The sequence below is a fragment of the Castanea sativa genome, chromosome 11, assembly GCF_040712315.1.
Source record: "Castanea sativa cultivar Marrone di Chiusa Pesio chromosome 11, ASM4071231v1".
Taxonomy (NCBI): Eukaryota; Viridiplantae; Streptophyta; class Magnoliopsida; order Fagales; family Fagaceae; genus Castanea; species Castanea sativa.
Window position 1 is genome coordinate 66,769,877 of NC_134023.1, and position 72,089 is coordinate 66,841,965.

The 72,089-nt window shown below is 33.5% G+C and overlaps 3 protein-coding genes, 1 non-coding gene and 1 pseudogene across 4 annotated transcripts; 2 read left to right on the plus strand and 3 right to left on the minus strand.

Annotated features, from left to right (window-relative positions):
* Positions 1 to 4,428: 4,428 nt before the first annotated feature.
* On the minus strand, positions 4,429 to 10,891 carry LOC142617819 (uncharacterized). Its single transcript, XM_075790779.1, has 3 exons — positions 10,253 to 10,891; positions 7,470 to 7,655; positions 4,429 to 4,860 (listed from the first exon to the last, which is right to left on the minus strand). The coding sequence occupies exons 1-3, from the start codon at positions 10,850 to 10,852 to the stop codon at positions 4,573 to 4,575; spliced, it is 1,074 nt and encodes a 357-aa protein (XP_075646894.1). The 5' UTR covers positions 10,853 to 10,891; the 3' UTR covers positions 4,429 to 4,572.
* A 6,082-nt stretch (positions 10,892 to 16,973) lies between these two features.
* Positions 16,974 to 17,055, plus strand: TRNAS-GCU (transfer RNA serine (anticodon GCU)). The gene has a single exon. It is a non-coding gene; the product is annotated as a tRNA-Ser (tRNA).
* A 7,888-nt stretch (positions 17,056 to 24,943) lies between these two features.
* On the minus strand, positions 24,944 to 28,137 carry LOC142615402 (transcription factor MYB83). The gene is made up of 2 exons (XM_075788152.1): positions 27,766 to 28,137; positions 24,944 to 26,128 (listed from the first exon to the last, which is right to left on the minus strand). Exons 1-2 carry the CDS (start codon positions 28,053 to 28,055, stop codon positions 25,471 to 25,473), a joined length of 948 nt encoding a protein of 315 aa, XP_075644267.1. The 5' UTR covers positions 28,056 to 28,137; the 3' UTR covers positions 24,944 to 25,470.
* Positions 28,138 to 33,337: 5,200 nt separating this feature from the next.
* On the minus strand, positions 33,338 to 39,933 carry LOC142615354 (ATP synthase subunit O, mitochondrial). The gene is made up of 6 exons (XM_075788104.1): positions 39,677 to 39,933; positions 37,462 to 37,512; positions 36,274 to 36,517; positions 35,212 to 35,324; positions 33,835 to 33,921; positions 33,338 to 33,742 (listed from the first exon to the last, which is right to left on the minus strand). Exons 1-6 carry the CDS (start codon positions 39,782 to 39,784, stop codon positions 33,614 to 33,616), a joined length of 732 nt encoding a protein of 243 aa, XP_075644219.1. The 5' UTR covers positions 39,785 to 39,933; the 3' UTR covers positions 33,338 to 33,613.
* A 7,486-nt stretch (positions 39,934 to 47,419) lies between these two features.
* On the plus strand, positions 47,420 to 54,150 carry LOC142616989 (beta-D-glucosyl crocetin beta-1,6-glucosyltransferase-like; annotated as a pseudogene).
* Positions 54,151 to 72,089: the final 17,939 nt, after the last annotated feature.

The following is a 72,089-nucleotide window of genomic DNA, read 5'->3' on the forward strand; positions in this document are numbered from 1 at the left end:
CCTCTAGATATAGTTGTTTTTTGAGATACATAAACAAAGGCATGATAGTTAGATTTAGGCAATAATGAATATCTAGAGAAGAAAAGCTAGAAAATGAAGGCAATGAATAGTGAGGTTGATTTTGTTGGTGATCTAGATTTGATGTGGATGTTGTTGCATCAATATCCCCTATATCCACTTCCACCATCCTTTCATATTTTGGAAAAATCAAATTATGAGTGATTTTAACGAATGGAATAATGGTGCTGACATTGTGGATGATACAGGGACGTCTTCACTTATATCGCTATCTAACATGTACTCTAGATCATCCATGTGATCAAGACATAAACATTCCAAATGTGATCAAGAGATAAACATTCCAATAATAATTAGTACTTGCAATTTGAGTTTAGAGAATATGTTACTATCATAAACACAATTTATTATGAAAACTTGATACGGTGATATTCATTATCAAGTAAATAATTCCGTCCCATTAATAGCAATGGTACCATCCTCCATTAAAGTAAACAGAACCATATCTTTTAGTCCTTGTAAATTTGGGGAGATTAGTTCAATTTTTTATTAGACAAATCAAGCAGTCCACTCATTTTCATCATTTGTATCATTGAACCTAGATCTAGGTGTTGCAAGTACATTTATATTTTTAATCAACAACAAGCAAGTCTTGATGATGAAATTTAGGCCTGATAAGGTTCAAGACAACTCTGAAATTTGAGTTCAGCCTTAGGCGAAACATTAGTGGCATTCCAGACTCTAGCTTGTCTTGCATGCTTCTTCCAGTACCATAAATTAGGTTATTCTTCGTTTCTACATATAAGTGGCACAATGTGGAACCACTCTCAGCATATAGCTTTGGACCCTATACATAACAAACCTATTATTTTTCTTTTACAGAACACACACACACAAGTAACTTGGTGCTATGTGCCTAAGAGGGAAGTAACTTTTTATATGAACAGTTTGCCCCAAGAAATCCATCTTAAGTGATAGTCACTTCAGCTGATTCCTGGATTAGAATTTTGGATGGTCTTGATGTCACTCAAAAATTCAAAGGTATCTTCATAATCATAGGAGCAGAAGTCTCTACCTTTTAGCTGGTGTGTTTTAACCTTTTTCTGGTTATGGTAATGGGTTTGTTAATTGGATATAGAGCAGGTTTTCGAAATAAAAGTAGCCAAATTTCAGCTTCTTTTAGTCAAGATGGGAAATATATCGTTACTGCAAGTGAAGATTCTCAAGTTTATGTTTGGAAGCGTGAAGAGCCCAGAAATGCTGGGACAGGAAAATCCAAAAATGTAGTCACCCAATCACATGAGCACTTTCATCATCAAACACTGAACCCCATCTTCACTAAAAACCAAAAGCTTAAAACTCTCATCATCAGAAACCAAATTACACAAACACCCAATTGCATTTTCTTGAGCCAAAGCAGTCCCTGAATTCACAACCCCCAAAAGAACACCAACCCCATTTTCCTCAATAAAATTCTCTTTAATTTCACTAAACAAAGCAAGATTTCTCAAAACCCTAGTTGCAAAAGCTTGAGAACCAGGAGTACCCACTTGAAAAATCTCCAACAACGATGAAATCTCACCTCGAGAACCAATAGCCCGTGCTTTTTCTTTGCTAAAGGTCAGAACTTAAAGTGCCACACATGCTTTTTCTTTAGCAAAAGCACTCCTAGAGTCCAAAACTCTCAACAAATGGTTCAAAAGCAAAAGACCCTCAGCAATCACCACGTGCCTACTCGAATCCACCAATGAAATCCTCGAAATCAAACTCACAGCTTTCTCTTTCATCTCGAACGAGCTTGAATTAAGCAATTTCACCAACACAGGCACCATGCCTTGAGCCACAGCGATCATTACATTCTTGTCATCCAAATATTAATTTTCACAAAACCCTCCCTTCTGATCTTGTTTCTCTTGCATTTTTGTGCTATTTTTTATTTTGGGAGGAAAGAGACATAAAATTTGAGCAAAACTACATGTTTACCCCTGATTTTAACAGAGGTAGGTTATGGAAAACAAACGGAACATACCACAGGCGGATTAAGTGATACTTTTCAAACTACGGGTAGGCAAAATGATTTTCGCGCAAACCACAAGTGAGTTATGTGTAATTACCTCATTTTTTAAAGCTTGTTTATATTTATTATTTTCTATTCACTTTATAAAAATAACGTAAATACATTTGAAAGTTGTTTTAATTGCTTAATATTTTTTTAAGGGTAACTTTTCATATTTTTACACATTTAATACATTTATTTGTATTTTAATTAATATTAAATTAATTTTGACGTTATCACGGTTCAACCTCGACTAAACCTTGGTCCAAGCTTAAAATTATGTTTAAGAGGTCTAAAAACGAACAATACATCAATGTTTCAATTTCAACTGTATAGGCCACCTTTTCTCCAAAAAAAAAATATATATATATATATATATATGAAAAAAAAATGAAAAAAGAAAAAGAGGCTACCATTGGGCCAATCTGCAGTCTAAAGTTTGGGTTCCTAAAATTCCTTTATAACCCTATGTACTTTATTGTCTAAAATACTATGAGACAAGTTGTGTAGTATGGACCTAAGTGCCTAACAATGTAGAGAATTTTGTACCTATAATTTCGTACCTTGACAGGAGACACTTTGGGTCTTCCTAAGTTTTCTATCCATTAGATTAGCTCTTTACATTAACTAATGCTTTATTATTATTATTATTATTATTATTATTATTATTATTATTATTACTATGATTATATGTACACTGTTGCCAAATGCTTTCTTGCATTAACAGACGAAATCAACCCTTTACAAATCTTTTGTGTCATTTTTTATATTCCTTTTTATACTCAATTAATTATAGTTTGTCACGTATTTTTTTACATTTTTTAAAATATAACTAAAATTTAAAATAAGAAAAATAAATTTAAAAAAAAAAAAAAAAAACCAGACACAAATTATACCACAATTGATATAGCATAAAATGGAAGGAAAACATAAAGCAACTCAGTATCAACCAACCTAGTAAGATCAAGATAATTCATAATAAGGAAAGAGCTAGTCCTAGTTGAATCATGAAGCACATTTATATTGTTCAGCTCCAAACATATTTAAAATTGTTTTTCAATTTATTATGTAGTGATTTATAAGTCTATTTTTATATTATTTAAATAAGTTATATGATTACACATTGATGATCTTTTTAATTGCTACAATATAGGTTGAAACAAAATGACTCCAACATGTTTGAAGATAAACTTTTTTGATTGGATGGTTTTTTTTTTTTTTTTTTAACGATCTCTATTTGCTTACATAAGCAATATCCAGTTTTGTATTCATCCAGTTTTGCCTAAGATAGATATACCTTTTTTTTAATTAACAACTTAGGCAAGCATATCTATCTAGCCAATAAATAAACTTAGGCATGCATGATGCATTTACGGAAATAGAGGCATGGAAGTGAGATTTAGGCAATAATAAATATCTAAAGAAGAAAAATCAATAAAATGAAGGCAGTGAATAGTGATGTTGATGTTGTTGATGATCTAGTGTCCGTTTGAAAACATCTTATTTAGTTGAAACTGAAATTTTTTTACTGAAAGTATTGTAGCTAAAGATAAAAGTTAGATGAATAGTGCAGTAGGACCTAAGAATAGTGCCAAAAACTACAGTTGAACCCATTAATAGTAGCAAAAATAAGCTGAAAGTAGAAATAAGTTGAAAAATTCAACTCATCCCAAACGTACACCTAGGGTCTGTTTGGATATAGCTGAAAACTGAAAATACTGTAGCAAAATAATTTTTAAAGGTGTGAATAGTACTGCAGGACCCATTGTTAATAAAAAAATTGCTGAAAAGTGCATGAACAGTGCGCGCAGTGCATTTTGTCTGAAACGCGGTAGAAAAAAAAAAGGCTGGAAAACGCTGAACGCTGGATGCGTTCAGCTGTATCCAAACCAAGCCCTAGTGTTGATGTGGGTATTGTTGCATCAATATCCCCCTATCCTCTTCCACCATCCTTTCAGATTTTGGCAAAATCAATTTATGAATGATTTTAGCGATTGAAAGAATGGCTTTGACATTGTGGATGATACAAGGACATAGTCACTTATATCACTATCTAAATAGGTACTCTAGATCCTCCATGTGATCAAGAGATAAACATTCCAACACTAATTAGTAACTGTAATTTGAGTTTAGAGAATATGTAATGGGTTGATTTCGTTAATGGTGATATTCATTATCAAGTAAATAATTCCATCCCATTAATTTCAATGGTAACATCCTCCACATTCTCAAAAAAGTAAATAGAACCATATTTTTTAGTCCTTGTAAATTTGGGGAGATTAGTTCAGTTTTTCATTAGACAAATCAAACAATCTAATCATTTTTATCATTCTTATCATTGAACCAAGATCTAGGTGTTGCAAGTACATTTATATTTTTAATCAACAACAAGCAAGTCTTGGTTTCAAAATTTATATTTATAATCACATGCCAAACTTCTTCGCTTGCTTGATCATTATCTATACTCGTGTATTCAAAACATGTATTAGGAACAAGGATTAAGAAGAAATTGTGCAAGTGCTATTATATGCTTGGGTTTGACGTTTCTTATCATATGCACGATTAAGGACTAATAGACATTCAACTGGATGTTGAAATTTAGGCCTAATAAGGTTTAAGAAAACCCTAAAATTTGAGTTCAAGCTCATGAGAAACATTAGGTGCAATCTCATTGCAGACTCTAGGTTGTCTCGCATGCTTCTTCCAGCACCATACATTGGCTTATTTTTTGTTTCTACAAATAATTGGTACAATGTGGAGCCACTCTCAGCATATAGCTTTGGACCCTATACATAACAAACCCATTATCTAAGATTTTGTCCAAAATAAATAATAACAGCAATAAAAAGTAAGAGGTAATCACAGCAATATAACATGTATATAAGTACCAATGTTATGAATACCGTTTTGGACCCCATTTTGGTTTGCCCATTGAAACGGAATATTTTGGTACCGATTTATTTTGGTGTACCGTTTCAGGGCATTTCGGAGTTACCGCTATTTTATAATAAAAATATATATATTATTAATAAAAAATCCATATAAATTATTAAGGGTTTTAAAGAAGTTATAAATACATATTTCAACTAATATGTAATCTTTAAGCCCAAATAATAATAATAATAATAATAATAATAATAATAATAATAATAATAATAATAATAATAATAATCAGTTCAATCATTTATTAAATATAATAAGAGTAATAATATAAAAAAGAAAAGAAAAAAACTAGATGTTAATACTGGTTGGTGGAACAGTGGAAGAGGGTTAAAACTAGAACATTCTATTTTTATTGCTAGTCTTGTGGGGCTCACAAAAACATAAAAAAGGAAAAAATCAAATTTTAAAACATAAGTGACAAGAGAGAAGAGTATCACGTGGCTGGCAAAACAAACAAAAGTTAAAACAAAGGACAAGCATGTAAGGAAGAGCAAGGAGGCTGACAAACAGTCAAATACATTACCATTTACCTGTACAGCACAGTGAGCATACAAATAAAAAATGAAGGGGAGATTAGCAGAACCGAAACGCACCAGAAGAAAAAAACGAAGAAGATGGGTTTGAAACCCACCAGAAGAAGAAGAAAAAAACAAGAAGAAGAAGAAGAAGAAAAAAAAAAAAAAACAAGAAGAAGAAGGGTCCGAAACCCAGAAAAAGGAGGTAAGGTTTTTTTTTTTTTTTTTTTTAAGCTAAAATTTGGTATCGGCTGAAATACATATTTCAGCCGAAATTGGCCGGAACACTCCGAAATAGGCCGAAATTTGACCCAAAGTGGAATGAGGGGTATTATGGTACCGAATTTCATACCGATATGAAATATTCCGGCTGGAACAAAACGGAATTAATAACAATGATAAGTACTAGTATTACATACACATACCATGCATATAGATGAGAGCTTTGCACTCTAACCCTAGTTTTTTCATGTAAATTAAAATTTTGATCCTTCCAAATATAGAGTATGTACAATTTTGGTTCTTTGATTTTAAATGTTTTAATTCAATTTTTTAAATTTTAAAAAAATGGTTCTTGTTTAATTTTTTTGGCAATTTCTTATTTTGCAATTTTAATACCTTAAAATATACAATAATTATCTTACACATTTGACATATACATCATCTCTCTCACAACATATAAACCTGACATATTATTAAAATATACATATTGTGAAATAAAAGATACATGTGTGACATGTTGAATGCATAAGTTACCTTTTCTAAAGTATTTGGTTTAGTCTTGGTCCCTTAAATATAGAGTGACTTAGAACTACAAAAAATACTAAGGAAATAAATCGTTACATTTGTAAAATGTGAGGGACTAAAATCGAACTCTTAGCCAATGCTTTCTAATTCCATAAAGAGTTTTTTTCCTTGTGATGCACCTAAAGCCCATTTTGGCCCATGGATTTCCAAAATTTCTGATCCAAGTTCACAATAAGCACCAAACTTTTAGGTCCAAGAGAGGTTAGCTTTCCACAACAATATATTTTTACCGCGTACTAATAATTAATATCAGCTTTCCACAAAAATTAATATTCCAATAAATATTAGTTTCAAGTTGTTTGTGTTAGAGTTTCAGTCCTTATAACTCTAAGTTACTACTACAAAGGTTAAACCATTTTGTAGTGGTACTGTGGTTCGGGACGGACTTAGGATTTCAAGCTGGGGGCAGAGATAAGCGAAAAAGAAAATCAAAAAAATTCAAATACACATCCATATAGAATTAAGAAATTTTCAACCAAGACAAATATACAAAAATCATTGTTTCTTAATATATTAAGATGCAATCATTTACCAAAAAAAACAAAAGACACAAAACACAAAACACTATTATTTATTAATATGCAGACACTATTGTTTTTTTACATTTTTTTTTAAAGATTTACATGGACTGGGTTGATGATTTATGACTTTGGAGGGGGCCTAAGCTACAAAGTAAGGGGGGCCCAAGCCTAAATTTTTTATTTTTTATTGAAAATTAAACTACTAAAAAAAAATTTTGGGCGCAGGGGGGTTGAGCCCCCACCTGGGTCCGTCCCTGATTATGGTTATGTAATATATTATAAACCTGTTTTAAAAATTCTATAAACTACTTTTGTATTCGTGTGTTCTAATAAATATTACTGTTTCCTCAAGAAAAAAAAGTTTTATGTTCAATATGATGTGTGTGTGCGCGTGTGTGTGTGTATATATATGTATATATATATATATATATATAATTTTTGTTAATGTTACACTCTTCGATATCATTTTTTAATTTACAAAATATCTGATAAAATTGTTCCAAATTCCAAAATAAATATTGTTCATTCAAAACTTAGTTGCCATCTTCAAGAAACAAAGAGTTCAACTCATGTAGATGAGAAAATGCATGATGTCTTGGATTTACTTACATATGACATTGCGAAAGTGAGGCGACCAAATGACATTTCCATTATTGGAGGATTAATGTGAAGGCCAAAGAGCTTGGACTTGTTATCAATCACTAAATTGATGGTACAATTGTAGGTGAGTATCTTAGTTGTAACACCTGAGGCATCCACTCCTTCCCCAAGTACAAATTGGTTAATTCCTGCAATCTGCAACATATATTTACTACACATAAGAAAGAAGTGAATCTAAATAGTGCCTTAACATATGCATGTCTCATTAAGTTAAGATTAGCTCTTTTTTATTATTTTGTTTCTTTTGAGTTAAAAGAAAAATAAAAGGCACGTCAATAAAGAAAAAAAAAAAGAGTATGATCTCAAATAAAATAAAATGAAAAAAAAAGAATGCATATGACCAATTCTAACTAATTTGTTAAGGATCTCTGATTAACTCCAAATTTTAGAATAAAAACTTTCGTGTTCTTGTTACTGTGTTTGACTTTTTACCTATGTAAAACTTCTTAAATCGTCAACTTTCTCTCTCTTTTTTATTTTTTATTATTATTTCATTTTACATAATGCTCAACTAGGCAAATAAAGTAAATAGAAATGAACACCTAGCCCGTCATTGCTTAGGCAAAGTAATGATCTTAGGCACATGGACTACTGTGTGCTGAGGAACTTGGGCATTTTTTATGTTTCTTTTTGGGCTGTTGCAACTTTAGTCAATTTAATCATGGGACTAGGCCAAGGCCAAACCTTTTTTATTTTTTAGTCATGATTCTGGTCATACATCAATGTTTCAATTTTAACTGCACAGTCCACCTTTTCTCCACAAAAAGACACACACACACACACACACACACAAAAAAAAAGAAAAAGGCTAACTTGGGACCAATTCTACAACCTTAACCCTCAGTACAAGCTACCCATCCAGTCTAAAGTTAGGTTCCAAAAATTCCTTTAACTCCCTATACTTTATTGTCTAAAATACTACTGAATGAGACAAGTTGTGTAGTATGGGCCTAACAATGTAGAGAAATCTGTACCTATAATTTCGGCCCTTGATAGGAAACATTTTGGGTCTTCCTAAGTTTTCTGTCCATTAGGTTAGCTCATTACATTGACTAATGCTTTTTTTTTGTCTGTATGTGTATGATTATATGTATACGGTTGACTAATGCTTTCTTGCATGTAACAAACGATATCAATCCATTACAAATCTTGTATCCCATTTTTTTCACTTTATATACAATTCATCAGTTACAATTTGTCTACGTATTTTTTTACATTATTTTAAAAATAACCAAAATTTAAAATGGAAAAAAAATCAAGCACATAATATACCACAATTTTTTTTTGTTTTTTTTTTTTTGAGAAACAATATAACACACTTGATATAGCATAAAATGGAGGGAAAATGTAAAGCAACTCAGTATCAACCAACCTAGTAAAATCAAGAAAATTCATAATACGGAAAGAGCTAGAGCTAGATCTAGTGTGTGACACACTCTTTGAATCATGTAGCACATTCTTTTGTACAGAGACAAAGTTTGGCTTCAAATATATTTAGAGTTATTTTTTTCAACCCATTATGTGATGATTTATGTTTATTTATTATATTGTTTAAACAAGTCATATGACTACACAAAAACAGCTTCTTTAATCGCTACAATCACCACTTCGAACAAGATAGCTACGACATGTTAGGAGCTAAACTTTTTTAATTGCATAGTTTTTTTTTATTTTTTTTTATTTCATCAATCTCTATCAGCTTACATAAGGAGTGTACATTAATGTATTCATCCAAGGAAAAAAAAAAAAGTAGCATGTGGCAGTTATGCATATGCTCAAGGTCCCTTAAGTCGAAACTGTAAGAGGAGACCCGACAACCCATCCTTAGTCAAATCCTTTTGATAGTCTCGATAAAGTTTCATTCCCTTTGTCTATATAATATATATTTACTAAAAGTTTATTCCGACAATATTACCTTTTTTTTAAATTAATAACTTAGGCATGCGTCTATCCAGCCAATAAATAAATAAATAAACTTAGGCATGCAAGAATGCATCTACTAGATTTTAAATTTAAAGTCTCATCATCTTTTTTTTTTTTTTTCTTTTCTTAAAAGAGAGGTTTTATTTTGAACTAGGTTGACTAAATTGTCTATTAAAATCTATTTACCAAATCATAAAAATACAATAAATAATATAATCTCCTAATATAGGGTTTGTGTTCATTCAGAAGAGCTCATTTTCATTTATAATTAATTTGGTTTAAAAATTAAACTACACAAAACTAAGATAGAATAAGTTTAAAAAAATGAATAAACTGTTTTTTTTTTTTAAATAAAAAGCTTGACATTAATGATCCTTAATGGCATGTTTGGATGTTTAAAAAATGAGGGGGAGTAGAGTAGAGGGAAGGAGAGTAATTCAATTACCTTGTTTGAGAGTTTTTTAAGGAAGGAGGGGGAGGAATTTGGAGGGGTTTGGAGGGGTTTCAACTACCTCCAACCCCCTCATTTTTAATTTCCCCAAATTGGAGAGATTTGGAGGGAGAGTAGAGCACATAAAATTATTTATAAAGTAAATTACCTAATTTACCATTATTATATTTATAAAATTACAATGTTAAAAACAAGGGGAATGGCTAATTACTCTCTTCCCCCTTACTAATTATAAAAACATCCAAACAAGGTGGAGGGTAATCATTCTCCTCTACTCTCCTCCCCACTACTCCCCTCCCCTCTACTCTCCTCCCTCTCTAAACTCCCAAACAGGCCATAAGAGAGAAAGATGTAGTACCTTGATGGATAACTTGGGTGGTGGTGGCTCTGTTGCAATGTAAAACACAAGCAATGCAATTCCCAAGCTCAGTATTGCCCTCCAACTTATTTGCAAGCAAATCCACGGACATGAATCAGAATTACGATAAGTACAATACCTTCTCCAAAACCCTCTTCTTCTCCCATAATATAATTCTTTCTCATCAGTCTCTTCCTCCTCCTCATCATCATTAACCCCTCCATGATGATCAACAATGATCAAACGGTTCTCACAATTCTCATGAGTCCCGGCTGTCCCATTGCTTTGAACATCATAAGCAATAATACTATTGTTCTTCTTTTCATGCAAGATTAGTGAGTTGTTTGATCCACGAGAGGAAGAGTAGCGTGAGAGAGTGAAACGTGAGGCTTCGATGCTGTGGTTTGGGTTTGTGGGGTTCGTGAGGAAGGTTTCTGAGCGAACTGGGGAGTGGAATGTGGATTCATCTATGTTGTTGGTTCTAATGTCAGTGCTGTTGGCATGGGAAATAGTGGAAGGGCTTTGGACATAGTAGGCACAAGGGTAGGAGTGAAACAGAGCTTCTTGGTCTTCAACACCATCCATTCTATTGTTAGACATTGAGCGAGAGAGAGAGAGAGAGAAAGAGAGAGAGATGATTTCTCTGACATGGAGAGGGTCTTAGTAGGGTTTATAAAGCTGATAAAGAGAGGTTGCTTTTTTGAGAGGATGAGATGTTTGGCTTGGCTTTGAGAATTTGAGCCATTTTAGAGCCAAAACTTTTTAACACAAATCTTTTTTGATAATTGTTGACATGTTGTTATTGGATTATATTAAGATTTATGTTAATGGGTGGCAGTTGTTAACAAGTCATTTAAAGAAAATTTTAACATTATTTTTATAAAAAATATAAAAAATTATCAAAAAAATTAATTGTTTTTTTTTCCATAAAAAGTTTCTAAAAAATATTTAAACTAATGCTCTTAATACATTTATTAATTTTTTCTCTTATATTAAAAATGGTATCGGTCATGTGAAAATAATGTTGCACCAATTATAATTTATCATATCAATAAGCTGTGAATGAAATTGTGAAATTTGTTTTCTTTAGCATTTCACTTTCTACTAGGAACTCTAAGAATTTCTCTTTGTGAAGTTTTAGTACTAGCTAGTACCAATTAATAAAGAGTTTTTATTACAAAGAACAAATAATTCTCATTTCTCATTAAAAGTGTTAGGCTCTAAAAGTTTAAAACAATTGACAAATTGTGAACACAAATTTGTCTAGATATAGATCCTAGAGTCTATAGGTATTATTAGACAATGTTTAAGGTGATACAAGTCAAGATTCAAGAATATACAAGCTGCAGAAAGAAGAGTTCAAAATTTGCTTGCTTCGATCGATCAAAAGACAGGCTCGACTGATCAAAATACGTATCTACAGAATTTTAAGTTGGCCCAAACAGCAGTTCAAGCCCATTAAGGATTAAAGTTTCAGATCTACTTCTTCTAGTATAGAAAGGAAACCCTAAGCACGTTTTTAATAGGCTTTTTAGAGAGAGAGAGAGAGGAGGGTGCCTTTGATGTGTTGTGTGTTGAATCTTTTGTGAGATCTAGAGGTGTTTTCCTTCATACACACACTTTGAACTATCAAGATCAAGATTCACATCAAGAACTTGATTGTTGTTTCAGTTGCTGCATAAAGAACATTCAAGAAGATCAAGATTTATAAGTAGGAGAATTTGTGGTTGCTGCAGATCAAAGAAAGAAATAGTCTGTGAATTCGAAACTATCATGGGGTCGTAATAGCAAGTTCTCTACTTGATGTAGTAATATTATATTAGTGGTCTAAGTCTTATTGTACAGACTTCTATTCTTTCTAGTAGATTTGCTTTTTACCTTGAGGATAGCTAAGTTAAATCCTCCCTAAGTTTCTTACCGGTTTTGTTTTCCTGGGTTATCAGATCTTTATGTTTTTTATATTTTTCATTGCTTTGCATGATATGATTGTTTTGTTTTAACCTAGATCTAAATAATAAACTTAAGTATTCACTTGGTTAATTAATTAGGTTAAACAATCTAGTTTACATGGATCTAAAACTGTACAAAAAGAATATCATTCGTATGTGCCATTATTGTTGGAGCAAAACAAACTATCAACTATAAACTGTAAAGTATATATGTTCCAAAAGTGATGATATGAGAGCACGGTTATTGCCTTATTTGGGGGGGAAAAACATGGGGATGATGATAACTAGATAGGGTAGGTTTATCCTTTACTAGTAAATGATAAAAATAGTTTTCTCCTTTCATTTTAGAAAAAAAAAAAATTCAATTAATCACTGAAATTCATTAGAATTACCAATATCTGGGTTTAGGACATATATATATATATATATATATATATATATATATGTTTAGTTTAAGTCATTTGGGTTGGTTCAATAAGGTTTAAACAGCTAAGTGAAATTGATGGACCAATTAAATATTATAAACATGTTCAAATCGTTTTTTGATTGTTTATAAAAAATAAATATTTAATAATAATAATAAGAATTGAGGATAAGAACCTAAGTCTAGGTTCTTACAAATCCAAGCCAAATTTATAATTCAGCTTAATGATGTAATCTTTATTATATGGTAAACCTTGTTTGACATTGTTGTGATTATTAATAATAATGACCAAAAATATTTAAATATTTTCCCTATTCTTCTGGAAAACAAAAATCCCACCTCCAAAGTCACTTTAGTTTAGAGTGTGGCCAAGCCATACAAAAATTATATCCGATAATTAAGGGAGAGCCACTTCTCTAGAAACTAGCATTTGCTTTTACACCGAATTGTCTCTCTTTTTGGACATCTTAGGAATCATAGCAAAGTCCTCATTAAAAAATAAAAAATAAAAAATAAATCCTTGTCCAAAAAAAAAAAAAAGGAATCATAGCAAAGTAAGCACGCTTTAGCAATTCTTTTCCCTAGTCTCTTCTCAAGTTTAAAGTCATCTTGCCCAAAAAGGTTCATTGATATGTAATGAGTGTACTAATTAAAATATTACCAAAATAAAAGTACTAATTAATTCTTGAAATGCCCTCAAATATGGACCATATCAACTTATCTTACAAGAATGGTTTGTTATAGCTAGTTTGTATAATTAGGTTTCCATGGTATTTGATGCCCTTGAGATCAAATTGCACAAGCCTGGTTGAGTTTCTTTATTATTATAACTTTTAAATCCTCATTTATATAAGAAAACAAATAAACGAAAAAAATTTAAATGTGAACAAATCAATGACATGCTTGCATCGTTTGTTAATTAGATTGAGCAAGACTTGGATATCCAGTATTCTTGTATATTAAATCTGTTCAAATGTGAACATGTGACAAGTATGAGTGTCTGTATCCTAACGAGCTTAGTGCATAGAAACAATAGATTCAAGCTGTTTCTAATGAGATTTCTATGTTTGTAAGTTTTAATGTACACTCACATGGATCTTTACATGTGGGCCTTAGTTTAGCTGTATCAAATAAAATTGTGCCATTTAATACTTGATGATAATCAAGAGAGAGAGACAGAGAGAATTAATGAGCAGTATAAATGCAATTTGGGTTTGAATATTGCTTGCTTTTGAAGAGTGGTGATGGATTGAAATACAAGGTTGAGTGACCATACGTGGTCATGATTAAAGGCAATAATGTGAACATGAGGAAATAATCTAATGAAAATGTATTGCTTTCGCTTTTATGCCAAGAGACATCATGAATTGCACTTCCCATTTCCATCATCACCGAATACATTTTCTTTCTTACGCGGAACCGGATCTTGCATTAGCATAGCTAGGGATCTGTGGTAAATTTGTAATCTATTTTCTACTCCTTAGCATGGGGTCCTTAGACTGATCACTAAAAAGTTAACTTGCTACACATGTATAACAGTGCAAAGACTTTTCACTAGTACTAGAACTCTAAATTTTAGCCTAAGAAATTTGAGGTTATGTTTAGTAACAATTTTTGTTTTTTATTTTCAAAAACTTGTTTACAGGAATATAAAAAAAATAATTTTCTTGTATTTTTGAAATAAAAAACATGTTTGGTTAATTGAAATTAAAAAGATGGTTTTTTGAAGAAAAATATAGAGAATACTAAATTATGTTGTTACAAGGATTTGAACTCTAATGTTCTCTCATTAAATGAAATAGATTTATTAAATTAAATGCGTATTTTCATTGATTTTTGAAAATTAGAAATTGAAAACTGTCTTTTGCATGTTTTTAGTTTCCTTCACAAATTAAGTTTTGAGAATAGTTTTTGTTTTTCGTCTATTTTGGATTCTCAAACAAATTTTTTAGTCTCACAAATTAAAAAATTGATTTTAAAAACAGAAAATAAGTGAAAAAAATAGTTATCAAACATACATTAAGGTTGCATACTTTTTTCTTTAATAAATATAACTTTACTACAAAAAAGAAACTATGGAGGGTCCGAGCGCATCCTACCTTCAGGATTAAGAAATCGAGAAGGAAGAGAAGAGATAAAAATGAAAATGGATCCATCTCAAATAGAAAAGGTAGCCCAATGGGCTAGATTGTGTGTTAAAGAATGTGCCCTCCTTTTGACATAAACTGAAAAGTGAAAAGTGGGAGATGGGAGATGGGCTCCAAGTGTTGTGTACTGAGATAAGAAGAGAGCAAATATTCTATATCGTGTTTTAAATAACTGTGCAAATCTCACTACTTATATAAGGCTAATTATAAACCAACTTTAGGTAAGCATATTAAATTTGATGTAGAACGGATAGTACAAACTTTCCTGGAACACAGAGATAACTAAAATCAACACATAAAAAGTTTAATACGTAAAAATAATACTAGTAGAAATCATTAGAGTCATCAACAGAATTATATTGCATGATATTTGGTGACATGAAGGAATCATTGTGAACTTCAAAACTCACTATCTTATGGCCATTACCTACATAGTTTTCCAGGAAAATATCTTCAGTTAGGCCTTTGATCTGTAATTTTCTGATCAAGTTTGCCAATTTTTCCTCTTTCTAACTTAGTTTCATGCTTGACACAAATTATGACATTTTAGAGTCTTTTAGCTGTCCTAAGAATAGTTTAGGATTCCTAAGGGTCACCTAGAATCCTTGGGGTTTCTTTTCCTAATTCAAATGTATTGTAACTATCAAGTCAATTTAATTTCATCAATAAAAATTTCAGAGAGTTCTTTTTCCTTTATTTTCTAGTAGATTTCGAAATTCTCCTAATAGATTCAAGTAGCCCTTGTGGATTTAAGGGTTATCATCTTGAAGCACACTATTTCTTTTTCATGTGGCTTTCTGCTCATGCATAAAATAAATTAATAATCTTAGTGCTCGTTTGGAAGAGTTTATGTTTATTGATTTATTAAGCTTAAAATTAGTTGGACAAAAATACAATTTCACTTTAAAATAAGGTGTCTAAAAGATGTGCATAAACCAAATAATCAAAAAAAAAAAAAAATTTTGAGAAGGATCCAAATAACCTGAATAATTTGAAAATATGTTATGAGAAGCAGATAATACAATGAGGACTATCCCTCCAATTATATTCTCCAACTACCTGCCATTTTTAACCGAATGTGTGACATGGCACTTATTTGATTTTTAAATATTATATGTCTTATATCTAAATAAAAATAAAAGAGAATTGGAAAGTTCAACGTGGATGGATCCAATCCAAATACAAAGGACTTGAAACCCACATTCCTAATATAAATCACAAAAGACTACCATTAATTTTATATTTTAATTGATTTAACCAAAAAAATAAACATAGTTTAATGGTTTTCTCCTTCTTAAATGGTAACATGAGGTTATTTTATTCTTCAACCCTAAAAATAAGAAAAGGCCACATACTAGAGAACAAAAACATCAATCTTTTGCATATTTTACAATATTGGATTCTATATTTTACATGACAAAAGAGAAAGGACAAAAAAAATTTGTTGATTAACGGAATAACAAAGGTAGCATACTTTAACAACTAAAGCACAACCAAAAAGTGAAGCGATAAATTAAAGTAATAGATTCACGTGAAAATTGATATAATAGATTCAAGTGAAAATTGATGTGATTTCTTTCACAGTTTTTTGTTTTTTAAATTTTATGAACTTCTATCATAACTTTTTTTTTTTTTTGGTAAACAAAAAATAGGAGTTAGCTAAACTATGCCAACCTCCGGAGAGGACACTTGGTTTAAAACCTTTTTTTTAAAATTTTTTTTTATGGAGCCAATCTTTATGAATGCCCACCAACAAAAGACTACTGGCAACGGGACTCAAACCTAAGTGAGCTAGACGAAGTTGCCAAGCCTTACCAACTGAACCATCTCCGTTGGCAACTTCTGTCATAACTTACTACTTCAATAATAGCCAAAAAAAAAATGTTATAGCATAAATAAAGGCATTTTATGAAAAAAAATTTGTCTCTAAACTATACAGAAAAATATATACAAAACTTAGTACTAATTAAACTTGCCAATTTTGTTAAACTATAGTTTGGTAAAAGAAAAGCCTATATATTATTTTTTAATATGTGTGTGTGTGTCAAAATTTTGAACTATTATTGCATAAGATATTAAATTTTTATCCTTTCCTTTTTATTTCCAATTATTATTTATGTAACTTTGAGGAAGAACTCTGAAAATGTAGACTTTAAAAAAATATAGTTAAATAATTTTATGATGAACATTCATCAAAAATCGTCGCTTTGGCCGAGTGGTTAAGGCGTGTGCCTGCTAAGTACATGGGGTTTCCCCGCGAGAGTTCGAATCTCTCAGGCGACGATTTCCATTTTTTTTCCTTTTTTCTTTTTTATGGTCTATTTATTAAAACTGTTGCTTTGTAAGTCAATTTACTCTACCTTTTACAACAACGAAAATTAAAATTTTCCATGCACATTATTCAAACCCATATAATTTCTACCAAACTATCATAAAAATATATATATAACTCTAACAGAAATGTTACAATTTTCTTTTTCTTTTTCTTTTTAATAATCTATTTATTAAAACTGTTGCTTTACAAGTCAATTTACTCTACCTTTTACAACAAAGAAAATTAAAAACTCCCATGCACATCATTCAAACCCAAATAATTTCTACCAAACTATCATTTAAAATATATACATAACAGAAATGGCTTGGAAACATTTGTAACTTCAAGTTTAAGGTACATCTAAAGTCAAAAGACCTTAGCTTGATGTTCTACCAGTCACCAAGGACATTTATGGACTCCCCAATTCTCACATGGTTAGAGTGTTTATCAAAACTGTAGGTGGAATCAGCCAATTTACTCTATTTTTACATGACAAAGAAAATTAATATTTCCATGCACATTGAAACCCTTGTATATGATTTCCAAAAAACTTTACAACTAAGCCTGAAGATAATTGGGTTGGCTAAATTTCTAACTTCAAATTTAAGGTAAATCCAATAAAGTCACAGACCTTAGCTTGATGTTCAATCACTAAGGACATTCATGGGGTCCTCAATCCTCATACTGATATTGATATGGACAAACATGAATATGGCACTAACTATGATGCTTGAAAGATCATTTGTCAAAAGATGGTGTTACCTTTTTCCTCTATTTGGTACCTAATGACTTAGTGGAACCATATATATTTTGTCCAGAAGTTGCTCGCGTGATTCACATTAAAAAAAAAAGTCATGAACATAAGAAGTAAAAGACAGATAAAATACAAGAAAATCCTAATTTTTGTTGGAATCTTAGTTATTAGATGAATATGATAGGTAAACAGCGGTCTACTAACTAAGTCAATGTTGAATCATGAATGATGCAGTTTTTAGGTGATTATTAGTCTCAGTACTTAAGAGTGACTGGATGTCTGGTTTAAGTCTTGTTTGTCTCAGCTTCTACTCTGAAGTTTGTCGGCATATATATATGTCTATATCTCCGGATGCAAGTCTTCGAACTTGATTAGTTTGTTGAGAATCCATAACTAATAGAATATATTTTTTAACTGTGTTTGATTGTATTCGGTGTTCGGTGATGACCGTGGTGACCATTTTGAAGAGGTTGGTGCTGAAGAAAAATGTCTCAGATTGATCCTCTTTTGTTCATGTATCTATTCCCCGACGCGAGATGGTCAATTAACATGTCCCTTCAGCAGTTGAAATGGATGTATGCATGAAGACCTAATATATTAATCAGTTGCTTACTGGACAGCTGAGGGCTGCGAAATCATTGTTAATTATAGACTTTTGCTGCAGAGTGTAAACGTTTCTTGTTTTGCGACTAAGCATTTTACTAGGAAGTGATAAGCATGCATTAGCGTGGACGGTGAAAAGGCCTCACATAAGACAATTATTGTCCTCATGTCACATTCAATGTTAAATAATAAATTATGCATAGCCGTCGGTGATGGCTCTGAACTTTATTTTCTACGTAGTCAGTAAAAAGTCGAATATTAGGTAAGGGAAATCTTACCTTTACGCGATTTTCTTATTACAAATTTGTCTATAGTAATAATAAAAAAATAAATGATAAATTATAATTTCATTTAACATATTCTATCTTAATACAATGAACATATTAATTATTGTTACTAAAATTAAATCTTAGAAATCATCTCTTGTTTCTAAATACAACATGTTAACGTATATCGGGTTATGAGTTTTAAGCCCACCTTATTTACCTGTATAGCACACATACTTGTACTATATTCTTACTTGTAATACACACATCTGCCTCTTTTATAAATGCACTCATATATATTCTATTATTAGATAAATACAATACATTCATTCAGTATTTCTAACATGGTATCAGAGTCATTGCTTTGACATTTTTCTTAGCAGTCTTATTTCTCTTTGGTGTTACTCCAAATTCATAATCGCTTCCGCCGTCATAGCTGCCACTGCAGCCATTCGCCATTAAATCTCTGACGTCTCTTAGTCAATGTCTCTAATTCCAGACCTGCAGTTGCCGTTGTTCAAGAGTCTAACACTACAAAGAACACTGCCATATCATCGCTGTCGTGAACCTTTCCCCGATTGTGTTTTTGCAAGTACCACTGAGATCGTCCTCCGCCGATCTACTATTCTGTGGAAACCTAACCATCATCGGAGGCTTCACGCGCCCTCACGCACCACACACGCATCCACTAGTCCAAGTAGACATCATCCATGACGTCATCATCGCCACATAAGCCTTAGATGATGTCAGCATCCAATCAGCGCCACGTTATCTTGCTTGCATCAACACCCAAGTCAGTGATTACGTCATCCCACACGTCATCTGTGTTGACTTTTGACTGCACCCGTTGACTGTTAACCGTAGCCTTTTGACTGTTGACTTTTTGCAGTTCAGGTGCTCCTTACCTAATTTTTCGCATAAATTTCATTTTTGCTGTCTATTTTTGTATATTTTGCTTCTAAATGAAGAATAAGGACAAGTTTTCTTTTAATTGCAACAATCGTCGCTGACAATCCAACACACATTTTTGCAATATTTGCAAACGTCCTGGCTATAATATTGAGACTTGCTATCAACGTAACAAATCAGCTGTTTCCATTTCTACTACTACTATTGCTAACACTAAGAGTATCCAACCAATGGCTTCCGTCTCCACAAAGTCCAAGTCTTCTAGATCCACTATCATCATTTCCATAGATGACTTATAAAACATCATCACTAATACCATTCGTATGATTGGTAATGCATCTTATTCCTCTTCTCTCTCAGTTTCATATGATATGTCTCCTTCCTCTTGACTTATGAATTCCGCTTGTTGCAACCACATGACACCTTATTTATCCTTATTTTCTCAACTTGAACCTACACCACACCCTCTTAATATTCACATAGCTAAGGGTTCCATAATGTTTGGTCATAATATAGGTTCTATCTCGACCTCCAACCTCTCGATTCCTGGGGTCTTTAATGTTCCTAATCTTTCTTACAATTTATTTTCTGTGAGGCAATTAGCTGAGTTGGATTACCGCATTACATTTGATTATTTTGGGTGTATTATGTAGGATTCGAGGACAAGACAGCAGCTTAGGACCGGTCCCAGAGTTGAGCGTATGTTTCCCATGGACAATCTTCGTCTTCCACCTGTTGCTCCTATTTTTGTTGTTGTTGCTGCAACTGCTGCAATTTTTTTTATTCATTCCCTTGCACTTTGGCATGCCCGACTTGGTCATGAATCCTCCTCTTAGATACAACACTTGGCTTCTAAAAGTTTGTTAGATTCAGTGTACACAGAAAATTTTGATTGTGTTTTACGTCAGCTAGGAAAACAACTGGCTTTGCCTTTCAATACTAGTGAATCAATATCCATTGATATCTTTGACATAATTCATTCTGATCTTTGGGGGCCATCCTCTGTCTCTAGTATTGATAGATCTTGATATTTTGTTGTTTTTATTGATGATTATTCCCGCTATAACTGGATTTTTCATATGAAGCATTGTTTTGAATTATTGCAAATATATTCTAATTTTGCAAAAATGGTTGAAACTCAATTTTCCAAACGTATCAAAATTTTCCGGTCTGATAATGCTCTTGAATACACTCAATATGCTTTCCAAGCTGTTTTGCATTCCTATGGCACTATTCATCAACTAACTTGTCCAAGTACTTCTCAGCAAAATGGTAGAGCCGAACAAAAACTTTGTCATATTCTTGACATTGTTCGTACTCTCCTTCTCTCTGCCAAAGTTCCCGCTCCTTTTTGGGGCGAAGTTGCTCTTCATGTTGATCATGCTATTAATCACATTTCCAATCCTATCATACAAAATCAAACTCCATATGAACACCTTTTGGGGTCATCCCCAGACTATCACCACCATCGCTCCTTTGGTTTTGCTTATTTCATTCTTCTTCAGCCACATGAGCATAACAAACTTGAACCTCAGTCTACTTTGTTGTTTTCTTGGACATGGCAAAACTCAAAAGGGGTATCGGTGTTATAATCCTGTCACTCATCGTCTTGCATCTCCCGCAATGTTATCTTTTGGGAACATCGCTCCTTTGTCGAACTCTCTCACTTTCGTGCTTCCCTATTTACCTCCTCTGTCTTGGATTTTTTTCCAAATGAGCCACATATTCCTTCTATAATTACTCATGATCCTTCTATAGACTTCTCTACCTAACCACTAGATATTTTTAATGCCTCTCCTGGATCACCCTCTAATAAACAAGTGGAAGATGAACATGTTAAAGGTGAGCCACCCAACCCTGAACTTGGGCCCCCAACTTGTGCTCTGCCTGAAGATCTTCCACAAGACATTCCACCTCGTTACTTAACTCGGGTAAGATCCATTCATGCACATTACTTGACTATCATTGTTATACTGCCCTTCCTACACTGTATGAGCCTCACACCTATCGTGAGGCATCCACTAACCTTTTATGATAGATTGCAATGAATGAGAAACTTGATGCATTATCTAAAAACCATACTTGAGATTTGGTAACTCTCCCCCCTTAGGAAACCTGTGGTTAGTTGTAAGTGGATCTACAAAATTAAGACTCGCTCTAATGGGTCATTAAGCGCTATAAGGCTCGTCTTGTTGCAAAAAATTTTACATAAGAGTATGTGATTGATTATAAAGAGACCTTTGCTCTGGTTGCTCGTATTTCATCTGTTCGTGCCCTCTTAACTGTTGCCGCTGCTAGTAAATGGGACCTTTTTTCAAATGGATGTCAAAAATGTCTTTCTTAATGGGGATTTAAGTGAAAAAATTTATATACAACCTCCTCTTGGTCTCTTTGTTGAATCAAATAAGGTTTGTCACCTTTGACGTACACTTTATGGCCTTAAATAAGCTCCAAGAGCTTGGTTTGCCATGTTCAGCTACACCATCTTTCGCTTGGGTTACACTGTCAATCCTTATGATTTTACCTTATTTCTTCGTCGCACTAACAAATACACCATTTTGCTTCTCCTATATCTGTATGATACGATCATAACTAGTAATGACTTCAGTGGCATTCAAGAACTCAATGATTTTTTCAATCAGCAGTTTGAGATGAAAGATCTTGGACATCCCTACTATTTCTTGGATCTTGAAATCACTCATTCCACAAATGGTCTTTATAATACTCAAGCCAAGTTTGCTTTTAAACTTTTATTACAAGCTGGACTTACTGATAATAAGACTGTTAACACTCCAGTTGAATTTAATGCGCATCTGACTCCCTCGGGGGGGAAACCATTGTCTAATCCCTCTTTTTGTAGACGATTGGTTAGCAGCCTAGTTTATCTCACTGTTACTCATCCAAAAATTTCCTATGTTGTTCACCAGGTGAGCTAGTAATTGTCTGCTCCACGATCAATTCATTATGTTGTTGTTCTGCGCATTCTTCAGTACCTGAAGGGCACTTTCTTCCATGGCATTTTCTACTCAGCTCAGTCTCCTCTTGTTCTCCATGCATTCTCTGATGCTAATTAGGTAGGAGATCCTACTAATCGCAGGTTCACTACTGGTTATTGCTTTCTTCTTGGTTCTTCTCTGATTTCTTGGCAAAATAAGAAACAAACCCTTGTAGCCCGCTCCAATGCTAAAGCAGAATATCGTGCCCTTACTAATACCACATCTAAGCTCCTTTAGCTATGATGGCTTCTTAAGGACTTAGGTGTGTCCACATCCTCCACTACTCCTCTTTATTGTGACAACTAGAGTGTCATTCATATTACTCACAATGATATTTTTCATGAACAGACTAAACACATCAAGATCGATTGTCATTTTATCCATTATCATCTTGTCCATGGTGCTCTCAAGCTATTCTCGGTCTCCTCTAAAGATCAACTTGTAGATATCTTCACCAAGTCACATCATAAGGGATGCCATCGTGCTTTAGTTGACAACCTCAAGTTGGTCTCACATCCATCTTGAGTTTGAGGAGGATTATTAACGTGTATTGGGTTATGGGCTTTAGGCCCACCTATTTACTTATATAACACACATACTTGTACTACACACATTTTCCTCCTATATAAAGGCACTCATGTATATTCTATTATGAGAAAAATACAATACATTCATTCAGCATTTTTAACAAAATAAACATATTAATTATTGTTGTTAAGTGAACTTTAATTATTACTGCTTAGAATACTTTTATCTATTAATTTATGTCTATACTCTTTTACAATTTTTTATTTTACAATTCAACTCAACTTTGACAACTATTGGTCTTTATAATTGTATTAAAAAAATGTTTGTTGTGTTAACATTTGTTTTTGTTTTTACTCAATCACTCCTTTGTCCCATGCCCCTTGTCTAATATTTTTATTTTTAGAATCATATATTGTTTAATTATATTTTAGTGTTAACATTTGCTACCTACTGATTAACTGGCCCACGCACCCATTTCCCACTCAACAAATAACAAATTAAAAGCACATTCAGATTCAACCAATCCACTCACATATTCAGTCAAAAGTATAAATTAATTGAGATGTGCCATATAGGGATGACAATTTTGTCCCACTCCGCTTGACCAGCCCCTCCCCGCTTTGCCTCACGCAAGTTTTTCCCACTCTGCAAATGTGGGAGGGACGGGGATGAAGCGTGATTTTAGTCTTGCACCATGAGGCGGGACAAGGATGGGTTTAAATTTTTTAGACCATCCACGCCTTGCTCCATCTCTGCGCCGCCCCACCCCACCCCGTGTTGATAAGGGTTAAATCGTAAATTTTTCATACCCTAAAACCCTATTATTTAAACAAGCATATCATTAGCTTATTTTATTCTACCTAATGTGGTTCTCTGCCTCTTTTTTCTGTCTAGCAATGTTGGAAAAAATGTACCAATTTTAACGTTTTCTTTTGTCTTTATTACAAAACAAATTTATATACTATTGAATCATTGATTTTGTACCATGAGATTTTTGTTTTTATTGTGATATTGTCTTGTTAAATACTTGGGTAACATTTTCACTTTTTACTAAAAATTAGTTTGATTTGATGGGATAAATTTATTTGTATTTCAAGTATATTTTTATTAATGAAACAAGTTTTATTTAAAAAAATTGTAATAGCCGTGGGCAAATCAACAAGAAGTAACGTTTTACAGGGTGAGGCGGGACTTTGCAGGGCTCCAAGGGGTGAGGATAAGGCAAGAAAATTTCCTCCATCATGCGGGGCGGGGCAGGGATGAGACAACAAAAAAAAAACCATACGGGGTGGGGGCGAAGATCCCATCCTTTGGCCCCACCCCGCCCCATTGTCATTCATAGTTCCACATCTACAATACTTTCACAACATATCTTAGGTGGTAAGTTAATAATGATTCTAATTTGAAACCATCACTAAAATTACTTTTTTGCCCAATAATAACAGTTAATAATAATCTATCACTTAGGATTTGTTTTGAAAATATTGTAAATATAGCATTTCTAAAATTGACTATAACTTTATTTGCAAAAATAGGTTGTTAAGAGAAGCATATTCATGTTTTTATTTTAGGGGTAAAATATATATATATATATATATATAAGAAATTGCCAGCTCAGGGGGTTCATTAAACCCCTTGGACTAGAGATGCCGCCACCCCTGATAGCTGTCTCTGATAATTCGAACATAAAACGATCTGCTTAGATATCGTGGAATACTTAAACAAATAAGAAACAACATATTTAATCATTTGAATATTACTAAAATAGCATGTATATATATTAAACAATAGAAGTTTCCATTATGCTTCTTATTGACATGATCGTTTACATTATTGAAGTTACATTTTTTCTTTCACTTTCTGCCACTAATAACGACTTCTAGCCCCAAATTATGTCCTTTTGTACACCAAAGGCAATTTAACAACTAAACTTTATTCTCTGTCTACTTCTATATGTCTATTCACATTTCTCTTCATTGGAACTATGATTATAGCACCAACTGTTCCTGCAGATCAACCAAAGTGCCTCACAAGGAAATTGAGATACATACAAGAAACTCCTCAGATCACCATCCTATAATCTTAATACATTGCAAATTTATTGCAGACACCTATCTAAGACCACGGGAGCATTGGTGTATACATTGTTTTTTCTAAGGGCTAAGAGAAACAACAGGTACTTATGAAACAGCAAAAAGGACAAAGCAAGCCAAAGGGGTTTATGTATGATTTGATGACTTTGGAAGAAATAATATTTGGCCAAAATTTTCCTATGGTATGGCTTAGGATAGTTTATGAGAGTGAGAGGAAGGATCCAAAGGTGGGATTTTATTCAACAGGGAAATCAAGGTATGGAAAGGAGGATAAGTCTTGCATTAATCCTTCAAAGTCCCACTCCCCCATCTTTAAGTTTTCTCCTTGTCCATGATTTCCAAACCCAAACATATTTTCCACTTTAAAGCTCTCACTAGTATTGTTGAAGCAACCATTATTATTTAAGTGGTTGTTATTGCTTTTCATATCTACCATTGCATTATTCTCTTCAATGCTTCTACTCTCTAGTGGAGGAAGTGAGAGGTCCCTTTCTAACCCCATATTATTAGGCCCTAAGATCCCAAAATCACCATAAAATGCATCACCCTTACCAACTTGTGGTGGTAAGCTTGTTGGCACGTTGAATAACCCTGCTGCACCCGTCATGTCATAGCAGTTATCGAGCATGGAAAATGGATCTAAATGGCTGCCTGCCGTGACCAAAGTTTGCATGGAGTTTGATGATGAGGAAAATGTGTCCATACACATATTCATAATGTCATGTTCATGCAAGGGTGTGACACCTATGACATCTCTAGGCTCTGAAGAATCACTGTCATTTGTTGAGGTTGAGAAAGTGTTATTTTTGAACCTTTTCTTCAATGTGGAATTCCAAAAATTCTTAATTTCATTGTCGGTCCTTCCGGGAAGACGTGCTGCAATCTGAGACCACCTGAAAATATTTGTAAAAAGAAAGAGAAATTAATTAATGGTTGACAGAATTAATCAACACTATTTCAGCTAGATGCACCTAGAATTTAAAACTGCTTGACTCAAATATGGATGGTCAATTACTTAAACTGAAAGGGACAAGCCAAGCCAAAAAAAAAGAAAAACAAAAAACAAAAAACTATATACGAAGTATGATATGATTATAATATTAATGTCAAGGTCTAAACTCACATCGACTTTATTGTAAGTTAAATAAGATTATTTTGTCTACCAAATCAAATTAATAAGGTGGAGAACTTCTGGGCAAGTATTGGTCATGCCTCAATAGCATGCATGGTGCTAGCTGGAGACTTAATTAGGCTCAAAACTCAGTCCTATAATAGTAATAATAATTTTTTTAAAGAGAGAGAGAGAGAGAGAGAGAGAGAGAAGGAAAATCCCAGATTTAATAGTACATGCAGACAAGTATTTTGTTAAATCTGACTCAGAATTTAGGAAGGAGAAAGAGGATCGATTTTGGCTATAAATTTGTGGTTCTATTTAATAATATATATATATGTGTGTGTGTGTGTGTGTGTGTGTGTGTACCACTCGGAATTGATAACTAGACTTCTCCAGTTTCAAAGTATGTTGGATGAATTCAATATTATTAGTGGATCGTTTTTGTGTGTGTGTGTGTGTGAATATATGAACCTAAAATCTACCCTATAACGCCACCACACTCTTTTTATCACAAACCAGAATTCAAGAGTAAGATGTAATTAACATTCTGATGCTACCTCTTATATCTAGAATCAGAAGAAGAGTAGCTTCCCAAGGGCAAAGTGCAGGTGCTTTGAACAGCATCCTTTTTAAGAGGATAATATAAGTGCATTTAGATACTGTGTGTGTGTGTGGAACAGTCAGAGATGAACGTTTCTGCATGTGATTTATGAACAATATTGCATTCAACTATTTGCCATATTCAACGCTTTTTCTATAGTTATTTTTTGGCTAAAAACTATAGTAAGGTTGATCAGAACCAGGAAGATTTGCAGTGTCCAAAAATGTTTTTTTTTCTTTAGCTCTTGATTGGCTAATCACTACTGCACTTGGAGTCAATTTTCCTGGTTAGATTGGTCATACAAAAATGGATAAATATTATTTACGTAGGTTGAAAACTTGAAATATACATTTTGACCCTAAAATTTAATCCAGGTTTGTTTTTCATCTCCAAATTTAGAAGGTTAAAATTTTGTTCTTAACAAATTTTTTGAAGTGTTAACTTTGTCTTTCCATCCATTTGTCTATAAAAAATAAAACACATGATAAACAGATACTAATGTAACACTTAAGAACAGTTTAGATGGCTTAGGTAATTTCACAACAAACAAATAGAATGAAGAAATTAATATATTTTAAATTTTTAAGGAAAAAACAAACTAATATTTTTAAAATTTGGAAGACCAAATCAAACTTAGACAACTTTCTTAGGGGGAAAAATTCAAAGTATATTTCAGCCTCCTTACATATAGTACTAATTCCTTAAGTGAAAGAAGAGCTAGAGAATAAGTTCAAAAAGTGTTTCATTCTAAGAAAGCACCTGCAATATTTGTACACTATATTTGTTTGAGAGAGAGAGAGAGAGAGAGAGAGAACCTGTTGCCAAGAATTGCATGCAAATGGATGATAAGCTCTTCCTCTTGGGGAGAGAATGCACCACGCTTGAGGTCAGGTCTGAGATAATTGATCCATCGAAGCCTACAACTTTTGCCACACCTTTGAAGGCCAGCATTTCTAGCAATATCACTCCAACAGCCTTGTCCATTGGTTAACATGTACCTCATCAGCTTCTCATCTTCCTCTGGTGACCACAAACCCTTCCTAAGCTTACTCTTATTATTGGTATTATTCATTCTCTCTTTTCCCATCTGATCAGGCTTCCTCATTGCTCAATTTCCAATGGGAAAAATAATGGTGAGGAAGGCCTTGTAAGACTTTTCTCCTTATAAGATGGGGATCCACAAGGAAAAGTTGTGTCTATGTATAATTTGTATGTATGAGGAATAGAGAAGGCTTTATAGGGCGGTAATGGTGATGATGATTGTGATGGTTTGTGGGGTTTGCTTAGAATATGAACATGAAGTATGAGAGAGAGAGAGAGAGAGAGAGAGAGAGAGAGAAAAGATAGAAGGATTATGTTTGTTGGTTGATAGGTAGAGTGGAAAACGGATTGGAGGGGGACCTCCTTTGTGTGTGTGTATGAGAGGGAGAGAGAGAGAGATGGTTGGTCTTCTTGTCTTTGACTCTATTCTTGTCTTTTTCGATGCATTTTCCTTCACTCACAAGGTAATCATCATCTTTGTATGTGAGAATGCCGCACTTTTGCTTCCACTTCACATAATAATCTGTCTCTCAAACTACACGTGAATTTGAAGTATAAACCTAGAGCATAAAAAAAAAAGTACAAAAGTACTTTAGTATTAGGTACAACTCTTGCTATGGCAAAGGTTTTGCACTTTTGTTTTTCGGTAATATAAATGTGGCACATTTGGCATGTGTGTCGTTTTTCATTTGTTTTTTGTATGTCTAATTCTTGCATGATCCTTGTGCTAACAACCAAACATGCTATCAAAAACAAAAAGAAAGAAAGAAAGAAAGAAAGAAAGAAAGAAAACAATCAAACATGGTTCACAAGCCAATTACATGAATTTATCAATATAAGAATTCCTCCACCCAAGTGATAAATTTAGATGATTAATTCAAAAGCTTAATAAGTTTCTAAGAACTAATTGAATTTAATCATATAATAATTATTCTAACACCAAGAACCAATTATGTGTGTAAATGAGATTATGTGCACTTTTGTTTTTCAATGATAAAATGTTTCTCATTTGACCTAATGTGTCGGTTTTTGCTTGTTTTTTATTTGTCTAATTCTTGCATGACCCTTGTGCTAACAACCAAATATGCTATCAAAATAGAGAAAAACAACCAAAAATGCCTCACAAGTCAATTACGTGCAGTTGTCAGTATGTATGTAAGAATTTCTCCACACCCAAGTACATGATAAATTATAAATCAATCCAAAAGTTTAAGTCGTTAGATAATAGTTAAATTTAATCATTTAAAATTTACTTTTAGCACTAAGATTCTAGAACTAGTTTTTATTTATGTTTTCCCAAAAATTCCTTGCCTACTAAAATTGACCAAGAAAATAAATAGAAGTCGTTAAAGTTTCAGTTACCACAATCATTTTTTTCCGTGTAAATTAGATTGTTTTCAAGGATCACCTCAATCATATGGGAGTAATTTTTTTCTGCTCCTTTGTTGCTAAATGTGCAAGGGATATTAATATTTAAAATTTTAAACCAATCAAAAGAGTACAACATAATAATATCTATAGATAATTGTACGACATGAAATGAATAGGTAGTAGTTTTTTCTATCATCCCATGACAAGGATTTCTACTTAATTTATACTTGTTACTAAAGAATTTTACGTGTGATCTTATCCATATACTTGTAGGACCATCTGTTAATGTTATTAATTGCTTCAACATGGAGTAGATTTGAAATTTGTTCTAAACATTTTCATCAAAACGTACAAAACTTTAGTATATCTTAACATTTCCATTAATTTCTTCTGATTATTTTCTAAGAAAATAGCTTGATTTGATTCCAATAAATTCTCCCACAACGAAATTATATCTTCCATTCTTCTTGGATATTTATTATTCTCAACCACTTCAATAATGTCAAATTTGTTCATGTACCTAGCGCAAATGATTTTCATATTTTTTTAAATTCCAAAGTAACATTCCTACAAATTACTCAATATTATTCATTATGCCATGAATGAATATCGGTTATTTATATAGTATTATTTATCTTTTCAACTACTAAGTACTAAGTTATACTTGAAAATAAGGCTAATTTACAAGACTTTTTCCACAAGATTATAGTGCCATTACGGTTACACTATACCCCACAAGTTTCCCTATCCTATGGGCTGTCATGCTAATCTTCTTGTGGAATTTCCTAAATTTCTTTACCTAATCCTCTCCTTGAAATCCTACATGTTAAATAATATTCAGTATGAATCCTCCTATGTATCATGCAAAAACACCCATCACCAATCCTTAAAGTCATTATCCAAGAATGTGAATGTCATGAGGATAGTCTTAGTCAATACCTTAAAATTTTAAGGGCAGGTAAGTTGTTTAAATCTGTTTGCTTCTGTGCACCCAATAGGGACTGCCACAGTTTTCTGGAAAAAAAGTGAGAGTGGAAAACTCTCAAGCTACTCAAGTGTGTCAAAAGCATTGTTCTATCTATCCACAGCTGTCCATAGTAAATATCTATAACATGCTAAAGAGGCTGTTTGAAGCAACAAGCTACTTGGTTACAAAGACAAGAAAAACCAACTCACCCTGCTTCAGTTAATACCTTGTAGTACAATGTGAATGTACAATTGAAATATGCTAAAGTTATTATCAATTTTATTATAAAAGACTTATAAACTAATGTAGTAATTGTAGATTCTAGTTAACTCAATTGATAAAGTATATTATTGTCAAATATATAAAAAATCGGGGATTTGATTCATGCCTATACCAAAAACTAATGAATATCTTAATCTGATAACTAAGCTTGATTAGGAAAAATATTGCCACTCTGTAATGTGAAATATTTCACACAATGTCACTTCCAAACTAGATATCCACATTTATACTTTTTTTTTTTTTTTTGAGGAGGATCCACATTTATACATGATATGAAAGAATGTGTACATAATTTAAAAGAAAGTAAATACTATTGGATGTGAAAAAATTAATGTTCATATGATTAACGATATATCACTAATATAATAAATTATTTTTTGTGTTTTGTATTTACAAACTAACACATTGAATTATAAAATTTATATAGTAAAATTTGTAATAGACATACCATCAAATGCACAACATCAAGAGAGCAATGTTTTAGGAGTGCTTAAACAAATTATTAAATTTAAAAGTTCAGCTCAAAAAAAAAATCTTATGGAATGAAAAGTGAATGTTTATCAGTTTCCCAACAAAAAGCAAACATTAGAGTAAAAAGTACAACTCTTTTCAGCTTTTATCTGCAGGTATTTGATCGTCAGACAGACTCAAAATGAAAAGAAGTGGCATGATCAATCAAAATAAGGAAACAAGGTTTCTCTTGCTATGCCATGAGTTATTCATCATGGCATCTGCATCTATATATATATTCACCTGCATGGTTGCGAAATCATTTTTACTGATGAATGGGTTCCACATTTTAACCTTTTTACTAATTGTATCTGTTTCTTTGGCACGTCCTATAAATTTATAAACAATTTCTGCATTTGTTTCATGATGAATGGATTCCACATTTTAACCTTTTTATTAGTTTTTCCTGTTTCTTTGGCACTTCAAATTGATTTACAATTGATTTCTACTTTTGTTACAGTTTTAGAAAAAAATTGCCCGTAAAATGATTAATAATTAAATTTGAGCCATACAAAATTGTAATTTGAATCCAAATCTTTAAATGTTCAATTCTATCAATCTGATAAAACTTCGTTGGATTTGGACGTATAACATCCACCACATAATAATTGTTATTTACTATCTGCTAAGGTTTTAAGGAGTTTCTTTTTGGTGTTGACAAAATTTAATTTTAGGTCTCTTATTCGATAGCAAAAAGTTTAACCAATTAAACTAACTAGAATATACGAGTTTAATAGAATTTTGGAATGGTAATAAAGTGGATAATTATAGAATGAAGGTTGAACAAAACCATAAGAATAATATTAAAATGCGTTCTTTTCATTTATAGTCTTGTTAGGAAATTGACTTTGAAACAGCAGCAAGGTGGATAATTATAAAATGAGTGTTGAACAAATCCATAAGACTAAAAATAAATATTAAAATGCACTCTTTTTATTTATAGTCTTGTTAGGAAATTGACTAAAAAGTAATACTTTTAGTATGGCTATCCACGGCACCCGAAAACCTGCCGGAACCGACCGACCTTGTGCCACCCAAATTGAGGCCAAACCAATTAGAGCAACCTACAATCAGCTGCAGGTCTTTGACGTTAGAACCCGAAAGATGCGAGTCAAGTGGTGGTTTTGGGTTTCGAAACCCAACAAAAATTGAACCAACCAACAGTATATTTCTCTCATTCTCAAATCTGACGAGATCTCGTTGAGATTTGGACTAGATCAAATCTCAACAAAATTGGCCAGATATCGATTGATCTGGCCAGATCTTGACGAATCTGGCCAAATATCAACTCTGACGATAAAACCTGAAACCAACCAATACAACCCAAAAACCTAATAAGACTCGAACTGACATATCTGACGAGAATTCTAGGTCGGTTTCGAGTTTTATTTTATTCACCCAAAAGTGATTTAGGCACGAGGTTTAGAGACTAAATCAGATGGGTTTTCTTATACATATTATTATTGAAAAAACAAAAACAGAAAATACTTGGTTATTTGTATATCATATATAAGAGAAGTTTAAAATTTTAATATTCCATTTAATTATATTTCAAATATTTGTTAAAAAATAAAATCAAACAGTGCGCACTGTTCAACTATAAAATTGTACACACAAACCAATAAATTAACAAATATGTTTTCTTTTTGAAAAGTGTACCTTACACTTCATAATTGAATATTTATATTTCTTAGCATCCACTCTTACTCTTAGAGTACTCATTATCATCAAGATCCAATTTATTTTAGGTTTTTATGTATCATCTACACAAACTCCCAACAAGATTAGACCACTCCAAATTTTGTAAAACTTACAATTCCATTAACTTTTTTAGGAGCCTTGTAATTTTCATCAACTTATAATAATTGCAAGCCTCACAACATATGTAGCGATGAGAGCTGCATCGCATCACCAAGTTTATTTTTTCATCTTGATTGCTATGAAGGTTATATCTAACTATGACAAGATCCCCCTGTGAAATTTCAGAGTATTGCAGTGGTCAATTAGTTTTACTTTTACTTAAGAATACTGGCTCAAGTCCTACAAAATAAAATGCAGTGGGAATTTAGTAAAATAGATCTTGATTTGGGTTCTCTGATTGGTACCAACCAATATGCTGAGAAACAGGCTTTGAAGCTACTCAAAAATCATGCAATGTATCTCATGATTATGAGGCAGTACAGAGAACCTGGGGGTTCTTCAGAAGAATCTACAACTTCCAATAAAAACGTGCCTTATCGTTAAATATTTGAAAAATATCCGAACAGAGATATTGAGTAGGTATGACCTCAAAGTTTCAGAGTGAAAATGCTCACAAACCCATTCAAAGAGAGTTCTACAATCAATTGCTGTGAACAGATGTGAAGAAGTAGCTTCTTATTTGCGAAGGATGGTATTCAACCATACATGAGTGAGTTTACAAGCACCAAAATCAAATAAGAAAAAAATTTCTTGTCCTTTAAACATCTGAGAAAATTCTTGTTAAACACCTTTTACAGGTTGCCAAGGTTTGCTGGCTCCCTCAAGAACCTTTCCATCTGGCGTGCTCTGGTCTTGATGGACATGTCAAAGACCTTTTGCCCAAATTCAACCACAAGCCCACCAAGTATACTGGGATCAATCTGACATACATAAAAAAGAATAATTATTGCTTCAATTCTAAAAGAATTAGTGCATGAAAATAACATAACATCGTGGAGGATATGCTACATACCTTTTGTTCGACCTTAACCTTCTTCCCCCGTCCAATAATATCTTGTAGTGTTTCTTTAAGTTCTTTCTCCTCTTCTGGTGGAAGGGCCTGGACGGAAGAAAAATAGCAACAATTAGAACAGAATGCACAATTCTTAAAACTGAACGATGTATATGACTCTCAAATAGACCCATATAAGTAATGGGTAACCCACATATTTGATATGGGTAAACTAGATGTGCATGAAAACTAGCTGAACCATCTGAGCTTGCTTTAAAACCTCCAAGGTGGTACTTTAATGTTGATTTACATTTAACTTTTTTATGGGCTTCAAATGAACACACTTTTTTGTTGGCTTTTTGGGTTGAAATTAACTCCAACTATGTTTGTGCTTAGTGGCATATATTTTGTTCACAGCTGGTCCAAAACCTAAAAAATGGAATAAGGGTGTGCAGGCTGACAGCCAATGTAAAATTTAGTCACTTTAATATAAATGGATCGCTTAAAGATGACGACGATCCTTATTGATGAAAAGATGAGGGATGGTCACCTGAGATTGTTTGGTTATGTGCAAAGGAGGAATTAAAGTACTAGTGAGGAAGAGTGAGTAGATTTAACTCGAAGGAACGAGAAAAGGAGTAAGACTTACAATAACATTAGTAGAAGTAGTAGAAAATGACATGTCAATTTCAATAACATTAGTAGAAGTATCACAAACTGAAAGTATGACTTCGAATGTAATAGAATGGCGGAAAAAGAAAACATGTAGCCAACTCTAATTAGTCTATTGAGAATCCATAACCGGCCCAAAATTTTGGAACCAAGGCTTGGTTGTTGTTGTTATAGTTGTTTTTGGGTTGAAATTCTTTTTAAGGAATATGGATTTTTACCTTCTCACCCCTTTCCCCAAAGACACCATTATTTTTTGTTCATTTCATATATTTTTACATACTTCTTTGCTTTAATTGGCCCTCTACCTAATGCACTAAAATCTTGTGCATTTATCTATAGAACCTGGCTTTCAGAGCAACAATACTCATTGGGGATAAAGCAAAGACCAGCAGCCTTATGAATATGATACACCACCACCACCCCAGCACCAAACAGCACAAGGTTATAACACCATCACCACCCCAGATACCATACATTACAGGAGCATTACAAGATTCTGAGATTCATATGGACTTCCCTTTTCTTTTCTTTTCTTTTCTTTTTCTTTTTTTTCCATTAAGTTCACATGGACTTCCCTTTTCTTTTTTGTGCAGAAACAGAGAAGCTAAAAAGGCTAAGTACCCGATGGTAATTATGTTAGTTTTCTTGTGGTAATTATGCAACGTATAAAACAGTGTTTTAATACTCCTAGTAATAGAAATGTTGCCATCCAAGGGAGGAGCTTACAATGACGGTAGTCACAATAGCTTTGACTTCTCCCTTATATGCCATGGTCAACTCCCCAAATCTCTTGGCAATGCTGTCTATGTTCCTTAGCCTCCCATTCTCAGCCAGCACAACTATAAGAAATTAAAAAGAATTAGACTAAATACAAGCATTAAAAGACTTTTATCCAAAAAGAATACAATTAAGCAACAGGAAAAGGAAATTAAATAAAAATAAACCTGAGTAGCAATGAATCAAGAAAATTGATAATATATTGAACATGATAAACCTCTCCATGGTCAGTGACACAGCATACATCATAGTATTTCAGTGTCAGAATCTTGCAAGAATATGCACTAAAATTATGCATGAACATAATCCACAAAATCAATAAAAGTTAATAAGCTCAACCACATAAAGAGAACACCAACAACACCCTTTCCCCCATAACAACAAGGTAACTAAAGACAAGATATATGCAGCAGAGAAGTCACAAACCCATTGCATAACATTTCACTTGAAGTATCAAGTAAAAGACTTCTTTTTTTGGCTGTACAAGAAAATGACTTCTTTAGATGTACCAATCAATGACACTGGAATAATGATGATGCATAAGGTGGCATTCCCAGACAAAATCGAGTAAATACGGGGTTCGAACCCTATATATAGGATGATTAAGATAACAATAGATATGCATCAGTAAATGACTCCAGAATATAGGAAGTATACAAGAAGGAACTCCAGGTGAGGGGTTGAGGCTGGGGCGGGGGACAGCAAAATAAGAGAAATCTATATTGCAAAAGCTACTTTATGCAAAACGAGACAAATATTAGAAGGGAAAAAAAGAAAAGAAAAAAAAGATAAATGAGCTTGATGAGTTTGACCAAAAATATCCTCAAATGTGTGACTATTTCTCTCACACCAAATACTCCACACAAGAAAATGAAGAAATGTTCACATGTTTAAATTGCCTACACCAGAAAAATAAATCAAATTCAAAAATCTAAATTACATATTGTTCATACAAACAGAAGAGATAAATCAAGTTCACTTTGCCAAAGAACAAAGTGTTGTTCATCATACCTAAGAAATTCTTTGTAATTTCTGAAAATTTAGCTCCACCTGCAATTTCCTGGATAGCATTCACTCTAGTCTTTGCTGGGACAGAGTGGTCCCTTGTGAACTGGGCAAAAGTAGGACTTCTCTTAATAGCCTCAACGAGGTCAAGAAGCTCAGTCTCAACCTTGTCCACAGAATTTGTTCTTACTGCTGCAATGTACAATGCAGATGCATAGTTTCCAGATCCCCCAAACAAAGCTAAAGGCACCTGCAATTTCATGAAGAAGCAGTATAAAACAATATCAAGTTATCAACAGGATGAGACTCTTGACTCTTGACGTGTGAAATACATGAACAGTTAAAAGATTTCAATTGTGTAAACTAAATTAAAATGTGTGCGACAATGTTTTTTTATTTACGTCTGTGGCAAAAATTTGGAGCATGGAAACCTAAAACTTTTGCTTCTCTTTTCATTTCTTTTTTTGACAAAACAATAATTGTAGGTTACCTTATGCTACCTTTCACCTGACCATAAAGGGGGGGGGCGCTTTTCTTGGTTACCAAGACAAGCTGCTTACCAAAAGGGGAGATGTGCTCATTTGCAATAAGGGACAGTAGAAAGACCATACACTTGCTTTTGAATATGCATTAAGTTTATACTTAAAAAATTCAATTTAACACAGGCCAAGAGTGACATCTTCACCAATCTAATGTGCCAGCTAGCATTCCCAAATTAGAATAAATGGTTGGGCTCCAACATCAATAAACATGTGAAAACCCAGATATCAAGTACAAATGCAATTATTTTATAGTCCAGAACCATAATGCAGCTTATACTGTTTTCAATTTGAATTAACTTGAATATGTTTGATGCAGGACAATTTCAATGGGAGAGGGGGAATTTGAACCCTAGACATCTCCGTTGGATACACCAAAAGGTGCCAATTGAGCTATACAAGGCTCTTGGCATTTGATGCAAGACAAATGTATAAGACTGACATTTATCTCCCCCAACAAATAAATAGTAAAGCATACAATCAGAAAATAGAAATTGAAAATTTACCACATAGTTTTGAGCCAGGATGAGGTCCTTCAAAATATTTATTTTCTTAAAATTCTACCTAACTAGCGTGCATGTTTGTGTAAAGACAAGATATGCTTGGGATATCAGAAAGTACTCCTGAAATTGTTAAAGGCTACTAAATCAATTACCTTAATCCGTTCCTCCTTTTGCCCAGTGGCAGCGGCATAGTTCCTTGAGAACTGCTAGCAAAGAATGACAAGCAATTAGACAGAACACAAACAATGGAAAGAAAAATGAAGCAAGCAAAGGCATAATCTTTATTGAGCAGACCTGTCAAATTCATCAAGCAAGAACAATCTGCAAAACTATTTACCATAGATGCTTCCTAACAACATTTTTTTTTTGATAGGTAAGAAAGTAATATTATTAATTAAAAAGAATAAAAGATACACAGAGTTCACGGTAGTGAACAAAGAACAGAACTTTCCTAAAATTAACAATTTTCCTAATGGCACCCATTAATATAACTCTTTTTCTTTTCCTAACAACATTAATTAATAAAATTTTAAAAAATGAGGCCTTTAGAATGTAACCATACATAATAAAGGTCAACAAAATGGGCCATCAATAAATGATGTAATGTCTCATATGGAGATTTCAGAGTAGAAATAGCAGCAATAAAAGAAAAGAAGTTGTTACACTGCCCAATAATGAAAAATTAAAAAAGATTAAATACATTCCTGATTATCAGATATTTCATGCAGTGAGTAAAGCAAGTGAATATGCTTTCATATTGATATTTGACATATTCAGAAACCAAGAAGTCAACATTGCAATTCAGAGGGTTATGGTGTTGAGTCAGAGGTAGATCCCCTAGATTTTCTGGGCATAATATTAATGGCTTAATTTTTGTGCTGCTTGTTTTTCTATTTTTAGTTTGAGTGTGATTAGTACACTCCCCTGTCTCAGCCTAACTTTACTTACTGATCCAAAGAAACATAACAATTCATATAATGTCAGAAAATAGAAGAATTCAACTTCTTCAATCATAAATTCCTTTGCTAAGGACCTTAGAATTGCAATTTTAATTAAAAAAAAAAACCCACTTAGCACCTATTCTAATACTATTATCTTACCAGTCAAACTAAATTTCCCCCATCTTTCATAACCTTAAACTTCAAAAGCAATACATACAAATTTCATTTCTCTTATCTTTTCCTTCACCTTCTCTATAACGAAACACAGTAAATTGCAGTTTCTCCATTACAAATACTTCAAAGAAATCAACCACTAATCTAATTCTGAAACCACAAACACACAATATAACAATTTCCTAATTTATCAATTCTCATCAATAACAAATTCATTAAAACTTAGCTCCATTTCACCCATTTCAACCAACCCCCCAAAAAATAAAAATTTACCATTTCTCTAATTACATCAAAAGGCAGAACAACTAAATTTTATTCATTAAACTAAAAGTAGCCAATTAAAAAAAAAAAAACTAAAAATAGTCGATCAATATAACAATTGCCTAGTTTTTTTATTCTCATCAATAACAAATTCAATAAATCTTAGCTTCATTTCATTATTCAAATACCCCAAACAATAAAAAAACGCCATTTCGCTAATTACATCAAAAGGCAAAACACCCAACTTTCATTTCTCTTATCTTCACCTTCACTTTCTCCATAGCCAAACACAGTAAACCGCAGTTTCTCCATTACAAATCCTTCAAAGAATTCAACCAATAATCTAACTCTAAAACCACAACACACAATACAACAATCCCCAAATTTATCAATCCTCATCAATACAAATTCATTGAAACTTAACTCCACTTCACCCATTTCAAACCAAACCCCACCCCGCCCCCAAATTTTTTTTTTTTACCATTTCAGTGATTACATCAAAACACAGAACATCCAAATTTTTTATGCATTAAACTGAAAAGAGCCAATCAAATCAAAAACTAAAAATAGTCAATCAATATAACAATCGCCTAATTTTTCTATTCTCATCAATAATAAAATCATTAAATCTTAGCTTCATTTCACTATTCAAATACCCCAAAAAATCATTAAAAAAAAAACCCATTTCTCTAATTACATCAAAAAGCAAAACACCCAACTTTCATTTCTCCCATCTTCCCCTAAAACTTCTCAACATCCAAACAGGGACCAAACCAAAACCACATTAAAAATTCTCGAAATAATAACAATATAATCAGCTCAGCTCAAAGTCAAATCCTATCTTCGAAAAATCAAAACTTTATTCATTTCCCCAATTAAATTTCACAACTTTCCTCCGATTTTCTCGGAAACCAAACAAGCGCGCAACCAAATGAAAACCAGAGCAAATTAGCAAAACGAGACCGTTTTGGTTTAGAAATGAAGAAAGCACCTGAGAATCGGTGAGAGCGAGCGCGGATCGGTGAGCTGAGAGGGAATCGGAGCGGAGAGCCTTTGCGAAGAGAGGGAGACTCGATCTGATTCGACCAGCCATTGCCATTTCTGCGATTAAACCCTAATTTCTCTGATTCCTTTTGGTTTTGTGAGTGAGAGAGAGAGAGAGTCCTAAAATCACTGAAGGATGAGTAGTGTGTCTGTGCTATGTCACTGTTTAAATCTTCACACGTGTGTGTAAAACCGTGTGTAAGTAAATTACTTTACTAAATTAGTAGATAGGAATAAATACAATGTAATTCGTTCAAGTGGCCTAATTGGTAAGATATCAGGCTAGCTAGCAAGTGTTAGGACTTGAGTTCGAGCCTCAACACTAGTTGTGTATTGGTACTCTTTAAATCTCATCTCCATCCTAAACAGTTCAAAAAATAATTAGTGAGTTTCTCACAATCTGAGAGTATAGGGTCTCGCTCAGGAGCAGTTAGGGTGCTATTATGATCATGTCCAAGTAAGTAAGCCACAGTAATCACCCCCTCTACTCTTAAAAATGAATCATTACTATTATTATTATTATTATTATTATTATTATTTCTAATTGACTCCTGTATTGGGTCAATTCCACAACAAATTAATGATTATAAGCCAAGTGGATCTATTGAATGGCCAGTTTCATTGTTATTTACAAGTTACAACAATGCAATAGGCTTGACAAAATTAGGGTAAATTGCAATTATTTTGGGATAGTTGCACTTACAGTCTTACACCCATTTACTTTTTATTTTAACCAACTAGATATCTATATCATCACATAACTGGCACCTCTTAGAGCATCCATAATGGTTTTTTCAATCCTATCATATTTTACTATCTCAAAAAACTACTTTATCAATTATATAATACAATTTTACAATACTTCTAGCATCACAACTTTTATTTTCCTATTCTACTCATTATAACAATATTTCTACACAATAAAATAATATATCCCACAATCACTATCATTTACAATACAACACATTATTTATTCTTTCTCTCTCTTTCTTTCTGTTCAAGAACCACAATCACCACCACCATTGCACTACACACACCTGACACCACCACCACCACCACTAGCAACCCATAATCTACCGCCAACACCAAAAAACAAAAACCAAGACCATCAACACCACCCTTTTCGATCATCAACACCACCAAAAAAAAAAACATACACACACACACAGCAACCCACGGTCATACCCATTCAAAAAAAATCACTATTGAAGCCATCACTAGAAAGACCCACGCCGCTGCATCCACTGACCACGCTGTAGCCCACCAAAATCACACCTATTGAAATCAACCCACCGCCACCCACCGACCTAAAACCCACTCCCACATAGATCACAACCCATGCGACCCAACACTAACCCACAGCGATCTCCATCGCTAACTACTGCAAAGCCACACAACCTTCACCCACAAACACAACAAAAATTTATGAAAACCAAATTGCTCAATTCGCCACTAGGTAGCTCAATTTTGTTGAAGCTCGAAGGAAGCAAATTCGCCACTGGGAAGCTTGAAGGAAGTTGATTTTGTTAACCCACGCGGAGATGCTGATCCAAACCTAGCCCACCGATCCACGTCGATCCAACCTCCAAAATCCAAAACCCAGCATCAATGCAAGCTTTGAACGTACAAGAGATATGTGAGAGAGGGAGTGAGGAGGGAGGAGCTGTTGTGAGAGACAGTGAGAGGAACTGAGAGTCAAAATGAGAGAGAGAGAGAGAGAGAGATGAGAGACCGTGAAGAGAGAAAGGTTTACGCACAAAATATTAGACCTGCACTATAGCACAATTGTTTTTTTTTTTTTTTTTTTTTTTTTTTTTTACAATAGTTACATTTTACAACATCCAATGGAGGGGGCATTTTGGGCTGAATGGTTTCTATAAGCTTAAATTTGGCATTTAGCTATTCCGTTGCTGATACTCTTATGCTTCTACTGGTATTAATATTTTTATGGGTTGTGGCACTTTTTTAGACTTCTACTATTGCTAATACTTTTACAAGTGTTAATTGTGACGAATTTGCAGGCTTAGAGTGTGAGTTAGGTGACGCCTCAAAGTTAATTAAGTACATTTGAATTTGTGCTGTACAAATCATCCTTTGGTGGACATGGAATGCAACAATAAAGAGAAAAGGAGGAGTAGTTTGATCCATTTCTTTTTTGTAAAAACATAATAATAATAATAATAATAATAATAATAATAATAATAATAATCGGGTATGATACAATGTTAAAGGTTATATATATATATATATATATATATATATATATATATATATATATATAATTATTAATTTCAAATTTCACTACACATTTTAGAAATTTCCACTAATTAAAGAGACCATGAAATATGAATAGAAGCATTTAGGTGAGTGATTCTTTAAGATAATAGCATGAAATTCTAACCTAACGAACAAAAAAACAATAAAATAATACCATATATACCTACGGAGATGTCAATCTGCAAAAAAAAAAAAAAAAAAAAAAAAAAAACACATTAATAAAAATCCTAAAATAATATACCAGTGGGCAGCTCCGGGAACAATTGAACCTCAAATTATGCAGATGTTGTTGTGGTTGAAAGTTCCACATGAGGTGCAAAGTCAGTCAATCTTGAAGGTCTTGGTGTGTCAGGCCTCCATGTGTTCAAGACACTCTGGCTAGCTCTTGTAAGCAGTTCCACACACCTGACAGTCGAAAATGAACGCATTGTTGTGGTCACTACTCAACCAGCTTAAGCACGTTTCCAAAATTAAGCGTGCAATAATACAATTTTTATTTTATTTTTTTATTTTTTTTAGTGTTGTAAGGTTTAAAAGTGATATGTTTAAGAGTGTTGTAATGTTTAAAATTTGCAAATAGGTTGTGAATGCTCTAAACTAGCTAAGTTCCAAATGTAGGTTGTATCTCTAGTTATCTCTTCTTTCTTTTTTTCTTTTTTTTAATCGAAGGAAGGTAATTTTGAGGACAAAATTTGGCTACAACTTACAATAAGGAGAAAAAATGTGCTCACTTGCTATTATAATTTATAAAATTTCATATACAAACATAATTAAAATAAATAACTATTTATGAGTACTATAATTAACAAATTTTCATATTTATATGCTAGATGACTTAACTAAAAAAGTTTTTTATCGTTGAATAAAAAATATATGGTCAATTACATCAAGGACGGACTCAGGATTTTAAGTTAGCACTCAGCAGGAGCCAGAGTATAAAGAAAAAAAACTCCAAATAGGCATTTATATAGTATTAAAAAATTATAAATACACAAAATCGTTGTTTCTAAATACATTAAAATGCAATCGTTTACCAGCAAAAACAAAATAATGTTTTTTTTTTTTTTTTTCAATACTAGGCTGGCTATGGTTTTGTAGGGGGTAAAAGGACCCAAGTGGGCATATAGGCCTTTGGACTGAAGCATGGAAGGCCGACCTACTCCAGAATTAAACTCTACGAATTGGCCCATACGCCGAGGATCCGAGGGTACAGCCGAGAACGAGCTTCTCTGCGGACAAATCCAAGAGAACTCAAAACTTCATTATGGAGGTCAAGGTATAACTCTGGAAAGACTAATGGTTAAAAGGGAATACCCTGAACCTTCTAGATGCACCAGTGTTAAAGAAAATATCAAGTGCAAAGGCTGCTACCTCCGCCTTAAAGGCTCTGCATTTACCTCCCTGACAGCATTAATGGGGAAGTGACCCCTGAACAGTAGGGCTGAAACTTCTAGTTACTGTCCAAAAACTATCAGGGAAGGCAGTATTTAAGGGGGGTGGAGGCCAGAGAGAGAAGAAAGGATCGGCAACAAAGAAAGAGACTAAGAATTGTAACTTTTAAGGAAGAAATAGCAATAATACAGAAGTAGTCATCGGCTAACGTCCGAGGAGGCCTATTTTCAGTTATCTTTTGTTATCTACCTGTGTTTGTAACTCTTAGCCCGTTATTAAGTTCTCAGCACTTCTAATCTAGGTTTCAAACCCACGCTCTACAAATTTTATTGTCTAAGGCTCATTGGGCCTGAGCCCGTAGTTGTTTTTGGGTCCAGGTGCAATTGTGCACTTACAGGTTTTTTTTTTTTTTTTTTAAAATTAGATCATTCACAGTGGTGGTGCTAAAAATTTTAGTTTTTAACAACTCAAAAAACTACTTTATCTATTTTACCACCCTGCTTTACAATACACATAATATCAATGTTCTATTTCTTTTATCACTTCATTTAAAATAATATAAACAACTCATTAAAGTAATAAAATGAAGAAAGAAAATTTAAGTTTTTTAATTGAAGGAAGAAATATAATCTTAATAAAATATTTTATTTTATTTTATTTTATTTTTAACAACTTGCTACAGTCAATTGGTATTTGTACCAGTTTACTGTAGTTGTAATAAATTTAGTTTCAACTTCTCCAATAACACATGATTTTTTGGTCTTTGGTGATAAAATAGTTTTTTATGTTGCTAAAATACAATCACCATTGTAAATGTGTTTATTGTTTTGTTAAATTTTTGGGTTTAATAGTTGCTATTTGGGTTAGGCTAATTAGGTTGATTAGGGAAAATGGGCCTAAAGTTTTGGAAGGAGGTCCAACTACAAAAATAAAAATATATAATAACTATAAAAAATAAAAATTGGACCCAAGGGCCCTTGGGTCCCCACTTGGGTCCATCCCTGAATTACATCATGGAATACAAGTTATATGTTAAAATTTTATTAAAAATTTTTGGTACCCTTAAATTTGGATATTTTGTCCAACAAAATAATAATAATTCGGATCTTGTAAGATTTAAGCTTGGTTTGGATAGCGCTGAACGCGTCCAGCGTTCAGCGTTTTCCTTTTTTTTTTTTTCTTTTTTTTTTTTTTACCCTGCTACCCGTTTCTGCTTTTAGGGGACAAGTCACTATGCGTGAATAGTGTGCGCATTGTTCACGCACTGTTCACGTACTGTGCGCGCACTGTTCACGTACTGTGCGCGCACTGTTCACGTACTTTTCAGCAATTTTTTAATTAAAAGTGGGTCCTACGGTACTATTTACACATTTAAAAATTATTTTTTTACAGTGTTTTCAGCTTTTAGTTTTCAATTTTTAGTTTTTAGCTGTATCGAAACGGACCCTTAATTGTATTTACGTAGCTTTTTTTTATATTCTAATGAGATATAGTTACTTTGTATAAATCATATATAATAAAGGCCAAACGACGACAATATTATAAAGGTCAAATGACGACAATATTTACAATATTTTAAATTGTAAAATAAAGGTCAAAAGTTCAATTTAAACTTTTCTTTCTTTAATTTTGTTGTCACTTATATCACTTATGCAAGCATTTACAAGTTGTGTGTTTCTTATCACTTGTTAGAGCATCTACAGTAGAGAAGTTAAAAATTTAGCTATTTAGTACCACAAAAAGTTATTTTATCTATTTTACCTACTCATATGCTGCAGCAATGGATCTATTTTAGCTTTTAATACAATAAAATAATATAAACATCACAATAAAATAATATATTCACTACAATAAAATAATATATCCACTATAATAAACAATAATCACAACCACCCGCAACCGCTACCGCTGTCACTACCGCCGCCACTACCGACTCTTCAACCGCCACTGCAATCACTACTACTGCCACTACCGCCACCACCGACTCTTCCACCGCCAATGCCAACGCCACCGACTTTTCGCCACCAATGACACCGCCACATGATAGAATAATATATTTTCTACAATAAACAACAATCACAGCCACTACCACTGTCACTACCACCACTGCCATCGCAACTGCCACCACCACCGCAACCGCCACCATCAAAAAAATTATTTTTTTTTTCTCACCAATATTAGATAGTAATAACCTACCACTTAAAATTTATTGCAAAAATATTATGGTAACATTTCTTAATTTTAATTTCTTATTATTCTTTATTTTATTTTTCCTATTTATCTTATTTGGTTTCATCCAAATACACATTGTTTTTTTTTTTTTTCTCTTTGTTTTTCTCCTCCACACACATACTCCTCTTATCTCCTCCACCCTCCACCACACCTTTTAACTTTGAACCATTTTTTATTTTTTATTGTTTTATCTTTTTGTTACTTTTTCTCCTCATCTCCTTCTCCATTTATTCAACTGTTCTCTGTCCAACCAAGCTTCAGTTCCGCTCAGTCCAACTAAAGCAACACCACTAGGTCCACCACCACACCTCTATCAACCTCTGGTTCATGGTTTCTTTGTTTTTTTTTTTTTTTTTTTTTGGTTCAAATGAAAAAATTGCAAAAGAAACTATTTCGGACTGAAATACATTTTTCGTCTGAAATGGCCGAAATGGGCAAGACGAAATAAGGGGTTATGGTTCATGGGTTGTGACTCTCTCAGTGATGGATTTTGGTTATGGGTTTTTTCGTTTTGGTGATGTTTTGGCCGTGGGTTTTGCCGATGTTTGCTTCTTCTTCTTTTTTTTTTTTCCTGGTAGTGGTGGGTTTGATGAGTGTGGGTGTGGTTGGGTTTATGACTAATGTGGTGGTGGTGGTGGTGGTGGGGGTTGCTGTGGTGGTGGAGGTGGTGATTTATATTGGTGGTGGTGGGTTTGAAGAGTGTGGGTATGGTTGGATTTGTGATTAATGTGGTGGTGGTGGTGGTGGTGGGGGTTACCGTGGTCAAAGCTGGGTCTGTGGCGGTGTGGGTCAGGGGGCGGCGGCGTAAGAAGTCTAAAAGTTGAGAGAGAAAGAGTTGAGAGATTGTGAGAGTTCTCAGAAGAAAAGAAAAAAAAAAAGAAAAAATAATATTTTAATCCAGCTGAGGAATAAATTTTTTTTTTTTTTTAGCTCTCCGCTATAGTGTACATGTATGTATAGATGTGCACCATAGAAAAAAGGTAAAAAATTTTAGGTATAGCACCACTGCTGCAACCCTCTTATTTGTGTTTTGGTGTAGCTAAAATAGCTATATAGCTATTTAGCTACACTGTTGCAAATGCTCTTAGGTATCACGAGTGACTTTTAAACTTGATTCCCTTTCTACACCCTTATTTTAGTTCAGTTTAGACTAGAGTTAGGGCCCGTTTAGTACATATATTTAAATATATATTTTCAGTTTTTAAACAAAGTTATACGTATTTTCATACACTTTTTTCACTTACACGTATTTCTAAAAATACTGAAAATTGTTGATTAAACACACGTACCAAACGGCCCTTAATGTTTCTAACTTTTGTATTACTGGTCTTGCCTTTCTTCTTCTTCCTCTTTGTTTTTGTTTTTGTTTATTTATTTTGTTAAAAATACATTAGAATTTTATCTTATAACATCTACTCAGGTTCTTACTATCAAGTTAAGTGTGCATTTGACTCTAAATTAAAAAGCTAATTTATTTTACTATTCAGCTTATTTTTGCTACTATTCATGGGTCTCACTGCACTATTTGATACTATTCATGGGTTCCACTGTACTATTTCAGCTAACTTTTACTTTTATCTACAATACTTTCAGTAAAAAATTTTCAGTTTCAGCAAAATAAGCAGATTCTAAATAGATTCATATATTTTATTCGATTACCAAAAATTTTATCAAGGAACTCAATTGGTAATCAAATAGAATTTGATTACCAGCTCGTATTATATATAGTATTTGTCTGTCCCCAAACAAAACCAAATGCAATAGCCCCCCTAAGCGCAGGAAATTGAGAATGGAAGCTACACACAACACTATTAGTGTCTTAATGCTCCCATGGCTAGCTCATGGCCATATATCACCCTTCCTAGAGCTAGCCAAGAAGCTCACAACTAGAAACATTCATATTTATTTTTGTACTACACCTATAAACCTTGGCCCCATCAAACAAAAACTATCTGAAAAGGATTCACTTTCAATAGAACTTGTAGAACTCCATCTTCCATCCTTACTCGAGCTTCCACCACAATACCACACAACCAATGGCTTGCCACCCCATCTCATGCCCATACTCAAAAAGGCCATGGACATGGCTAGCCTAAACATCACCACCATTTTAAAGCAATTAAAGCCTGATTTGTTTATTTATGACTTTCTTCAGATATTGGCACCATCACTAGCTCAATCACAAAATATTCCAACCGTTGAGTTCTTGGCCTTGAGTGCTTCAATGGCATCTTTTTTTATGCACCTTGCCAACAACCCTGGTGTAGAATATCCTTCTCCAGAACTTTATCTTCGGGATTATGAGGTTCGTAAGTTCGCAGATGATACTGACGATGGGGATCGAATACTAGAATGCTTCCAACAATCTTCTGAAATCATTTTGATAAAAAAAATTTCGAGAAATCGAGGCAAAGTATATTGATTATCTCTTTGTTTTAGCGAAGAAGAAGATTGTGCCGGTTGGTCCACTTGTTCAAGACCTCGTGGAAGAAGATGAGAAAAAGGAAATCATAGAGTGGCTTAATGGCAAGGAACCATCATCACTTGTTCAAGACCTTGTTGACTAGTTTTTACCCTTTTAGCCCTTAACTGCTTTTGTCTGGATTTGGGTGTCCTTCCCGACCACTCACTAGTTTGTTAGCTGTCCAGCTATCACCACTTATTTGTGCTGGCTGTGCCACTACCTATTACCAGACAAAGAAAACTCTTTTGTTTGCTTGTTCACCGTAGCATTCTTATCCTCCACGGAGTGGGTATTCTCTCTTGCTATCCCTCATGGTATGCACCTAGTGGTCCCAGTTCATCTTCCCTCTTTTGGGTAGTGTGTCATCCTAGCAGGACATTTCCCCCAAAAGAGTTTGAGCGGGAACTCCAAAATAGGCTTTCCCCTTCTCTCCACCGCTAGACCATACCCCCTCTAACCTCTGACCCATGACCCACTACCCCTGTATTGGCTGGATATAGGTTGGTAGTGCTTGGGCCTTGCGCGTGCTCCTCTTCCATATACATCAAAAGCTTGTCTGCTGCTTATGCATTTGCCATGGTCTGGAGGTTCATCTGTGTATTCTACCGCTCATCTTTGACCTCTTATGGCGTGAACTGATTTCTAATTTTCCATTCTTTATTGGCTTGCTCCTTCTTAGGGCTGGGCCGTGCTTGATTGCGGGTTCGCCCCTCTTAAGCCCATTCTTTGCTCCTTCCGTAATCTTGTTGTCATTCCTGCCATATCACCCTGCCATTCCTGCTGTGGTGTTTTTTGACCCATGCCTGCTGGACCTCTTTTAGGCCTGCTGCACGTTCTTCTCCCAATTGGTTTCAATGAATCAGTATGATTATTAGATTCATACTCTTTCTACTTTGGGCTTCCTGGGCCCATTACATTGCTTGTGGGCTCCTTTTGCCAATTTCTTCCTTATTGGGCATCCTTGGCCTATTTTCCCTCATTAGGCATCCTCGGCCCATTTCCAATTCTACATTCTCATGGGCTTTTACTAACTACTTTTGGGTTTCCCTATCCCAATTACTATATTCTTCGTCATTGGGGTTCATGAGCTTTCCACAAACCCTTTACTTTCTTACTTCATTACATTAGGTCTGTTGTGACCCATTCTCGCTTTTCTACATCACATAATACCCATGGAATTACTGTTTCTTCCTTTGGGCTCCTGTTGGCCCATTTGATTTTCCAAGGTCCATTTGTTTACTTTATGGGTCTAAGACCCATCATTCCTGCCATTCGGGCTTGGTGAGTTTTTTTCTCTCAATCCATTAACTCTTTTATTGCCCATATAGTTGAGCTTCTTCCTACTGCCGGGCTTTCCCAAAATGAGCATCAATAGATAGTAACAAGTATAATGTAAGATACCAGGCCAACAAGTCTCAAGAATTGGGTCTGAGCCTCAACAACAAGCTGTGTATTGGTGCTCCTTATATCCCGTCTCCATTTTAAATTGTCTAAAGATAATAAATGAGTTTCTCACAGATTAGGAGCATGGGGTCTTACCCGAGAGCAGGTTAGGAGCTACTATAGTTACGCCCAAATAGGAAATTCACACTAATTGCCCCCTCTACTCATTTTTGTTTGCCAAAAAAAAAAAATTTCAACAACAAAAAAATGATTTTTTTTTTCCAGATATGAAATGGTAAGTTATCCCTAAAAAGTCTAATAGGAACTTAAAAGGAACAAGAATACTATACTTTTTCTTTCTTTAGTCTTTTTTTTTTACACCGAATTTTTTTTTCTTAACAAGTTTTTAAATAAGGTATATTCATTAGGAAGTGATCATCTGAGTCAAACTATATGACCTATGGCAGATTTAATTATGTGGTTTTCAATTAAAACCATTTTGCATCTTTTTGATAATCTTTTTATTGGCAGATTTGAAAACATTACATGACCTATGGCAGATTTGAAATTCTATTGAATACTATTGTTTTTTTATTTAACAAATGATTGGTTGTTTTTTAAGTTCCATTCTATTTTATTGAGTTTGTATTAAGTTGCAAATTATGGCGGATAACATATGGAGATGCCACGTTCCATTTATTCTTCTTTCCCCCTAGCTTAGTCTTTTTTGCACAAAAGGGAAATACAGATAAACCATCACCTATATACAGAGCAAACCATCACAGTTAAGTTAGCAACTGGCTAAAACAACAGAAATGGATGACAGCCTTACAATCATACAACTACCATATACAGACTAGTATATTGCAGACCACAAAAAACAGGTAAATTTCAAAACAGCATCTTCATTGGCGACTTGCACGGGCTGTGTCGAATCCCATTGAAACCAAAAAAAGACAGGTTAGCAAATATGTAGGGCATGTATCATATAAGATTTCTCTATCCCTTTGAGAAGCTCTCTGCTTTGCCAATATGTCACTTATATCACTTATGCAAGCACTTACGCAAGCTTTTTTGTTTCTTATCACTGGTCAGGTATCACCAGTGACGTTTAAACTTGATTCCCTTTCTAAATCCTCATTTTAGTTTAGTTTAGACCAGAGTTAATGTTTCTAACTTTTGTATTACGAGTCTTACCTTTCTTCTTCTTCTTCTTCTTCTTCTTTGTTTTTGTTTATTTATTTTTTAAAAAATACTTTAGAATTTTAACTTATAACATCTATTCAGGTTCTTATTATCAAGTTAAGTGTGGGTTTGACTCCAAATTAAAATGTGCGTTTAGATGTGGATTAAAATTATAAATTATTTTACTATTCAACTTATTTTTTCTACTATTCATGGGTCTCACTGCACTTTTTGGCACTATTCATGAGCCTACTGTATTAGTTCAACTAACTTTTACCTTTACGTACAGTATTTTTAACAATAAGTTTTCAGTTTCAGTAAAATAAAAGGTATTCAAATAGACCCATACAAACTAATTTTTGGTGTAAATTATTTTAACAAAAAAGAAAAACCCATATATTTTATTTGATTACCAAAAAATTTATCAATTGATCTCACAGGAACTCAATTGGTAATCAAATAAAATTTGATTACGTGCTCGTATTATATGTAGTATCTGTCCCCAAACAAAACCAAAAGCAATAGCCCCCAAAGAGCAGGAAATTGAGAATGGAAGCTACGCACAACACTATTAGTGTCTTAATGCTCCCATGGCTAGCTCATGGCCATATATCACCCTTCCTAGAGCTAGCCAAGAAGCTCACAACTAGAAACATTCTATTTATTTTTGTACTACACCTATAAACCTTGGCCCCATCAAACAACAGCTATCTGAAAAGGATTCACTCTCAATAGAACTTGTAGAACTCCAACTTCCATCCTTACCCGGGCTTCCACCACACTACCACACAACCAATGGCTTGCCACCCCATCTCATGCCCACACTCAAAAAGGCCATGGACATGGCTAGGCTAAACATCACCACCATTTTAAAGCAATTAAAGCCTGATTTGTTTATTTATGACTTTCTTCAGATATTGGCACCATCACTAGCTCAGTCACAAAATATTCCAACCGTTGAGTTCTTGGCCCTGAGTGCTTCAATGGCATCTTTTTTTATGCACCTTGCCAACAACCCTGGTGTTGAATATCCGTCTCCAGAACTTTATCTTCGGGATTATGAGGTTCGTAAGTTCGCAGATGATACTGACGATGGGGATCGAATACTAGAATGCTTCCAACAATCTTCTGAAATCATTTTGATAAAAAAAAATTCGAGAAATCGAGGCGAAGTATGTTGATTATCTCTCTGTTTTAGCGAAGAAGAAGATTGTACCGGTCGGTCCACTTGTTCAAGACCCCGTTGAAGAAGATGAGAAAAAGGAAATCATAGGGTGGCTTAATGGCAAGGAACCATCATCAACTGTGTTTGTTTCGTTTGGCAGCGAGTATTTTTTGTTGAAGGAGGAAATGCAAGAGATAGCTTATGGGCTAGAGCTCAGCATGGTAAACTTCATATGGGTAGTGAGATTCCCTCGAGGTGAGAAAGTCAATCCTCAAATGGCACTTCCAAAAGGTTTTCTTGATAGCATTGGAGATAGGGGAATGGTTGTGGAAGGATGGGCACCACAAAAAACGATTTTGAAGCACTCTAGCATTGGTGGGTTTGTGAGTCATTGTGGATGGAGTTCTGTGATGGAGAGCATGAAGTTTGGGGTTCCAATTATAGCCATGCCCATGCATCTTGATCAGCCAGTGAATGCTAGGCTGGTGGAGGCGTTAGGTGCAGGTGTAGAAGTGAAGAGAGACACGAATGGGAGGCTTGAAAGAGAAGAGGTAGCAAAGGTGATCAGGAACGTACTTGTGGAAAAACTCCAAAGAGGAAGGCAAAATAATTGAAGGAGAACATGGAAAATAAGGGAGATGAAAGAGATTGACGGAGTGGTGCAGGATCTGCTGCGACTTTGCAGCAAAAAGAAACAGGCCTGGACATTTTGGAGAATAAGGTAAGAACTAAAATTGTTTTTTTTTTTTTTTTTAATTTATGTTCTAAATTCTTTTGAACTCCGTTGTCAAGATTTGTTGTATTGCAAAATTGAAGATTATCGTTATCTTGCAATGGTATGGTTTTATTACCTTCTAACTCTTTATGGTAAATTTCTTACTTATTTTTAACATTTTTATCTAAATTTTGTGTTATATTTTGTTTATTATTAATAATAAATTTATCCATTGATCCTTCTTTAGACTCAATTTTTTTTTTTTAAGTTTTTTATATTTAGAGACATATTTTATAGTAGACATTTCTAATCATTTATAAAAACTAGAATAAAGAATAACTTTAAAATGTAGAATAATAGAACCTAATGTATATAAAAAATATTATTTAAGTTTCACCAAATAATAACACCTACATAAAATAAAGACTTACTCGTTATATTACCTATAACTAAAATATACATATATAAAAACACAAGATTAAAAATAAAAAAAATAATTAAAAAAAAAGCCTAGCCAAAACAGACCCAATTACGGAAGTACCACCTATAACAAAAAAATAAAAAAACAAACGCAAGCCATTTAAAAAAAAAGAAAAGAAAACTACAAGTCTTCAAGGCCCAATGGCCGGCCAGAATAGAATGTAGAAGTAGGCCCAGCCATGCATAGATAAGAAACAGAACAAAATGAAAGAGAACAAAAGGTCAAAAACGCATCTGCATAATCAAAAGAAAGAGAAAAAAACTATACCTTAGTTGGTCAGTCCTCAGCTCAGGTTAGAGTGTTCAGATGTGATCGGTGATCTTAGGTTAGAGTGTTCAGATGTGATCGGTGATTATTGATACAGTGATTCAAATCAGAGGAAGCCAGTAGAAAGAAATAGAAATGGTGATAATTTATGGCCTGTTTAGAAGTTTAGAAAGGAAGGAGAGTAGAAGGGAGTAGAGAGGAGGAGAGTAGTAGAGAGTAGAGTAGAAAGCAGTCGAGTAGAGGAGAATGGTTATCCTTCACCTTCTTTGTATGTTTTTAAAATTAGTAAGGGGAAGAGAATAATTAGTTATTCCTCTTGTTTTGATGTTTTAAAAATTAGGATGGAAAAAAGAGGAAATGATTAAATAGACAAATTTACCCCTTTAATCAACATTCTCTTTTCTGATCCAAAAAAGTTTAAATATACTAACTTAGAAATCTAATATATATCAAATTTATTTTAACAGATCGATTATTACTCAGCCTAACACATTAATAGTAAAAAAAAAAGTTTTAAAAAAATTAAAAATTTATATATATATATATATATAGAAAATAAAGAACTAGTGAAACACTTCCATAGACAGGTCAAACACCAAAAATTCAATATTTAGCAATTCTATAATCTAAAAATATAATAAAATTTAAATACAAAAATAATTATAAAAAAATACTAGATTTTTGACAGCTCCGTGATCTCTCTAAACAAAATCTTCGGGGAGACCTTCGGTGGGAAGAATCGGAGCGATGTTGGCATTGGTGGGGAGTCTGAACCTCTGGCTACCTCTCAATCTCAAGATGGTCCTCTTGAACTCGGAGTGAGTCAGATCGGAGAACTGAGTCACGTCGTGGATCGCTGACAAGTCAAACCTCTGGTGTTGGCGCACTCTCTTGAGATTCCTCTGGAAAACCTTGAACCTGAATGCGTGCTCCTCTTCATTCGCATACAACTTGCTGTACTTCTTCTTGAACAGCACGAAGTGGTGCTCCGCCCCGAGCAGAGGATCGCCGCTTAGAGTCTCGTTAACGCCGGCATCGGCGTCGACGACTTGTCAGATCAATGCGTCGTCGGAGTTTTCCAGCAACTACGTCGTTAATTACTACTTGTTTCTAGGTAAAATGTTACTTTCTTGATAAAATATTCTGTCAAATATTGAAAAATTTTCTTTTTAAATAATCAAAGATTATTTATATAATCGGTTTGTAATTTTGTTAATTTAGAAAGGGTAAATTGAGGAATTCATATAGTCAATAATTTATTTACTCTACTCTCCCTTCAAATCTCTCCAATTTGGGGGAATTAAAAATGAGGGGTTAGAGGTAGTTGAAACCCCTCCAAACCCCTTCCCTTTCTTCCTTAAAAAACTTCCAAACAAGGTAATTGAATTACTCTTCCTCCCTTTACTCTACTCCCCTTCCTTTTTTTAAACTTCCAAACAGGCCATTAGGGGTTTGAAATTTTTTATTTGTTGTGATTTGTGATTGTTTTGTGGTTAATTTTTTTGACCGGATTTTGTAGTTTATCTTGTTGAATTTTGGTTTATCTAGAAAATAATGATGTTATTTTTGGGATAATTAATTTATTTTAGACCAAAGAATTTGTTGTGGTACCTATGTTTAACAAGATATACCAGAATTTTTGTTCTTTAGTTACAAGGATGTGCCAATTTTTTTTAAAAATTCATCTTAAACTATTTTTTTTCCTACCTACCCTTACTTGTTCAAAATTTTGGGGCATCTTTTCCACTTGGGGACCTTAGACAATGGCCTAATTGGCCTAATAGCAGTGTCGGCCCGGAAAAGAATAAGCAATAGTAGAAAGTCATACCACACAAACAATAAAAAAAGCTGGCTCATCTTTGTACATAGTACTCAAAATTTTATTTTATTTTAATATATTCTATATTAAAAAAGTGGGTTCTTTTGTTGCTTTATCTCTACTTTGTCTTTTATATATATAGGATTAGGTTTAAATTATACTTTATGTAACTTTATGTAATATTACACCACTTAATATTTTTTAATTAGATGTGAATTTTGATAAATCCTCCGCTAGATTACATTATCTTCGTATATTCTCTATGTTTACAAATTTAAAAATAATCCAAAATCAATAACCATGTCATCAATTAATTATTTAAATTCAAGTTTTTGTAGTTTAAAATACATAAAAGTTGAGTTTACGGATCGAATGGTAAATTACATTCGATTGGCATGAAAATTGGCATGCATATTAAGAACATACAGAACATGTATCCAACGGTTGGATTTTCAAAATATGAATTGAATAACAAGTAATTAGGTGGTGTAACATTATTTAGAGTTACACCAGGTGTAACTTGAACCCAACCCATACACACGTACACACGTATGTGTGTGTTTTTCCTGGAAAAACAAAATCTAAATATTTAAGGCCTATTTGATTTGATCTAACTCAAAACTCAGTTCTCATTTCCCAGTTTCATGATTCAAACTCAATTTTTTTGATAAAGTGATGGACCCACATAGTCAGAACAGTAACAAGAACAAGAACCAAGAAAAACAATACCCAGGCCCAGCCGAATCTCAACTTCAAGCTTAAACAAGAATCACAATACCCACATATTTTCAGAAATGAGAGAGAGAGAGAGAGAGAGAGAGAGAGAGAGAGAGAGAGAGAGAGAGAGAGAGAAAGAGAGAGAGAGCATACAAATTCAAAAATTGCATAGAGCATTTGTACTTAATAGTCCAAAAACATAATAATTGCACAGAGCAACCTCTTATATATCGATTAGAATCAATCATGGAGTGCAAGTGTGGGGTTATAGAGAGATTGGGGTCACTTGGGCTAAGATTTCCAAAAATGAAGTAAATTAGAGAGATTAGAAACCCAAAGACCACCAAGTCACTGAATGATCCACACACAAGAGTTGCTTCGGCTTCTCTCACCTCCAATTAAATTTCACAACTTCCTTCGATTTTCTCGAAAACCAAACAAGCGCGTTACCAAATCAAAACCAGAGCAAATTAGCAAAACGAGAGCGTTTTGGTTTAGAGATGAAGAAAGCACCTAAGAGTCAGTGAGAGTGAGCACGAATCAATGAGCTGAGAGGGAATCGGAATAGAGAGCCTTTGTGAAGAGAGGAAGACTTGATCTACTTCATCCAGCCATCGCCATTTCTACAATTAAACCCTAATTTCTCTGATTCCTTTTCATTTTGTGAGTGTGAGAGAGAGAGTCATAGGACCCTTTTGGTAATGTTGTTCTAGTAACGTTGTTTGTATTTTTTGAAAATACGTGTGGGTAAAAAAATGTGTGAAAATATATGTAATGTTGTTTAAATATTGAAAACTGTTGTTCAAAATACACTACCAAATAGCCCCTTAAAATCACTGAAGGTTGAGTAGTGTGTCTGTGCTATGTCACTGTTTAAATCTTCACATGTGTGTGTAAAACTATGTGTAAATAAATTACTTACTAAAATGGATAGTAAAAAATACAAAGTAATACATTCGGGGTGGCCTAGTTGGTAAGATACCAGGCCAGCAAGTCTTAGGAATTGGGTCCGAGCCTCAACAACTAGTTGGTGCTCGTTATATTTCATCTTCATTTCAGATGATCCAAAGATAATAAATGAGTTTCTCACAAACTAGGAGTATGGGATCTCTTCCGAGAGCAGGTAAGGTACTACTATGGTTATGTCAAAGTAGGAAAGTCACACTAATCGCCCCCTCTACCCATTTTTTGTTTGCCAAAAAAAATTCAACAACAAAAAAATGATTTTTTTTCCAAATATGAAATGGTAAGTTATCCTAAAAAGTCTAATAGGAACTTAAAAGGAACAAGAATATTATACTTTTTTTTATATGACCTATGGCAGATTTGATTATGTGCTTTTCAATTAAAATCATTTTGCATCTTTTTGATAATCTTTTTCTTGACAGATTTGAAAACATTACACGACCTATGGCAGATTTGAAATTCTATTGAATACGATTGTTATTTTATTTAACAAATGATTGATTATTTTTTAAGTTCCATTCTATTTCATTGGGTTTCTATTAAGTTGCAAATTATGGTGGATAACATATGGAGACACCATGTTCCATTTATTCTTCTTTTTCCTCCTAGCTTAGTCTTTTTTGCAGAAAAAGGAAATACAGACAAACCATCACGGCATCACCTATATACAGAGCAAATAATCACAGTTAAGTTAGCAACTGGCTAAAACAACAGAAATGAATGACAGCCTTACAACCATACTACTACATACAGACTTGTATATTGCAGACCACAAAACACAGGTAAATTACAAAACAACATCTTCATTGGCGACTTGCACAGGCTGTGTCGAATCCCATTGAATCCAAAAAAAGGCAGATTAGCAAATATGTAGGCAATGTATCATAAAAGATCTCTCTATCCCTTTGAAAAGCTCCCTACTTTGCCAATCTGTCTGCCCAAAAATTTGCTTCTTGCCAGATGCGTCTACATTCACTTGCCATTTTCTAGTCAGGAGAGACCTGCAATCCAAAATAAGATTAGTTAAACAAGATGGAAAGGTATTTTTTTGACAAAATATTATTAATAAGATGTGGAAAAGCCATGTGACTATTACTGATTGCACATGTGCACCTGCACTAAGAAAAGCCGATGTTAAATGTTGAGGACCCTAAATAAAACCACTCCTTTATTCATAAACACAACAAGTATATACATAGCTACTCTAACCTGGTTTTGATTCAGCATTGAACAATAACTAAATGTTTTTTTTTTTCATGTAACTGCCATCAACCATAGAAAGAAAAAGATGACATAATAGTCAAGAGCCTTGTAACTTAGTATTGTGTAATTATTCAATAGAAATGAACTTGGGGATAAATCCCCACCCCACTTGTTGTACTTGTAAGCAACCAAAGAAAATTAAATAGTAGAGTTACTTTTCAACAAAAAAAAAAAAAAAAAAGATGCAAAGAGTTAAACATTTACATTTGTGATCACAAATTCTCAATGGTGTTTAAAGTATTTTTCATGAACAGAACAAAGACATTTCTTCACTTCCTATAAAAGGAAAAGATACATTGGATCTCTTTTTTTTTCTTGCTTCTTTTTTGGGTAAGAAAGAATTGAAGAAGTTCAATTTATATGCCTCCCCCTCTCACATAAATGACTTCTAAGTGGAAAATCATCGTGTAGAGTCCATCTTTATGTGAAAAGAAGGTATAACAGAAAACAATGAACCTTAAGTCTACAAAAACAGAAACATGTTTCAGACTTTACCAACATATATATGCATCTATTCAGATTGAAGATGGGATTAAGTGATTAGAAGAATTTCTAAATTTTAGATCAGTAGGTTATTGACAATTTAACATATGGTACTTAGTCGACAATATATCATAAATAAGTAAATAACTTCAAAAAATTTCAATAACACATTGTTGGGTGTAGAATGTAAATTTATAAGCAGAATTTTTCAAAAAGTAAAAATATCTCCCTTATTTTTCTCTGTTTGTTGCAACAAATGTGGTTATGACTACTACATTGGACTGTCTAATATATCCTATCTTTATTCTATGCAATTAAACATAACATTCTTTTTATTTTTGATAAGTCTCTAGCTAGCATAACTTTCTACTTTTTACTAAGCATTAGGAAAAATAATAACCAAAAAAGCTTGAATACAGTCCCCAAAGTTGTTGACAGCTAATGTGAAAAATGAAAAGAAAAAAGTTAAATCATTATACTACTTGTCACATACCTTCAAGAATTTAATACTTAATTTTCCAAATTAAGAAAGAATGTGAGGTATCAACTGCATAATTTAGTTGAGAAGGCAGTGGCTCACTCTTATGTATTTTATGTGCCAACTCACACCTTAATAAGGATAGCAACTGTTTATGCTGTGATTCTTTTCTCTTCAGTACTTGGATACATGCATAAAATCCAAGCCAACCAACTTCTTCTTCCTCCAACTGAAGTATAGGCTAGATATCAGAATAGCATTATCCAGAACGCATCCGTTTCTTTATGAGCTTGTACATATACCTAACAAGACAATCAACAAAGACAATGAACTGAAAAAATAGTATAAGAGAAGTATCATTAAATGTTGAAAATTAAATTTTATAGTTGTTAAATTAAAATATTATGAACCAAAGCATAGACAGCCATTCAATTACTTTACATGGCCATTGCACACGGGGCTTCACAAATTGCTAAAATATCAACTAAAATCAGCACAGGAAAACTGCATCTCAATAAACCAAGTTTAATAACCACATATACTGTAAGATAAACAAGGATTGCATCCATACCTCACAGATTTTTGAATTATTTTTAGGTAGAATCCCACTCGAAGTTTGCATATGTACGATAAGTCATGAACATAGCAATGAAACTTCATTGCACATACCAAAAAAGCCTGATATAGGATGGCATTTAGGTCTCATAAAGCCACATAGCTTTGTCTTCAGATGTTGACCTGGTTTACCTTGCCAGCTGATAGTAAGAGTCGAGCTTAAATGGTTATTCGGATACCTGTTTAGTATAGGGAACAAGTTACTTGGGGAAGAGATTGAACTTCCATAATACTGAGATTCAAAGTTTACATTAGATAAACCAAAAAAGCAAATCTAACGGCAAAATGTAGAGCTTCCATAACAAGACAATGAAATATCATTTTTTTTTTTGAATGAGCCCAAAAATGTGAGGCAAACAACTAGACCTAGCTTCATTCTAAGAGCCCAAAAGTACTTCAGAGAGGACTGGACACTGCTTGACTACTACTGCTTGTAATTTAAACATTTTAACTCACACAACATATCAAAGAAGTTGGTAAGGATGTGGTATTGATAATTTGTGGCTAAAAATTCAATAATAATTAGGTCCAATAACGATAAACAAAAAGAAATCAAGCAAAAGGAAACTCTCTAGCATAATTGTTTGGAAGAAAGAGATATAAAACCAAATAAGAATGCTACGTAACAATTTCGAGAGTATAAAATGTATGCTTAATGAGTAGCATGACAATGATATGGAATGATTTCAAAGGTTCAAATGATTGTGTCCCAATCTTGACATCTGAAGCAAAAATCCAAAATAGAAGGTTATAAGATACATCTAGCAAGTAGAATGACAAGAAGTAAGTAAAACTATATACAAAAATTAACTTTGAGTAGTCTGCCTGAACTTCTAAAAGTGCTACAATTGATAAGCAGTCCACTACATCGAAGAAATGAAATACCATCTTCACCCACATAATCCCTGCTTGATGGAGTCCCTGATAAGTCTCCAATATCAAAATTTAGAGAAAATTTCCATCATTCATGTAGCAGTTATACGCGCGAAATCCTCTTTGCAACCTGGAAAAGAAGCTAGCAGCCAGCTTCTTTGAGGTTGAGATGAGAAGGAAGTCATCAATAAATCTAAGAAGTGAAGAAACAGGTAAGTTTCAGTGAAGATCACACAGATCTTTGATTCAAACACACAAAATCTGATAAGGAAAAGATGCGAGAAAGTGAGAGAGAGAGAGAAAGAGAAGAGAAAATCAGAGAGAGTTTGAGAGGAAAACTGATTCTGTTATTCACTATATGATCATAATCTATTACATTCATTCAGTATATATAGGAATTACATGGATAAATAGGATCTAGAATCATCTAACACTATAACTAACTATAACAAATTTTCCCGCCAACTGCTGAAGTAGATCTCACTCGTGCTACAACTGATTCACACATGTGCCATAACTAACTCACAACCACAAGCAAAATGACACAGTTTGAATAAGTGATTACACGTGTGTGTTGAACAGCACGTGCTATCTGTCTTCCTTCTTGTTCAATTTCTCTGTCTCTGTTTTATGCAATTGCTTTGCTCTTGTACCTTCAACATCCCCCCTCAAATGAATAGGGAAGGAACGAGACATGAGTTTGTCATGGAAGAAGAGAAACAAAGGACCAGGGCAAAGGCTTAGTAAAGACATTAGCAAGATTATCTTTGCTAGAAACAAACCGAATAGCTAAATCCTTGTGAAGAACGCGATCTCTAATAAAATGATAATTTAACTCAACATGCTTACTGCGAGCATGAAAGATAGGATTGGAAGCAAGAGCAATAGTAGACACATTGTCACACCAAAGAACTAGAATATGATCAAGGAAAAGAAGAAGATCACGAAACAATTGTCTAAGCCAGGAGAGCTCAGCTGCAATGGTAGCGAGTGCATGACACTCTACCTCTATAGAGGATTTGGAAACAGTAGACTGCTTCTTGGAGGACCAAGAGATAGGAATAGGCCCTAAAAATACCATAAATCTAATGGTTGATTTCCTATCAAAAGTGTTAGGTTCTAAGACTTTAGGGTATAAATGTATTAGAACTTCAATGTGTAATGTTGGCAAACCATAATAAAAACTTAGAGTCTAGATATAGGCTGCTCAAAGTGTGTTTATGTGTAAAGTTGGAATCGAGTAAGTGCAGAAAATTACTATTCAATTTTTGCAAGGCTCGATAGATTGAAAATTAAACTTGTTCGATCGAAGATCTGCAAATTGTTTTTCTGTAGAATTTTCCAACTCAGCCCAAGCCCATTTGTCGTGTGAGGTTTTATGTTTTATGTCTCATATAAATAGAAAAACCATAGCCACGTTTTAGTGGTTGATATGCTGTATGTATGAATCTTTTGTGAGATCTAGAGGTGTTTACCTTCATACATACTTAGGGTTATCAAGATTAAGATTGATGTCGAGAACTTGGTGATCTCTTCAGTTACTGTTTCAAGAGCTTAAAGAAAAACACAAGTTGGTGTACTTGAGGCTGCTGTGGATCTAACAAAGAAGTAGTCCATAGACTCGGAGCTGTCACGTGGTCGTGGTAGTAAGTTTTTTACTCGAGGTAGAATTAGGATGTTAGTGGTCTAAGTCCTTTTGTAAAACTTTAATTTTTTCATCGTGGATCTATTTTACCTTGAGGATAGCTAGGTTAAATCATTCCCAAGTTTTTTACCGGTTTGGTTTTCCTGGGTTATCATATTGTGTGTTCTTTATATTTCTACACTGCTTTACATGATATGATTTGTTTGTGTTAACCTAGATCTGAATAATTTATCTAAGTAATCACTTGGTTAAATAACTAGGTTAAACAACTTGTATTTTAAGGGGTCTAAAAACATACAAAAAGGATCCCCTGCCCAATCAGTGTCTGTGAAGGCAGTGAAGGTGAGAGGACCACGAGAGAAATGAATGCCATGAGTGAGAGTGCCTCTCACATATCTAAGAACCCTCTTGGCTCCCTCCATATGAGTAGTAGTAGGAAATTGCATAAATTGACACAACTGATGAACACTAAAAGCCAAATCTGGTCTAGTAAATGTGAGATATTGAAGAGCTTCAACCATGCTTCTGTAAGTAGAAGGATCAGATAGAAGCAAACCAGAATATGGAGTAAGTCGTGTAGCAGGACAACAAGAAGTCTTTGTAGGCTTAGAATTATGCATATTGAAGCGATGGAAAACATCATATGCATACTTAGTCCGTGATAAGATGAGGCCAAACTTAGTAGGTGTAATCTGAATGTCTAGAAAGTAATTAAGAGGGCCAAGATCTTTGAGATCAAAAGTAGCACTGAGAGCTGATGAGATAGGAAATATATGTAGGAGTATTGCCAGTGATGATAATATCATCAACATACAAGAGCAAATAAAGAACTGTAGAGCCTGAATGATAAACAAAGAGGGATGAATCTACCAAGGAAGCCACAAAACCAAGATGTAGTAATTGAGAGGTAAATCTCTCAAACCAAGCCCTTGGAGCTTACTTCAAACCATAAAGAGACTTCAGCAATTTGCACACATAATGAGGCTTAGAGGGATCAACATAGCCTTGAGTTTGTTGCATATATACTCCCTCCTCGAGATAGCCATAGAGGAAAGCATTGGATACATCCAATTGCCTAATGGACCAATTAAGATTGACTGCAATTGCCAAAACCAATCTAACAGTAGTTGGTTTGATGATAAGACTAAAAGTTTCTGTGAAGTCTATACTTGACTGTTGATGAAACCCTTTAGCTACCAGGTGTGCCTTGTATCTAGCAATTGACCCATCACTGTGAAGCTTCAATTTATAGACCCATTTGCACCCTACCAGATTAAATTGGGGAGAAGGAGGAACAAACACCCAAGTTTACTGCTTCTGCAATGCATCAAATTTAGCATCCATTGCCTTGCACCAATTTGAATAAGAAGAAGCAACTTTGTATTTGGGAGGTTCAATAAAATTGTAGTCAAGAGTAGCTTTATAACAAAGCTTAGGTTTGGAAATTCCACTCTTGGACCTAGTTTGCATGGGATGATGATTGACAAGAACAATAAGCAATGGTGAAGGAGCACTAGAAATAGGAGGTGTTGGTGCTGAACTAGGTAGTGAGACAGAAGATGGTGCTGGTGTAGGTAATGTGGAAGGGTCAATAGGATTAGCAGAAGATGTATTGGTATAGATTGGAGAATAAGCAGATTGTAAGGACTAGACTGGTGTGGTAGTAGTGACAGATTGAGGAGTTGACCCAAGAATGGAAGGTTGATGTAGAGAGTGCGAGTAAAGTAAATTGGACAACCAAAGGGAATGAGATGTAGGAGTAACTTGTGATTATGAGGAAGGTGTGAGTGTAAGAAGGGGAAATTTAGACTCATTAAACAAGACATGCCTAGAAGTGTACATAGTGCTTGTAACAGGATCAAAGCACAAGAAACACTTTGAAGCAGAAGAATACCCTAGGAATATACATTCCTTGGTTCTAGATTCAAGCTTATGAGAGGTGTATGGTTTGAGAAGAGGATAAAAAGCACACCCAAAGACTCTAAGCTGACTAAGATCAGGTTGAGAGTGATATAACAAGAAATATGGTGAGTGAGATTGAAGAGTAGCAGTAGGCAACAAATTTATGAGGAAAACAGCAGTTTGAATAGCATGAAACTAGTATTGGAAAGGAAGTGAGGCTTTAGAAAATAAAGTGATAGTGGTTTCTATAATATGTCTATGTTTCCTTTCCACTAACCCATTTTGTTGTGGAGTATATGGACAAGAGAGTTGATGAAGAATACCATGTGCAAATAGGTAAGATTCAAACTCTTTGGAAACATACTCACCACCCCCATCTGATCTTAGGATTTTAAGCTTAGAAGAAAACTGTGTTTCAACCATGGATTTGAACTTAACAAATATAGGAAAAACTTCAAATTTATGCTTAAGAAAACAAATCCAAGTAAAACAAGTATAGTGATCCACAAACAACACATAATACTTGAATCCATTAATGGAAGAAACAAGAGCAAGGCCCCATATATCAGAGTGCACTATTTTCAAGTGAAGAATGTGCAGTAAATTAAGAAGTAGGAAAAGGAAGTTTATGGATTTTACCACTAAGTGTGCATTTAGATACCGTTTATTTTGCTGAAAACTGAAAACAATAAAAAAAAATTTATGGTTACTGTTCACTACAGTTTAGCACTGTTCATTTGCAAGAGGCACTGAGCTGAAAAAAACAAGAAGGGCAAAAATGTAGACGCAGCCTGGATCCAAACAGAGCTTAAGACAATGTGTATAAGATAAGCTATTACACTTATTGGCAGAAATCTTAAACATAGGAAAAAGTGTTTGCAGGACTTAAGTTTGTGATATCCAAGCCTATTATGCCATAATTCCCAAGTTGAAGATGTAGAAGCAACATGATTGCAGACTCTAGGTTGCAAAAACAGATTAGTAGCTTTACTAGGGTAGATAAGGTATACACCTGTTCACTCTTGCCCTGGTAAAGAACTTTCCTCGTGGCCAAGGCCTAAACAGACAAAAGGTTTTTATCAAAATAGCACCAACAATGATTATCATGACAAAGTTTGTGAACTAAAGCTAAATTTGAAGCAATAAAAGGCACTCGAAGGAAATAATTAAGATGTAAAGATGAATGTTGAGTAAGGAATTGAACTTTACCTACGTGTGTGATTGGAAGGTTTTGTCCATTACCAACAGTTTGATGGTCTTGTCCAGTGTAAGGTTTGGGAAAAGATAGTGCATTAAGGCTGGATGTGACATGATCTATTGCAGCACTATTATCTAGCCAGGGCTGCTCTTGAGTGATTGCTGCATTTAAGGCTGTAGCCATAGCAGCGAGTTTAGTAAGAGGGTGCTTGCCTTGAAAGGCATAGTCCATGACAACAATCAATGGCTATATGACCACTCTTGCCACATATCTGACAGGTTGGTCTCTCATTCTTGGAACCTTAAACGTGTGATGAAGAAAACTGATTTGATTGATTCTGATTGGATGTGTATGGTGCATAATACTATGGAAAGGAATTAGATCCTCTACCACTACCATTACCTCTTCCTCTATTGCTATTTCTTCCTCTACCTCTACCATTGTACTGATTATAACCACCAGGTCTATGAGTGACATTCACTGCCATTGCAAAAGTTTCCTTAACATCACTAGTGTCAATTAAAGATTCTTCTTCTGCATTAAATAGAGTGGTGAGTTCATCAAAACTCACTTGTGCACTGCTTGTACGTATGACATATCTGAATGCATTGCACTCTTTGGGAAGGTCTTTAATTGCTATGTGAAGCAATTCTTCATCATCAATAATCACTCCAACTGCCATCAACTTATCCCTCACAACCTTGATCTTCTACAAGTACACATCTACAGAATCACAGCCTTTCCTAATATTATGAAGTTCTCCTTTTAGATTTATAATGTGTGATCTTGAAATTGAGGAAAAACGATTTTCAAGAACCTTACAAACCTCCATTGCTAAGTGGCATCCCACAGCGAGAGCAAGGATTGAAGGTGTCAAAGTTGAACTGATAAAAGTAACAAGTGCTTTCTCCTTTGGTTTCTAGATTGAAAAATCTGGATTGACAATTGATGTAACAAAACCTAAAAGATCTTTGAGAAATTTCTCAGGAATTGGTTGAGTATCATCGAGCGACTCAAACATGGAATAAGTTTCAAGAACCATCAAGATTTGATGTTTCCAGACTATATAGTTTGAACTATCTAGCTTTACTGTCATCATGTTTGACAGCAATAGAAGAGGTTGATTAATCAAATTGATTGAAGCAGTAGAAGAAGACGTCATGGACGCCATAGTTGATGATGAAGATGACATTGCAGTAGAGGCCATCAGTTCAATAGAAGCCATTTATGGCTTTGATACCATGAAAAAACAGATAAGTTTCAATGAAGATTACATAGATCTTTGATTCAAACACACAAAATTTGATAAGGAAAAGATGCGAGAAAGTGAGAGAAAGAGAGAGAAAGAGAAGAGAAAATCAGAGAGAGTTTGAGAGGAAAACTGATTCTATTATTCACTATATGATCGTAATCTATTACATTCATTTTGTATATATAGGAATTACATGGATAAATAGGATCTAGAATCATCTAACAACTATAACTAACTATAACAAACTTTCTTGCCAACTACTGATTCACACACGTGCCATAACTAACTCACAACCACAAGCAAAATGACACAATTTGAATAAGTGATTACATGCGTGTGTTGAACAGCACATGTTATCTGTCTTCCTTCTTGTTCAATTTCTCTGGCTCTGTTTTTTGCAATTGCTTTGCTCTTGTACCTTCAACAAGAAGTATGTTGGTTGCAAACACAATAATAATGAAAATAACACAAGTGTGAGCCTTTGGTTCGCTAAGTTTAGAATAATGAAAAAGCCCAAACGGCTACTCCCATCACATCTTCCTTACGTATATATCTAGCTTAATATCTAAATCAATACATACTAGCCTATTAATCACCACAATTAAAAAGAATAAAATAATCTCTCTCATTTTCAATATAGAATTAAACAATTCCACTAACTCCTCATCTTCATATTAACTCTCACATTTTTACATTCATGTTGTAATATAAATCAATTTTAATTGTATAATATTAAAATGCTCCAACAAAGCATATATCCATCCCCACTACTTTCCTCAAAAGCATCACTAGAATTATGTCTTCTAGATATATCTTAACAGTAGCTTCACTAGCTTTCTCAAGATATGGAATGATCACATTTCTTTCCAAACGTCCATAGTGAAATGAGCAAAGCATAGATGACACAATACTTCCTTGAGTAATACCTACACCTAGAAAGTATAACTTCTTCAGATGGTGACCCAACCATTAGTCCATCATTGTCATGACTCACCCTTCAGCCACCAACTGTCACCTCCCAAAATCTCATAAAAATTCTATTAGAATTTTATATTGAGAAATGCTAGGGACACACACTTTTGCACAATTTTGTACCACAATTCGCCACATGGCGAGTTGTGATTGGTTAGAGTGTGTTAGTGGGCCATGTGGGGACACACTCTAACCAATCATAACTCGCCATGTGGCGAGTTGTGGCACAAAGTTGTGCAAAAGTATGTGTCCCAAGCATTTCTCTTTCATATTGCCACATATTGCTAATCAATCAAATCTCAAATTAACATGCATATAAATAAAAGCATCTCCAACAGTTTTTCCATATTTTTGTACTGTTTAGACAGTGAACAGTGATGTTTAACTTTTACCTACTTACTTTTCAAAATATATCTTCCAACATATTTTCTATCCTTTCTCTATCTCATGTAAATATTATTTCCTCTTTTTTTATTTATTCATTATTTATTCTTTTTTTAACAACTATATTTTTTAATGAGAAATGTTACGTCCACAATATTTTTCGTAATACTTTTACAACAAAATTTATGTGGAAAGTTGTTACTAGTTCTAATTTGAATCCACCACTGAAATTATTTTTTTTACTCACCAATATTAACTAATAATAATCTATTACTTAAAATTTATTGTGAAAATATTGCGGTAGTATTTTTCAATTAAGATTTTTTATTTTTTATATTATTTTTCCTTTCTTTCATTTCATTTTCATCCATACGTTTCATTACCTTTTTTTTTTTTCTTGTTTTTCTCCTCCACACACATGTCCAGCCTATCTCTATCCCCCCTTCTTTTATTTTTCTTTTTCTCTCTCATTCAAGAACATTCCAGCAAGCTCTCATTCTCTCTTTTTTTCTCCAGCACTCTCTCTCTCTCTTACTTGATTCCAAAACATTCACTATCTCTCTCCGTGATAAGAAAAGAAAGAAAAGAGGTATAGAGAGAAAGAACAAGAGAGATGAGTCACTGTGCCGTCGCTCATCTTCGTCCCCAACGCAATCCAAATGGGTCAGATGGCTTTTGTTTGCTGTCTTTTTCTTCTTTTTTTTTTGCTTTTATTGTTATGATTTGATTAATTTTAAAATTGTGTTTTTGAGTTTGTATTCTGATAATCTGATTATGCTTGAGTTTAGAGATGTTTGAGGGAAAGATTGTTGTGTTTGTAGTTGTTGTATTTGTAGCTGTGAAAGGAGCGAGAAAGAATTTTTTTTTTTTTTTTATTGAGATATATGAATTTTTTAAGTAGAAAAATTCTTTTGGAGTTGCTACAATGTTCTCTATATCTAGAGAAGCACTGTAGCAACTTTAAAAAATATTTGGAAAAGTTTTGTATTTAGAGAATTTGTTGGAGTGTGAACAGTGGGGTTTTCTCTTCAAAAAATAGATATAGCTAATTTATTGTAGATGCTCTAAAGACCCTTTTGAAAACCTTAAACAATCCCAAATTCTTTCATATAAGCTTAAATTATAGAGAGAAATGATATGAACAAAAAATTCTAGAGAGACAAAAATAGGAACAATTTCCTTTGCTTAAAGAAAGGCATTCAACCAAGTTAGTACAGTAAATTGGAGGGTTTTTTTTTTTTTTAAGTGTCGTGAGCAAATTTGAAAGATAACAATTACTTTCTTTTTCTTTTTCTTTTTCAGTTGAAATGGTTAGAAATAGTTACGTATTGCAATTCCAACAGCTACCCACTCTCCCGTACTCCCCAACTAGCCTAATTGGGCAGTGGTGGTAATAGTTGCTTTCTAATGAATATTATTTTTGTAAATTAGAATTTTAATTAAATTGTTGGTTAGGTGGTGATATAATCTTCCAAAAAATAGGTGGTAACATAGTCTTTGACTTTATTACTCCGGTCCTAAATTGTCAGCCCATTAAGTCCTTTTTAAAAAATCAATAAATAAAATACAAACACTGACTGTTACATGCAGTTTTATTTTTGGCGTGTGAATGTATTCTCTTATCTCATCCTCTTTCCTTATATATGTGTGTGTATGTTTCTAAAAAAAAAAAAAAGATACTCAGTGTTGTTGAGTCGTTCCATATCGGTAAGATGTGATATTGAGAAGAGGTTTATCATTTGCTTCGCGACACTAACTGCCGCATGCAGTTTGAGTGTTGGCGTGTGAGTGTATTCTCTTATCTTATTCCCCTTCCCCTATGTATATGTGTGTGTGTTTCTCAAAAAAATAAAATAAAATAAAATACAAAGTTTAAATAAGTGGCGATTTATAAAATAAATTTGTGACTAAAAGTATATACAAATGGTCTCTTCAACCGCCACATGATAATTTGGGGGAAGTTTTCTCCAAACTGTGTTGGAAGTAAATTTCTTTTCAGAAATAAATGAGAAATACTATGTCAACAACATATTTACAACAAATTTTAAGTGACAGGTTATTATTAGTGGAAATAAAAGTATTTCTTTTTCTTTTTTTTCAATGGTAGGTTCAAATTAGAACCAATAACCAAGAACAAAACTAGAATTTTATGAATGAGGGGGCCAAAATAATAATAAATATAAAATTGAACCAATTTAATAGTGTCATACAAGAAATATGAATAGTTCTGGGAACTAATCATATTTCTTTTGAAGATTTTAGATAAATTTAGGGGTAAAAATCTAATATTTAATAAGTTTGGGGGGGGGGAATTATATATTTTTTGAAAAAAAAATTAGGGGTAATTTTATAAAATTAGAAAAGTTTGGGGGGTCGTAGGCTCATAGCCCATCATCATTTTAAATGGGTCCACCTTTACCAATAACAACCTACTACATCAAATTAAGATTTGTCGTAATAATGTTATAAAAATATCCTAGACATAATACTTATTTTATTCAAAATATAAATACCGTTGTCCCACTAGTTTAAATGAATGATAGTAATTATGAAAACTTATTCTCTTTTTACTAATAAACAATACATCAAATGATATATTATTCCCTTAAAAAATTGGATTTCTTAACCAACATCAATGATATATAGTTGACAATAAGTGACTAATTTTTTTTTTCTTCTGATAAAATTATTATAAAAAGAGGTTGTAGATTTTGTGATAATGATTTTCTGGATTTTTCTAAACTATACACCCTTATCAGTTAGGTGTGGGAAGAAAAATTAAAGAAACACCCTTATCCTTACATAGATGTGACTTATCAAACAAAACCTTGGAATGTGATATACTCACAACGACATGCATAGGTGAGAATTGAGAGGACGTGTTAATGAGGGTATCATTCTCATGGTCCATAATGGTCATAAATGTGACACCGAAACTTTCTGCCTTCTTATAATCTTATTATGGATCACAAACAATGGGCTCCATCTTCCATGCTTTCCATGGGCGCGTGAGTGTGAATACCATTTTTCGGTGGATGAATACCATTACCAACCATTCATCATCAAAGCTTTGCTTTCCTTGTAAAAAAACATACTTTATTACAAAAAGCCAAATGAATAATAAACTAACATTGATAAGAAAACAAAAAGTCTTTTCATCCTTCTTCTTTTGGCCTAACCTTTGAGGCAAACAAAGGCAATTTTGGAATTGAGATATAGCTAAATTTATTAGATCTTGGTATTTCTTTCAGAAATGTTAAAAGATGCTCTACGGGTATTAGTTTAAAAATAATTTTTAAAAATACTCTGTGAAAAAATTATATGAAAATAGGATAAGTAATGACTTTTTTGACAATTTTTTTATATTATATACTATATAATAAAAGTTGGACTTAGATGCATGATTGCGCTAAGTGGCGACACTAAATTGCAGAAATTTTTTTAGATTTTTAGATTTTAAAAAGAAAACATTTCTATAAAAAAGAGTCTAATGCATCTTAAGTTGTAGCAACTTAGATGTAGTGTAATCCAATTCTTTTTTTTTTTTAATTACTCCACTAAAAAAATAGTTTAATGCATCTTAAATTGTAGCAACCGTATGCTACACTAAAAAATAGAGGTTTAATGCATTTTAAATTACAGCAACGTACACTACACTAAATTAATAGGTCAAATGCATATTTAATTGTAGCAATCATATATTACACTAAAAAAAAGAGGTTTAATGCTTCTTAAATTGCAACAACGTACACTACGCTTAATAAAAAGGTCTAATACATCTTGAATTGCAGCAACCGTATACTACACTAAAAAAATAGAGGTCTAATGCATCTTAAATTGTAGCAATATTTATAGAATATTTTTTAAAAAAATATGTATATATATATATATATATAATTAAATTAAAATTTTACTACTAAGAGCTTTTAGAAATTTAAAACTTGCCATAATTTTTTAAAATATTTTAAAATATATTTTTTGGCAAAAAAAACTTTCATAATATACATTTTCCATGTAACTTAATTTTTTAAAATATTTTTACTATTTTAATTGTTATTAGATTTGATTATATTATCAAAAAATGTATATTTTTTGAAATTTATATATAATTTTTTATTAAGCCGTGCATTGCATGGGCATAATACTAATTTCCAATAAAAGTGGAGTCAAAACTTTTTTTAATATAGTTGATTAACAATTGTTTTAAGAACACTCATTAATATGACCATTTT

Bases quoted from the DNA above. Each gene is read 5' to 3' on its own strand.
- LOC142617819 (XM_075790779.1), bottom strand. From the start codon at position 10,852: ATGTCTAACAATAGAATGGATGGTGTTGAAGACCAAGAAGCTCTGTTT. The intron at 7,656-10,252 runs GTACTACATCTT...TATATGTTGCAG, and splicing joins CACCCAAGTTATCCATCAAG to ATTGCAGGAATTAACCAATT. The intron at 4,861-7,469 runs GTAAGTAAATCC...TGTTATGTATAG, and splicing joins TCACTTTCGCAATGTCATAT to GGTCCAAAGCTATATGCTGA.
- LOC142615354 (XM_075788104.1), bottom strand. From the start codon at position 39,784: ATGGCAATGGCTGGTCGAATCAGATCGAGTCTCCCTCTCTTCGCAAAG. The intron at 36,518-37,461 runs GTAATTGATTTA...ATGAAATTGCAG, and splicing joins AAAAGGAGGAACGGATTAAG to GTGCCTTTAGCTTTGTTTGG. The intron at 35,325-36,273 runs GTATGATGAACA...AATTTCTTATAG, and splicing joins AATTACAAAGAATTTCTTAG to TTGTGCTGGCTGAGAATGGG.
- LOC142615402 (XM_075788152.1), bottom strand. From the start codon at position 28,055: ATGAGGAAGCCTGATCAGATGGGAAAAGAGAGAATGAATAATACCAAT. The intron at 26,129-27,765 runs GTTCTCTCTCTC...AAATATTTTCAG, and splicing joins CATGCAATTCTTGGCAACAG to GTGGTCTCAGATTGCAGCAC.